General features: G+C 46.4%; 1 protein-coding gene across 1 annotated transcript; it reads left to right on the top strand.

The window, feature by feature from the left end:
• Positions 1 to 16,269: 16,269 nt before the first annotated feature.
• Positions 16,270 to 63,151, top strand: LOC111867455 (peroxidase). Its single transcript, XM_033752692.1, has 19 exons — positions 16,270 to 16,410; positions 33,582 to 33,793; positions 39,496 to 39,660; positions 43,479 to 43,555; positions 45,152 to 45,245; positions 46,394 to 46,585; positions 46,670 to 46,866; positions 48,399 to 48,572; positions 49,445 to 49,523; positions 50,974 to 51,119; positions 52,101 to 52,228; positions 52,316 to 52,429; positions 53,273 to 53,405; positions 55,474 to 55,601; positions 57,309 to 57,418; positions 57,862 to 57,954; positions 60,160 to 60,329; positions 61,721 to 61,829; positions 62,115 to 63,151. Exons 1-19 carry the CDS (start codon positions 16,270 to 16,272, stop codon positions 62,260 to 62,262), a joined length of 2,610 nt encoding a protein of 869 aa, XP_033608583.1. The 3' UTR covers positions 62,263 to 63,151.
• Positions 63,152 to 72,089: the final 8,938 nt, after the last annotated feature.

Genomic DNA, 72,089 nt, shown 5'->3' with positions numbered 1-72,089 from the left:
CGGAAACGATGTGGAAGAAACCGGTCATGCTCTAACTGGGGTAAATCCTGGAATTTGCCTCGAGGGACTGAGGAGAACCACGAAACACCTCAGTCAGGATAAACAGCTGTCTTGGCTGAGATTCGAACCGAACACCTCACAAATTCGAGTCTGAACTGTTACAAGTTTCATCTTCAAAAGGTTAAATTGTACAAATTTAACTTTTACTTAAAGTCGAAAGAAGGGATTGGTATGAACTGGCTGTTCAGAAATGCAGTGCCGCGTTCAGGTTTGCATTCCGTTTATCCGGAAGCCCGAGTCTAGTTAACGTGCAGTCAATGCGCTCGTCTTGATGTCGGTGATTTGTCAGAAAATTAATTGTATCAAGATTTGTAATTGTTTTCGCGAACTTGTGGAGACACCCAGTGAAATGTTGTTGAAGCCTCAAAGACTGCCACGCTCTAGTAATTACTGATAATTACAAAAACAGCAGACGGAACACATTGTTTGCATTCTCTGCGTTTCAGTTCAAGTAATCGCTTTTCCTTCTCGACTCATCCATCCCGTGACTCCGCCAAGAGCCGCGGCGGAAACGAAACAGCACGCAGCCACTTGCAGTTCTTGTCTGCAAGACGTGTACACGATTCACCCGCTCGCTCGGCTCTCAGCAGGCGTAAAGACGCACAGGCGTTACAGAACCTGACGCCACTTTACGGTTCTGAAGGGCAACAGAACCCTCGGGGCTCCAAAATCGTGTCACCTTCCAGTGTTCCTACCAAAACTGTGCACCTATTTCTCATTCTCCATGCGTGCTACATGTCCCCCGAAAGTCTCATACGCCTTCGTACTGAAGAGTGCAAATTGGGACGTTCCTAATTACACGGTTTCCTTTAATCCCTGTCTTTGGGTCCTCACGGATTCGGGCGTACAATGCCTGTCCATCGTCTACTTGGTTTTGCTTTCAGTCCTCTTCCAGTGTGTTTGCAATTGCTTGTTCTCCGCCGACACTGTCAACACGTGTTAATGACTGCTGATGCAGGGGTCACCCGCCCTTCTTAGCTCGGTTTGAGTCTCAGGCTGGACACCGGATGATTTTCCTCAGTCCCTCCAGGAAAATGCAGGGATGGAACCGTTTGCTTCCAAATCCCTTCTTATCTGTTAAGCAGCCCAGAAGAGAACAGGTGAAGCACGCGTGTTGTACAATCGCTGCAGCCGCTGGACTGGTCACCCTCCGAATGTGGGTCACTGCCCGCGGCTGGGGTAACGTTTATGTAAGCAATACAAATATGGCGGTGGACAAGGACCGCAGTTGCGCAAGACGCCGCGGCTCAAACCCCAGCAGGGACAATCAGTACCGCGTTAAGCGGCCGGAGCGTGAAGCTGGCCTGTGCGGCCTGTATGGGTGCGGAAATCGATCTCAGAAGGATGAAGTGATGATGGGGAGCGCATAAGGAAGGGCTTCGTAACTTGTAAACTGCTCGGAAGTAATATTGGGCCGACAAAATCAAGCAGTATATGATGGGAATAACATATAGCACGCATGGGATATGATAAATAACTCACTTCATGGAGCAGAATTTTTCCCGAGAAGCTAGTAGTGTCTCAGCAGGCCGAGAAATACATGGAAGGGAGGATAATGTAAAGTCTAAAAGTGCCAAATTTCATTCTCACACTGCAAGGCCGCCATTTTAAGTCTTCAGAGCTGCTACTCTTGCATAGAAGAATAACAAACGTAGAGGAAAGTATCCCCAAATGTATCTTCTTTACGCAATTCAAATAAAATGCCAACCAACAGACGTCACATGGTGTCAGATGTTGACATTTGCGACATTTGACACTTCTTAGAGGTAAAGAGGAGATGAGGCTGTAGACCAGACTGAAAAGGCCGATTTCAGCCATGATGAAGATCGGGTCTCACGGAACCGGTGAATTTACTGCCGACCGAAGAAGCCTACAGACCGTGAGGCTTTATGGACCCATTTCTATTCCAGTCAAGTGCGCATTCCGTCCGCCTTGCCTGCAGATGCTGACGGAATCAATTTGCGTGCGAACAGGCTGAAGAAAGTTTCCGTTGTATCCTCTTCTCGCAAACAAACTTTCTTTCCAACTCACGTCTTGCTGATTTATAGGGTTCGCGGCACGAGAACTAATTTTCTGTGGGATTTTTACGACGCTGTCAGTATCTAGATAATACAGCGTCGGATGTTAGGATGGCTGGTGAATAATGAACTGGATAGGATTTGGAAGCAAGCAGTCGTGGTCAATCGAAGGTCTACAGAGTCCAGACTGGCTCTAGGACCCATCCAGCCTCCTCTTAAATGGGTATCGTGGGCTACAGCGGTTGTGATGAGATCACCATTCACCTAAATCTAGTGCCGAGGTCATAAATTTGTGGAGCTATACCTCCACTCCCGAAATGCCTTCGAAGCACAGCGCTGTGTTAGGCACATGGACAACCTCACCTTAACCTACTTGTGATCGTGATATGGATGTCTTACAGATGACAGCGGGCAGAAAGGCGCGGTCACTGCCCCAGTTCGGACTGGAACAGTTACACAGCATCTTCTTGCCAGCCTCCTAATGAGTGATCATCGGGTCGGCCAGTTTGGTTCGAAAAGTACCCGTACCCACTTGTAGAGGCTAGGGGCAAGCACTATCCTGCACAGGGCGGCGTGAAACTGCAACACGACGTAGTTTATCTGCAGCTCCTCCTGTCTTTACGTCCGTAACAGCGATGTTCGATTGTTTCGACTCAGACTAAACCAAGGAGCACTCTCCAGAAGTTTGGCAGGAACCTCCAGGCACACCCTGTGTAAACTGCTTCACGCCCCCAGAATTGCGGTCGCCTTGTAACGAGAGCTCACGCAGAGGAAGGCGGCGCACATTGAGCCCGGGCCTCACACAGATCCAGTGCCTTGCCGCCTTCAAGTCTCGCGCATCAACAATGGCGGGCATGTTCCCGAAACCGCAGCGGGGAATTTTGTGCCTACGTGAAGAGCATTGTCTTGTGGCACCTGACGCCGTGTAGTATGTTTCGCAGAAATGTTGTATCTCCATCTTCAGGGTCCACGAGTGACACAAACGGTAAACGGAGAAAGGGGATCAAATATCGTGTAGTCTGTCCGTTACAAGTTCAGCCACGTTTTAAGTCTGTTTGTCTGGCTTATTCTTCGAGCCTCAAGATAGAGGCAGTATGCTCCTTCGAAACATCAGTAAGCTTCTACCAAATTATACGGCGTTACAACCAAGAAGACAGTTCTCTTTCACAGGCACTGCCATGAGAACCTCAAATGCAAAATCTATGGTACCAAGCGGGTTAATGCAGCGGGTAAGGCTTGCATTTGGGAGGTGCTTGGTTCGCATCTTGGCCGGGAAAATACAAACGTTCGTCTTACAGTCCGGCCAATGACAGCGTCGTTAAACAACCAACGGAAATATCTGCCGTTCACGGGCGGGCGCAGGTCCGGTCCGCTTCAAGAGATTCATATGTCCCAGCTATGCGTAACTCCTTGGAGCAGGGTTCATTTTGAGAAGCTGAGAGTTAATTACCGTGTTGACAACAGCCAGCCTATGAACCTCACCATAGGCAGCTGTGTCGAGATCACACCCTCACATCCCATTTCTCTAGGATGCACTTTAACAACATCCTCCCTTAACGTTTAGGTCTGCCAAANCCGTGTTGACAACAGCCAGCCTATGAACCTCACCATAGGCAGCTGTATCGAGATGCACTTTAACAACATCCTCCCTTAACGTTTAGGTCTGCCAAGTGGTCTTTTCCATCCAGGTTTTCAGACTGAAATCACTCATTGCCTCCATGCGTGCTACATGCTCCATCCGTCTTATCCTCTTCTATTTGACGGCTTTAGTAATACCTGCTCCCCACTTCACCCCCCACCCCCACGCAGCTTATGTAACTGAGCAACCAATCAAACGGCTAAGCAATTAACTAACAAACTGACAAATTCGTATGTAACCAACATGTGAAGGTATAGAGACGGAATAAGGGCTGGGTGGCCGGATTTCGATTCCCGGCAGAGGCAAGAGACTTTTGTCTTTTCTACGTAGGCCAGACTGGCTCTGGGGCCCACCCAGCCCTATCCCATGGGTACCGGGGGACCCTTTTCCTGGGGCTAAAGCAGCAGGGGCGTGAAGCTGCTCACCCAACTCCATCTAGTGCCGAGGTAAAGAAGGGTGTAGCTATAGCTCCAATCTCCCATACGTCTCTATGGCGTGGTGCTCAATTACTTAAGCACAGGGACAAATTTACATGTGAGGACAGTGGTTTCAAACGCGTCATCCCTCCACACATGGGGCCGGGGGACGAGTTCGGTGTAATAGCGTGGCCTGCCAGTTCAATTCAGCACAAGTAAACAGGAGCACTGCTACCACAAGTTTACTGGAACAGAGTTACGTTATGTCAGTGTTTACGTGCCTTTGTCGCGGCAACGTCAGGCGTCATTGTTCTCTGCCCCTGAACCCGTCCGGCCGTCCGTTACAGCTCTCGGTGAGCCACGGCGAGCTCCGGTAACTGCTCCCTGACGTCGACAGTCGCGCGACTGGCGTTACGGAACCAGAGGTCCGACATAAGATCCCTCCGGGCCTCTTGAATGACACGGTACTCCTGAGATCGCTTCTAATATTATCCTCAGGAGTCGAAATACCGACTAGGCCACGGACTGGACTACCTAGGAATAGGGATTCGACTCTCGGAAGAGGGTAAATGGGTGTTCTTTCTACACCACAGCCTCCAGACCAGTTCGAACCTCTCTCTCGCTCAGCGTACGGAGGTAAGAGGGCCTGGGCGTGAAGCTGGCCACTCACCACCATCTAACGCTGAGGTCAAAAATGTTTGTAGCTATACCGTCATTCAGTCATACGTCTCTATGAGGTGGTGTTTAATTAAACACAGTGGAAACTTCGATTTTGCTTCACACTTACGTCTGTGTTTCGCGTCTTCCGAATGAAATACATGTCCGGCCCTCACCCCCACACACACACACCATGCCACAGACCTACGTCCCACTCATCTGATCGAGTGTGTAGCGCGGTAGAAGTACATAGACGTTTCGGGGGAACTTACGGACTCCATTTTCAAGATCGTAGGGGAAGCAGAGCAATTAACCACAATAAAATAGGTGGCAAGGCTGCTGCTTAGTTCTTGCTGGTTCTACTCTCCTGAAGATGGAGGCAGTGTGTTCCTGCGAAACGGTGCGCCACTGTGACCTAGAGCAAGGTGGCCGAGCGCCGAGGCTGACCGCTGGTTCGTCCAAATGTCTGATGCGACGGCGGCCGACCGCCTGACAAGTGGGATCCATGTTAAACTGTTTCGGGCGGACCGAGCCGGTGGCGGCAGCAGCTGACAAAGGATCGCTTCATCTCGGATGTCCGGGCGAGTTACCTCAGCAGTAATCATCTGCACTCGTATTCGGGAAGTGCTCAGTTCGAATCTCGGCCGGGACACCGGCTTTGTTGACTGGGGTCTTTCATGCTTTTCCTCAGTCCCTCCGTGCAAGTTCCGGGATAATACTTCGATTAGGCTATGGCCGTTTCCTTCCGAATTCTCTCCAACTCATGGCCCCCCAGAAGGGGCCGAACTGGCAGTAAGGGGGCCCGTGCCCGCTGTTGATCTTCAGGAAGAACACACATTTTCCTGCTCTTCGCCAAGCACACAGAAACTGGATGACATTAGTGACACAGACACAGCAGGTGTCGGGAGGGAGTGCATCCGGCGGTAGTCTGGACGCCATGAACAGGTTTCCGGTGTGTGCGCAGACTGAAACAGTGGGCAAGCCAAACAGAACTAGAGAGAACCGCGAAAATGCGTATGCTTGAAATCAGTCACGAATGCTTACGAATTATTGCCCCAGAGTATTCGAACCAACAGTCTCCGACTTGGCTTGTAGCGTTGCTCTCCAGTAATGACGTCACTCCACGTCAACACTTCATTCATGCGGAACAGAAATCCGTGACGTTGTCCTCAGCAGAGCTGCGTGACGTAATGAAGTGCGCGAGGGAGCGAGCTAACTTACCGACTTATCAGCTCTCTGCACTCAACTATGCGGGCAGCATTGTCGCCCGGTAGGATGACTGATGAACTGGAAAGGATTCAGAAGGAAACAGTCGTGGCCTGGGCGGATACTATAACGGTATCTGCCCGGAGGTACTGAGAAAAACTACGAAATACCTCAGTTAGGATAGCTGGTGTCCCCGACCGAGATTCGAACCGAGTGCCTCCAGAGTGCTACCTCTGAGTTATCCTGCCCGACGAGAGACGTTAGGAAATGCACCCCATGTGTCTGTGTGACAAGAGCAATTCTGGGTTGCCATGAAGACGAATTATTGAGACGCTTCAACCGCATCGTTCAACCACATCAGTTACCAGAAACTCTGGAGCAGAAGGTCCATTCCTTCCGAACGAGATATCTCGTGCGTAGAATGGAAAGGGTTGACGCTCATCCGGAAATCAGTCCTCGCTGTCTGCAGCAACACACGTGGACCAGATAGGAATGAATATAAACGTAATATTTCTGCGTGGGCAGCATTAGGGTGGCCACGCCCCACAGGCCACCTTCACCTTCAACCTCTGTCGTCATGCTCGAACCGATCTTAATCACCTCCCCCCCCAAACCCGATTTGCGAAAGCCCGCCGAGTTATGCACACCGCAACACAGAGATGCAGGCCGTTGCGTAGCTGGTACGTAAGGATAATATTAAAATAGAGACCAGGGACACAGCTTCTGACGATGAAACTGGCTCCAGACTGTGTCCAATGACGAGCTTTGGTATTAGCGGTGTTGAATCTTCGGGTTCTGATACCAGGGAGTCAGCCTCGCAGAGCTGCAGTAACACGTGCACCGCTATACTTGCGGGACACCTCACTTAGCAAGTTCTCACGAGGCAAGGCTGTAGACTGCCAAAATTAGCAAATTTACGAGTATATGGTCCTGAAGGACAGAGAGACGTGGGAAGACGAAGAATTAGATGACAAGATGTGTTTAAAACTTCTGAATATCAGAATGGTCTTGTAGCGTTCAGACCATAGCAAGAAGAAGAAGAGGAAGTGAGCAAACAACAGGATGGTCACAGACCACAGCTGAAGGACAACATGAAACGCAGACACGAAATCCAGAACGTGGTCTGATACGAGGGCTTCAGCCACTCTCCTGTCCTGTCCTGCCATCTACTGGAGAGTCGTGGTACCACTGGCTGTTCCGTTTCGATTATGTGGGTGTACGAGGAGGAAGATTCACGATTTCATTATTGGGAATTTATGTACCGAAGCTTTCTACTTGTCAGCCTTTCGCCTTTCACACGTTACGGAAACGAAGGGACATAGGAGACCCCCCACTGCAACACGATCCAACTTGACGTGAGACAATAAAACATGGCGCTTTCAGATGCATATTAATTGACGCTGCCTTGTGATATGTTGGTCTAGAAATTTACCATACTAGATTCTGTATTTCAGCATCCCGTTGCAATTGTTCAACTTAACGTCAAATATTGACGGACGATAAATAATGGACGTTAAGATCAGCCTCGACGCAACAATGGGGTTGCCTGGGATATGCCTGTTTTGTTGCTTGCATGAAATGAAACAAAACAAGACGTCTGCCCCATTTCCTGCAATTTGTAATATTCTTCGATGAAACTATTTATTAACTAAATAATATTTACATTTGTTGCAGCATAACAAGCAAGGCCCAAACTATTTTATCGCCGAAGCAGTTCCACGTGTGTTTAGTGCACGAAGTGAACGTGTGAACACAGTATTTCTAGATTGTGCTCGTACGCGCTTGTCTCTCGGTTCGTACGTTTGATCTCTGAACAGGAAGACACTCAGTATCTGGAGAGTACTGCCAAGCGAATTTAATTTCGTTACGTATCGTTACACAGTAAGAAAGGAAACTTGCGAGAACATTGTCGTCTCTCCGAAACATGTTTCACCCTTCAAGCTGCATATCATGAAACATTCTCGTCGTCACGACCCGAGACTTTCATTTGAGACATATTTCGATGTGATGAATGTTTGTGGTTATACCAGAATATTGCTCTGTTCTGCATCTGCAGTACAGAAACACAAGGCAAACAATCGGGGGAAAACGCGTTTAAAATATTCAGTAATCTCGGAATCTCTTAACAGTTGGATACCTGAGTCACAGCAGCATACCCTGAGGCTGGCAGCATTATAAGCTAGACCACGCCAGTTTCATCTGAACAACACTCAGACACTCAGATCCTACTTCATAGAAAACACAACGTCTACATTACGAACACCTGCCACTTAAAGTACTTATGAATATAATGGTTGTCTACTGCAAGAACCACGAATTATTTAATGCTGCAGAATCTGGTACACATAGTTACCACTATCCATTTGAAGCATTCTGAAATGAAGAAAAAAAACTGTTTCAATTAATGGGAAGTTCATTAACAAGTTTGACGTATGGCCATGAGGTTCCACCTAAAAAAGGGTACAAATGAGATATTTCTCTCATTAGGGACCGCCAAGGCAAGCCAGAAGTCAGAACACATGCGCTGCTGCTGTATCAACTGCTGCAATCTAACGGTACGTGTGATCAGCTGAATGTCAGGGGCAGGTGGGCCAATCAAATTTCGTGTGTTTTCTTTACAATCGACACAAGAAGTTGCCTCGTAACAACGCCTGTCCGTGTCCTAATGCAGGGACAAGAGAACTGAGGGTCTCAGAGTGATTACGGCAGAGAATATCCCCTATGCTACATCATTGCCGACGTTTCTGAGAAACCGGGTGTCTCCAGCGTAGAATATGGAATCAAAGGATACATTTGAAACATTGGTAAGGATTTACGAGACTACACGGCGTCACTAGGCACAATCGTCACTCTAACGGTGGGACTGTAACGAAACTGTCTGTAATTAAACTTGAGCACCAAACCAAGAAGACGTAGGGGGAAGGTGGGGGGAAGGTGGATTAAACCTCCAGCTATTGTGATCTACATGTTCACGCTCCTGTCTCTCTGTCCCCAGAATGGACTACATAAAACGTCAGATCAGTTCTACAGTCGATCTGGACAAAATGCTGTCGAAGAGAACAGCACGAGTTGTTACTGCAGCTAGCGACAGCGCGTGAGGAAACCGAGGGGTTACAAATTGGTGAGTCCCTACAGCAAGCGGTCTCTGGTTCAACACAGAGCAAAACAAGAAACACTGAGTCGAAATGGCCGGTCGCTGGACCTCCCGGTTACATATGCTCACCAACTACAATGAGACAAACCTCATCCAAATATTTACACAGTTCGATTAGTAGCAGAAACTGACCGGTTAATGAGAACCATACATTGCGCTTGCGCAGAATGGTACGTGTAGGTGCCATCACCGTGTGCAGAGCGACGATACAGGGCACGAAGTGCGGAGTGCCAAATACAAGTTCAGTTGCTTTTTGGGACACCCCGTCGTGTCACGCGAAACGGACAGACACGGACAACCGGGGCTTCTGATTGCAATAAGAACTGCCATAGCTTTCTAACGCGTGATGGAAAGGTCTGGCGAAGAGGTAACAATGGGACAGGCCGGTCTGCTAGATGGGAAGACACGGTCCTTGGTTCGCGAACAGAACGGAGCATTATTCTCTGTGAAAGGAAAAAGTTGCCCCTGTGCTTAATTAAGCGCCAAGCGGTGAATGGAGATAAACTTCACGGGTTCCTAACCACAGCGCCAGGAGGAAACGTATGACCAGCTTCACGTTTCGGCTGTTGTCCCCGGGAAGGATCTGTTGGTTGTAGAGCCCTTACTTTCGTGCCTATGCCGTCTGAGCTACCCGGCTCAATAGCTGAATAACTGACGTCGAGTTTACACAGACTTTGTTTAACCATTTTAAAGCCCAGTGGTAACTATATGTACCGCTCGCTTTAACACACTAAATCTCTGCACTTCCCCCAAGGAGTCTATCTGTGTGTTCCGTATGGTTCTCACAATAAACAGCATTAACCGGTTGGTTGTTGTCATGGAGACGTGTCGTGTTTCCTGTGGGGTACCAACTGCATGTGTATATATTATTTAGATGCGCTGTTTAGAATTCAAAGGGTGAATGCCTTTGGGCTCCCTTTTGTAACCCTCGCCCACAGCCTCCGCCTGTATGTATGCAGCGGGGCTACACGTGACTGTGGTCACAATGAGCGGTCACTTTCATCTCCCGAAAATGAACACAAAGGCAAGTGCTCTAGCGAAAGTGCAGCCACTTATTCGTCCCCTTAAAATAGTCACGTTTTCTGAACTCTGCCGAACAAAACGACCGAACGGGTTGGACCAGGGATATTACAGACCTGAACTCAGTTCGAATCTCGCCTGGGACACCGGCTATCGTGACAGGGCTTTTCGTCGAGACAATGAAAGCGTCGTTAATTAACCCACTTGCAAACTGAGCGTCGCGGTGGGCTGCTACGTATCCTGGAAATCCCAGTTCAAGCCTCAATCCGGAGACTGATTACCTTTACTGAGGTTAGTCGTGGTTTTCCTCAGACGTTCCATGCCAATACTAGGATTGTACATCAAATCAGGAATGATGGTCTTCTTCAACCTCTTTTCCAATTCATTACAGAAGAATCCCCTGCACGGTGTAGTCTGAGCTATAGACAACGACACTAGGTGAACGTACCCTAGCACATAAGTTCCGAAGAGCCAAGAAGCGCAGTATGCAGGCGTTCGTCACTGTGACACATTTCACTTCGCAGTTTCTGCACGCAATTCTTCGGTTCTGTAGTCCGCGCTGGTCTGTCGTACCGGTCGTACCATCGGAGGCGAGGAAACGCTACCGGTTCCGGACGCAGGCGCACTGCTGTGCCTGTGGCTGGGTAAACAGACGTGCCTGGCAGGCACACAGGAACCGGAAGGAGTGGGCGAACGAGGAAAATAATAAGACGCCAGGAAAGGAAAAGAATGAAACACACAGAGAAAAGAAGAAATGAAGATAGAAAGAGAAAAACAACGAACTGTAGAATACAGGCAAGAAACCGGAATATTCCTGTAAATTTTCGTTTTCAACGCGCGCGCGCGCACACACAAAAAATAGGGCAGGAGTAAGCAAAGTACTGTCCGCGGACCGGTTCCGGTCCGTGATGGCTTCTTACCGGGCATGCGGATATATCGTAAAAAATGGCTATAATTTTCTTAAAATTAATATCAGAAATATTTCAAATTTGTCAAGCAATGTGGTAACTCATTTTTCCACCGGAACAAAAGAAATTAATTTCATGTGATTTTTAACAGCACGAAACATTCATTATGCTTATAGAAAACTCCGTGGCTTTAGCCCGCAAGCGAACTATACCGACCGAGCGACCACCGCTTTTCGGCGAAGTGCGCTTGTTTAAAAAGAAAAAAAAAACCCTTCATGAACGGCAGAACTCTTGAAATGCCTACTCCGGCCCTTTGCTGTACAGTCTGCCCGACCCTGCACTAGGGCCTGCCTACTGAAGGCCGCTGAGGCCCACGGAACCTCGGCAGGGCGTGAAATGATGGCTGCTGGACCCAGACGCTGTCCCGCGTGGCCACATCTGCAGCAGCCTACCTTGGATTCTGTTGATTTGGCGCTGTCTGGTACTTCGGCAAAGTCTGTCTCCGAAACCGAACTTTCAGACGGTGGCCTACAGCGGCCTGAGAACGCGCTGAAGATGCATTTAGGCCAGATGAAATTCAGGAAATCACTCGGTCCCGTTGTTTTGCTCATGGGATGGCGTAAAGTGGCGCCCAGAGTCACATGCATTTCCGACGTCAGTTTCAGTGGTGACGTGTGCAACAGGCGCAGAGAGAGAGCAATGCCGTGAGTGCAACAAGGACAATGACTGCCGCTACATGCACGACATCTTGCGACAGACGGCTAAATATAACTCTCACCGCATGCATTATGTTAGTTGCCGTGTCCTGTAGAACGGTTGAACGGGGTTTCATGAAATTTGATTTCGGCTTAAAAGGTAAAGTTTTCCTTGTGCTTAATTAAATGGAAGGCCATCTTGATGTATGGGGGAGTGAAGGTATAGTTCCACGCAGTCTTAGCACCGGCAGTGGATAAGAGGCTGGGTGGGACCCAGAGACGGTCTGGACGCTGCGGAGTAGAGACAGATTTCTTATCCCTACTAGGAATCGATCCGACACTCCACTCTCCATCTTGTAACCGTGCGGCCTGGGTTTTACTAAAACTTCTCGACACAGCTCGGATAACAACAACAGCAACAACGGACACTTTACACTAGGGCCCACACGCGCTCCTGCGCGCACACTTTCAGCCGCTAAATGTTTATCGGACGGAAGAATGTACGGCAAGTCTTGTGTCCGACACGCCGCCTCCGCGCGACTCACGATTTACCGGACAATCAGAAGGGAACTGCTAGGCTGCTGTCCGCGGTCACTACGAAACCACTGCCTGTATCCCGGCACAAGTTCACAGACGTTTTGGAGAAACGTACTGTCTCCATTTTCAGAGTCGAAGACTAAGCCAAGCAAACAGCCCGCTCTGCTTCCTGCCTGCTTTGCTTACTCTTCGGTCGTGAAGTGCAATGCGTTCCTCCGAAACGCCGGAGAAGTGCCGGACTACAAACATCAAGTCTTCCCTCAGAGCCGCGCAAAAGTTGCCATGACGACGGCGGGATCCCCGGAACTCGCGCTGTGGCGTGGTTTCTGCCTCCTTGAATAACAAGGAAACATACAAGCCGCTGCTCGATTTCCGTGTAGTCCCAGTCACGTGTGATGACGTCAACAAGGACACACACACGTGGCCCCGCTACCGGACATGTTACACAGGAGCAGAGCGTGTGAGCTGTGTTCGCCCTCCACGGGTCAGTCCGGTCCCCTCAACTTTCCTCACAGCTTCCTTCTATTTCTATCCACTCCGTGTTAATTAGCGACGCTTTTTACTCTGCGAGTATCATTCGCTCGCTATCAGATCCTGTTCGCATGACTGCACATGCGCAGTAGAAGAAACTTATCTACCTAGCACACCTGCGTGTTCTGTTTCGTCACTGCCCTTGATTGCTGCAGAGTATTAACGAAAACCCACACTGATGCCTGATATCTTTTGTTAATTAAATCAGGAGCAGATTAGACTCGGGTAATGCTTGCTACCATTCTTGGTTCCAAAGGATCAGACCTCACACATTCTCGTTGTAACAGAAACATATAAAAGATTTGTAAGATAAAGGTGTCCCTGTGCTAAACTAATTAAGCACTACGCCATGAAGTTGTATGGGGGAGTGAATATATAGACCCATGTTTTCTTGACATCGACACTAGTTGGAGGTGAGTGGTCAGCTTCATGCTCCTGCAGCTTTACCCCCAGATAGAAGGCTGGGTGGGCCCCAGAGCCAGTCTGGACGATATGGAAAAGAGGACATTCTTGATCCTACCGAGACTCAAACTCCGACCCCTCGGTCGTCCAACCAGTGGCCAGTCGCTATCTCGGCTCCAAAGAGAAACATATACTTCACGAAATTGTACAAATAATTTCACTTCGGCGTCACAAGACACGACCTGTGTTCGTTTCGAATCAGTTGCGCTATAAAACAGGGTAACGTCCATGACACAGCAATGTTGGGTATAATCACGGCATTTCTGGCACGAGGTGCTCGGTCGAGCGAGTAGCACGCTTTCCTCGTGGTTGAGAGGTCCCAAGCCCGAATATTGGACCTCTAGCCACATGCCGACACAGTAGCTCAAACTAAACCACGTCCACTTCGTAGCAGATCCGGCGCTACTTACAGCGCTACGCCGCACCGCGCCGCGCCCTAGTTCCGCCGGAAGGTGGATCTGCCAACAGTAGTCTCACTGTCGTCAGCTGTCGCCAGTTCATCAAACAGTTTATTTAGGAAAGCTTCCTGATACCCGGGAAAGTAAAAGTAAATCTGTCTCTGTGCTCAGTTGAGCACCATTCCATGACGGCGTATGGGAGAAGGAAAGCATAGCTCCACGCATTCTTATCCTTGGCACTAGATGGAGATGAGTGCTCACCTTCACCCCCCCCCCCCCCGCATCTCTGCGCGCAATAGTGACTAAATAGGAGACTGGGCGGGCCCCAGATCCGGTATCTTTCGCCGCTGCAGGTAATGGAAATTCTGTTCTTCAGCCCGCAGCCTATTCACTGCACTGACTGAGCTACCAAGGGTTCTCGTGTTGCCTACAGTGGTGGATGCGCACACTGGCCGCCACGTTACAGGGAGGGGTCCTGGCAGCCGAAATGGCCGCTGCGTACAATTCGTATGCAAGCAGAGTTCGAGTCCGAGCTTCGCCTTGCAGTTTCTCTGTACAGCTCAGGCGGTCAGAAGCTCCATTCTCACCGCAGGAGGACAGTGGCACTGGACCGGGTTCTTCTCCGAGTTTCTTCCACTTTCCTCTGCCAGTTACCATTCCACCATTGGCCCATACGCATCGACCGCCGTCCGTCCTTCTGGGCTTTGCAATATCCCTGACCACGAAGCACAGTATCAGATCCTCGGTCTGTGAGTCTGTGCAGATTTGCTGTGAGTAGTCTAGGGCCCTAGGCTATATAGCACGGTAGGATAAACAGCGAATAGTGAATCGGAAAGAATGAGGAAGGAGGAGGGCTTAGCCTAAGTGGAGGTGCTCTCCTATATGTACTCTGTCTACTTAGATCCCGGACGTAAGTCTGAGTAAAGACAGCCGGTTTCCGGCCCGAAGTTTGAAACGAGAACCATCCGGAGTGCCATCCACCGTCAGCTCCGTCACATGACTACTCGGCGATGGCCCTACTGACTAGCAAAGGACGCGTGGGATTTACCTGGGATTTACACCCATAGATTCTCTACACGCACGTCCTCATATGAGACTGAGCCTACGAAATCGGCAGATCATTGTCGGTTACCTGGTACCGAACAAAAACATAATCCGTCCGAAGGTAAAACAGGTTTCAACAGAATCGGTACATGGGGTTTAGGCCCCATATTACGCGTTACGTTGTTCTCCTGAACATATGGCACATGTTTTGTTTAGGGAGACGGCGTCCATAAACTACCGAAACTAAGCCGTTTTTAAGACAATTGTTCTTTCGTTTTCTGGGCCGCTGGTTTTGAAGACTCGAGCAGATCTACGTCGGATGAAGCCTCAGACACCGATATGGGTGAAACTCGTTCAGCTTTCAGGCGTCACAGACACACACGTACATACACAGGCACAGACAGAGGGATTGAATTTCAAGAAACCCGTTTCCTGTTCAAGGGCGCCGCGAAAGTATAAATCCGTCAAAACTCGGAGGGGTATTCCTTTTTACTATGAGAATGTTCTCTCACGCACACAACGAGATGTCACCCCATTTCACTTCAGTTTTGCAACCATGTGTCACGAATACAGAGGGCGTAGGTCACGAACGAGCCAACAGTCTCTTCTCGTGTCTTCTGTATGAGTATGGCTGGAATGTGCCATCAGTATCACTGCAACTTGAGTATGGAATTGGTCATGCGGCGGTCTAACCGGGTCAGGCGATAAACTGGGTCACCCTAATTCGACTGAACCTGAGAGCAGTGCCATTAGGTTCCTCGCACCCACCGTCACCCATCACAACCATTAGCCAATTCACCTCTGCAACAATGCCTGCACTCCCCTCTCCTTTCACTTGAGCACAAAGTAGAGGGCGGCCCTAATCTGTGAGCACGGTTGTTTACTGCTATGTGATCTGTCCACAGTTCGAGTCCTGGGAAGGGCGGACAGAGTCCAGACCGTCTGTGGCCCACCCAACCTCCTATACAATGAGTACTGCGGGGTGTAAAGTAACCGAAGCATGAAGCTGACCACTTGTCCCCCTCCAGCGCCGAGGTTAAGAATGTGTTGAGCTATACCTCCACTCCACCATTCGTCTCCATCGCGTGGTACTTAATTAATTACGCACAGGGGTAGCTTTATTTTTACCGCTGAATGGTAGAGCTATCTTCACTTCACAGTTTTGAGCTTAATTAAGTACAGAGACAATAGCTCAAACTACGCAGTGCCCAGTGGTTAGAATGGTTACTGAATGACTAATTGGGAATGGTGTGCAAGGTAGTGGTCGTGGCCAATTTGCGGTGCCTCAGTACGGCCACTTCCACTTCGCTGGCCACGTTACGAAAATACAGCCGCACCATGACGGTTGTGCAAAGGCAGTGTAAAAATATTTACATTCTTGTGCGCAGAGGATCTGAGAGAAAGTTTCGACCTTGTGTACATCCAGCAGCTATAATGTAGAAACTTAAATGGAAGCAGCCAACCGGTTTAGCCCCCTGTAAAAGCGGCACAGCGGAGATGCCGAGGTTAGACACTGTCAGCGTCATGACGATGCCTCAGAATCCAAGCAAGGGACGGCAGTGGGCTCCCTGGCAACAGGAGCACACGAGAACTAATGGGGAGCACGTGACAGGAGGAGCTTCAAATTACGGGGGTGATCAGCTCATGGAGCATGAGATGGGCTGGGTAACATAGCGTGCCTGAGCGAGGATGAATGCAACAAAAGGTCAAGTTTTTTTAATTTCAATGTCTAAATAAAATGTAATTTATACATTGACCTCCATATTTAAAATGAAAATTTCGCGTAATATTTCTGGTACTATCAGAGCAGGAAATTAATACAATTAACGAAATTAATTAATTAATTAGGAATGGCTGATATGTGTCCGGTAACCCATTTCACTTTCCAGAGGGATTGCAGCGTCCCTTCATTGCTTCCAGAGCAAACAGAGACTGTTTCCCTGAACAGTGACAGACTGATATCTGATTGGGACCCATGATACGAGTACGTTTCCTGTGAGGTATGAACTGGGCATTATATATATAAGTGTGCACATTGCCAGGGTGTAAGCCCGGTCAGAGCTCTGACAAATTCAGAGAGAATCCGGTTATGAATGCTCCGGAGTGTTGAGTCTTCAAGGCTGAATATGAATACCAGCAGCAGCAGCTCCGTTGCCCTCGGGAAGGTGAACGTCAATAGCTCTATATACTGTATAGGGGCCACAACGCCGGTATTTCTTCCACTTGTTGCCTTCAGCAGCGCCTTTACTTCAAGGCAATTCGAAAGGTCTCGCATCAAAAAGCTGCCTCGAAGTGTATGCAGCACGTAGGATGAGAGTCATTATTTGGGAAGGCTGCTTAATTAGTGAGTACCGAGAAACCACACAAGCAACTTCATGGATCAGCGCTTTCCAAAAAGCAGCATAAAATTACAACAGACACAATAAGTGCAAGGCACTACGAGATTCAGGGCGGACGAAGTGGCACTGAACATGCTTCTTCCGTTTTCCTTTGCCCGCCTTCATTCCGCTACTGCTCCATAGCATCTAGCATCGTCTCTCCGCCCTCTGAGGTGCGTGATAGCCCTGACCACGAAGCACATTATCACATTCTCTGAGTAGGCGGCATTTAGCGTAAAGGTAAATTGCCCCTGTACTTAATTAATTAATTAATTAATTAAGCACCACGAAAGGAAGACGTGGGGGAGTGGAGGTACAGCTCCACCATTTTTTACCTCCGCACTAGATGGAGGTGAGTGGTCAGCTTTACGCCTCTGCCGCTCTACCCACGGAGAAGGGCCCACGGTGCCCAGTGGATGGAATTCTGGTTTACAGAGTGACCACTGAAGAATACAATTTGAAGGACACACATTTCTGTCCTCCACAAGGAGCAGCCTATCCTAAGAGGAATTCTGTGGATATTCTGAGAGGATATCTGCAGATAAAGCCTTCGAGTTCATAAACAAGACTGTGCTGTGGGTTGCAGAAGGTTAATTCTGCGGGAACAAATATTGAATTCGCACGCGGCTGCTCTCCGTTAGTTTACGGTACGGAAACTTGCAAGGGATGATAATTACGTTATATGCGGAACAACTTCCGGTGAAAACAATAACGAATACTTCACATGAAGTCCTACCTGCAATTCTGCGCGTATCTCGCTAAACATTTCAGACAAAAGTTGCACAGAAAAGTGGGGCACACCTTTTGAGCCCAATAAACTTTACCCAAAAGTTCTGCTGTTTCCGAGAAAATCAAACAAAAGTGAGCTGACGAGCCACAACTGTTATCCCAAACGTCCGCCTCTTTCCCAACTTGTTAAAGGCCGAACGCATGAGTTCGGATTTCAGGCTTATGCAGTGTACTGTTGACGGTTCTCCATCGTTTCGGCAAATACAGCAGCTACCATCTTCAGGGTTATCTTCTCTTTGCTTTTCTTTTCTTGAAGCACTGTCCGGGGCGTGCCATCTCTGAATCCCCACAAAGACACTGATCCTGAAGATGGCAACTGTGATATTGGCTGAAACGCTGGGAAACCCCCGAAATATTGCACGCGGCTTGTTCGTGAGGACGAGAATTACTGTGCAATGAAACCGAGAAGAAAGAGCAGATGCCCTCGATAGGTTGCGCCCTTCACTGGTGCACCGGGCGCTTACTTTCTTCTCATTTCAGGGTGATCTGATTGTTTCACACTCTCTCTTCTTCTAAAAAGCGTCGGCTTTCTACAGTAAATCCGTTGCAGGAATTTGCGCAGAAACACTTCTCAACCCGGCCCTTTCTCCGTGACACATGAAGCTCGGAATTAGCGAGCGAGCGAGCGAGCGCGGGAAACAAGACGCTACCCTTTGCGATGTGACGCCGTGGGTCCGGTACAAGTTCACTGACATTTCGGAGGAACGTCCGCTCCCTACTTTCTTTGGTCCTGAAGCTGGGGGCAATAGGTTCTTCCTAAGCGCAGGGAACCTTGTACCAGACTACACGGCCTCACACGCCAGAAGACAGGAAGTACTGTTCATACACGCCGCTGTGAGAACCTCAACACAGCGCAGTCGCAATGTACTGGCTCCTCATCCCCTGACATGCAACAAGAGAAAAATTAGGCTTATGAGATCATCACACCGTGGGCAATGCTCGGCATGAAAGTTGTGCCACGGGAGGGCAGCACAACACATTTTCAACAGTAATATGAAGACTCACGAACTTGTGAGGTGGGCGGAACATACTACCAGTTAATCTAGGGTCCTGAGATGATGAACGGCAATTTGTGTTACGTACAGTGACCGCGTGGAAACCATGCGAAACACTTTCCTTGCCTCTCGCTTGGTGTAACGGCGTCGACCCGTGAACCACACTGGAGCCAGAAATGTGAAATGTGGCCTGCAGACACACCGTAAACGTACCTACACACTACGTATGACACACTGCTTGTGAGTCAGAAATTACAAAAATGGCGACGGTACGAACCTTCGAAGTTATATCCGAAAAGTGTAACACAGAATCCGTACCTAAGCAGTTAAGTTCTTAGTAAACAAACGGCAATAGTACTGACAGCATTAGAACTATAATAAGAACGTGCTACTAACTCCTGTAATAACAAGTATGAGAACCGTTACAAAACTACGAGCCAGTGAGGGTGGAATAGGACTACGCATGCGTACTAGCTCTGTCCCGCTACTATTGCAGAAAGAAAAAGACAGATGGCACATATTGCGACTTGCGAATAATATTTTTAAGTTTCAATTTGCAGTGTCCAATTGCAGGCCAGTACTAAGGAGCTGCCTGTACGTGCTAAATGTTTTTGGCTCAGGCTGTACGTGTCAACGACAGGCAGCAGAACGTAGCTGTGACATTTCTTTTTATTGCTAGTGGGGTGGGAAGGGGGCATGCGGTAGCGTAGTGGTTGAGGGGCTATGCTACAAGCCGGAAGGTCGCGGGTTCAAGTTCCGATGAGGTCATTGGATTTTATTCAGTTGACCTAATTCTTCCAGCCGCACTAGGCCCTGGGGTTTACTCAGACCCTAAAAGAAATGAGTACCAGGAATTAATTAAATAATTTTCCTGGGGAGTAAAGAGCGGCCGGCGCGTAAGGCTGACAACCTTACCGCCATCTTTGAGCCGATTGTCTAGATAATGTGGGACCCTCAACGTCTCACAACCCTATGGGGTCTTCACAGCCTGGTACAGGGATAGTTTTACTTTTTTACTTTACTTAGTGGGACTAAGTCCCTTGTACTGCGGCCACTTCTGGCCTATTGTACCAGCCCCAGATGATAGGTGAGGGTGATTGTGGAGCAATTAGTGGAATGGAGGTTGGCAGGGGAAACCGAAGTACTCGGAGAAAACCTGCCCCAGCGCCACTTTGTCTACCACAAATCCCACTTGACCAGACCTGAGATCGAACCCGGGCCGCCGCGGTGGGAAGCCAGCGACTAACCGCTTGAGCTAGGGCGCGGCCCTAGGTTGTGACATTACTAGTGCTTCTAGATACACATCGAGTTACGTGAGTTCTAATCGGAACTCCTCGTGTGGGTCTCTGTGCCGTGAACTGTTCCCTAAACAGAACCCGGAACGCGCTAGAGGTTCCGTCTGTCATTCCAAAAATTGGGCTCCTGTGGCAGACTGGGAGTTAGGCGACGGCAGTCTGCTGCTCAACTGCGCGTGCGTGAGAACGCCGCTGGATTGTTGTCCGAGTCGTGTGCCCACCTTCGCGTCCAATAGACCTGGCCGGCGTTCGATTCCCGGTAGAGGCAAGAGATTTTCTCTTCTGCACGGAATGCAGACCGGCCCTGGGGCCCAATGGGTACCGGAGACTCTATCTGCGGAGGTAAAGCGGTAGGGGCGTGAAGCTAATCAGTCACTCCCTTCTAGTCCCGAGGCTAAGAATGGTGGAGTTAGAGATATAGCCCCATTTCCCCGCATGTCTTATGGAACGCGGATGACGTTACCTTCAACTGACAATTGTTCCTTTGCGTGACGCAAGGGCAGGCTACTGCCGTCGCTGTAAGCAAATGGCTTTGCTCGTTAGTTATGCCAAATATATCCCGGGTGAAAAACTGGTATTGCCGATACAAGAAACTGTTGACTCAGAACGACCAAACGCCCCCTTGAACAACAATGCTTACCACAACAAAGTGTTTTCGATAGACTGCGCACGCACATGTAGCATTAATGGGCAAATGACAGCAGAACACGCGTTCCGCACGGGATATTCGGCGCTTGGGCAACGCGCTGGAGAAATGCTGGTGTCTGCAAGGCGTCACTATGAGGATCATTGAATGGAGTAGGGAAGGAAGGGAGGGAAGCATACGGCATCTCCTGAAATTTGTGGCTCCCAGAACTTCCTCATGACAAGGGTTACCAGCCCCACACGTAATCACATCGGGCCGTTGCGAGCTCCGCTCCGGGCTAGCTCGAGGCAGCAACTCGTTTGGGAATTCAGGTTAGAGGAGTTGAGAAATGAAAGCTGCCCTGCTTGCTATCCAGCCAGTGGTGGTGGACGCCGTTGTCGTCGACGGCGACGCAAGAAATCCCCACCAAGACGAGCCCCCTCCTCACCACGAGCAGAAGTAACAGTAACACATGGGCTGGCAGTGTACAGCAGTGTCGGGCCCGAGGTACTGAGTCCGGAGAGCTGCTGGATCGGTCGACTGTTGCCCTGGATTCGCTGCTGCGCTCGCTCGCTTGTCGTGTGACGGTGAGGTTCAGTGTGTGACAGAGTGACAAAGTTTGGATTACCTTCCCGGAGAAGCGCAACCCGAGAGCTGCATCTGATTCCGGGCTGCTGCTTACCAGCTTCGAGATGCCACCAAGGTAAGCAAGCACGTGTTGCTTCGAAACATCCGTCCGTAACGCGTAAAATTGCAGCGACCGATGAGTAGGTCCGTCTTAACCCAACGAAGCAACAGACAAGCGGACAGAAGGTCTTCCAATTACTGCATCCTGTAGTCTGGTAGGTCGGTACCGACGTTTCGGAAGAACACAGGACGCCCATCTTCAGTTCAGAAAATTAGGGTTCTTTCTCCAAAATTACTAGACTATATGGTGTAATAATCCGGAACTCTACATTATACAGCAAATAGGTTTAATTTTCTGGGAAAATATTAGAAAATTCCGTTTAGAAAAGATAACATTTTGTGCTCAAAGAACCAGGATTTATGTAAATACGGTTCATTTGTGTAACACGAGCAGATGCAGCCGTTCTTCGTCAGGGATATGGCTGCATCAGAATATACACGCAGTGACTAGAATTTTAACAAATGGGATGATACTGGAACTGAGAAGAAATTTAGGATCTTTCATATAATTAAGAAGATGAGACCATGAATGAGGACTCGAAGCGAACCCAACAAACTCTGTTACAATACTGGTACATCGCTGTAACAGCCGTGGCCACCTTACATATTGACAAGAGTGCGGGCTCAATTTAGCAGCGTATTTGCGTGTGTTATATTAGGCCCGTAGTAGGAAATACACACACCACAGACACTGCGTATCCTTGTTCCGCCTGCACGTTACACTACACCAAATACACAAGGTGACAAGACAGTCAGGAATTGGGAAGGGAATGACGGTTGTATATTGTAGCGCACTAACGCGGTATTTGTTCGGACAGTCTGAGAAAAAGCACGACAATTCTGAGTTACGATATTAGGTTACCGGATCAGATTCGAACCCGGGACCTCCGGAAAATGTGTACTCCGTGACGCTCAGTCGTGACGTAATCTAAAAGAAATCAACGTACAACAGCTGAGTGCTTTTTGCTCTGAGATTTGTGAACACACTCTGACTGAAAGAGAAAGCTCTGTGAGGGCAACCAACTCTGCGGCAGAAGCGGGCTCCAGCCGCTTCCACCCACCTCTCATCCTCGCCACAGACGTACCGAACATCCCTCTTAATGTTATCCTCCGTCTTTTGCTCACTGTTTCAAATTGCTTTATGCCCCATGCGAGCTCTGTGTCGAGCACCCCCGCCCCCACCATTCTGTTTTCACGTGTTTCTAACGTCGCTTCTCACACGAGAGCGACTGCGTTCCACAGCACAGACATTTCGAGGAAAATACATAACGAGGAACTTCTGTGCGCGTGTTATTCATCAAATACTCACTAAATGAAGGCGGATGGGACTGGCTGGATATGAAGCATGTCCGGAAGCCTCAAGAAAAACTACCGCTTGAGGATAATGCTGATGGGGGTACGAACTGAATGGATTGGATTCAGTAGGCTCTTGGCGATTTCGATGAGTCTGTTCCGTTAGACGGGGTCCTGACTGTTCCTGAAGACGGCGAAGAGCGCGAGACGCCTCCGGGCACAGTGAGGGACACGCAGTTTGGGCTGATGGCTGTACAATGGCGACTGGACCAGTTTACGCGTGAGGTCGTGGCAGGAATACCGACTGCTGTAGCACTAGCTGGTCCTCGCCAGCACATACATTATTGGCTTATATATCTGGAAATGGGGTCTCCCCTTCGACGAGAGGAGGAGTTGGGGCCACGTTTGTTGCGCAAGTGTGACCGCACTCACACAGAGCCCGGGCGAGGCCACCCACCGCACGCACCCTACCACAATGGTTCCATTGTCTGCGTACACAGATAGCGCGGACCTAAATTCGCTCCGTAATGTTACCAATATGTACGGTAGCCAGAGCTGTTAGAGCAGCGTACAAGTGTTGCGGTTCCATTCCAGTACTCCTTTCGAATGCATGAGGGAACTTGAGTTTCTCAGTCCGAGTGTTCTGCCTTCTCTGAAGCTGCAGTTGCTGTGTATCGTGACGTTGGCACCGAAAACATCCAGATCCCATGCGCAGAACGGGTCTTCTGCTCGCGCAAGCATCAATAAGAATCATGAAAGACACTTGGGGTTTCCCGGACTTGTTACCACAAGATGAAAACACTGGGCACTGGTAGATGTTTGGCGTAATTTCGAACTGCAATCTTGCATAAGAGGTTAAGGCACAGAGAGAACTAACATCCTTCGACGTTTCGTTCTGAACGGGGCAGAGCTTCCGGAATTCAAGTCGAAAGGAAATGAACATGAAAGTTGGACGCTGCCGAGGCATGGCTTCCTCACACCGGACCGACTCTGAATCCTGCTGCTAAGTTTGTGCGCAAAAACAAATAAACTGAACTAAGTAACAAGTTTCTGGCAAAAGTCAATCCTGTCGTCTCTATTCCGAAGGGGACCTGTCCTCTTGTTTACAACACACGTAACAGTAATTACAACATTTACAATCTACGGAGTATACTTTTATTATTGAATTTATTCCTGCTCTTTGCAATACAACCAATTCTTATCAGTATATAATATTGCAATACCTTCCGCACAGCTTGGTGTAGCGGTACCTTGCACTGGGAGTGGGGGGGGGTGTTCGGTTCGGATATGTGCCGGGACACCGGGCATTTCGAGGTTTTCCTCTATCCCTCCCGCCAAATTCTGAAACAGTATCTCAATTAGGCCACTAAGGTTTCTTTCATCGGCCGTCCTGACATCCGACGCCTTCTAATTTCGAGCGTCGTTAAATAACAGGCAGAAACGAGACGGACGAGTTCGGTTTGCAGAACGACTTTTACCAAACAAACAGCTGTCGCACTTGTGGGTTAAGTAGTTTCGTGGGACCCGCAACTCATTATGTCACTGCACGAACAGGAAGCCACTGGGGTGTAGTGGTAACTATATGTACCGCCTGCTTCGAACATGGTAAACTGTGCAGTATGTGCTCCGTGTGTCTGTCAACAATAAACTGCGAGTCTGTCTCCGAAGAGCTTAACCGGCTGGGCTTTTATCCGAGACCCCGAGAGTTCTTTCCGAGGAGGAACCGGACGGCTTGTTATTCAGACGAGCTTCATGCTCTGCACAGTTGAGGCTATGGTCTCAGATTCTCCTACACAACAGCTATCCTGCGTAGCTCCACCTGGGGGATCAGCACAGCACGTCCTCCGTCCGCACTTCAAAACAGTGGTTGACACGAATCGACTGAGAGTGGAGTAAATCGGTTCTTTCGACATTTATTAATTCAGTTACTCATAAAAAGAAGTCGATTGGTTCAGTCGAATAACAGAGTCCATGCAAAGGCTTCGATCCTGGACGTCGTGTGTTTATACCTGCATTTGGAGACACTAGCACAGCAAGGTCTCAAGGTCGACATTCTTTCAATCCACAGTTGTAGCTGAACGTAAACTGTGTACAAAAGATTCTTAAACGATCAAACGACAGTTCCTATTTATGTGAACATTATGTAAAGAGAGACATCCTGTATATTCGAGAATATCCGCGCTTCAAGTCAACGTCAAAGTCACATTGCGACTTACGGTCGGTCAGTCAATCAGTCAGTCAGTCAGTCTTGGTGTCGAGCCCAATCTGGGGGTAATGACCAGATATTTATTACTGTTTGACAATTTCGGTCTTGTTTTTGTGGGGCGACCTCTCTGACGAGAGGACGTGTCTGTCTTTTGTCAGAGTCATAGTCTGTAGTAGTAAGCCATTTGTTTAAAGGATATTTACATTTTACATGTTAAACATGTTAATAAATGTATATAAAATATATATAGGGCTTCTGTCAGTCCAGGCTCAATACAACAGATTATGCCCTATTTCTAGTAGCTTCCCCTACAAAGGCAGTCTAGTCACTAGAAAGGTTCGTATGCTTGACCGCCGCCAAGTTTAAGCCTCTTATATCCGCACTTTATCTATGAACTATTCAAACGTTTCAGTCCGCGCCTCACAGGAAACACTAAGGCCCCCCATACACATACAGGTTGGCCTTCCGATCGACCTTACAGGCAAAACTGTGACAGTTTACCCCCTCCCTTTCCTCCCCATACACGCGCAGATAAGGCGGCAGGCTTCATGCCACAATCACGGTCTTCCAGCCTATAATGTTGAGTCACACACGTCACGTGCTACTGTCCTGCAGGCAGAACTGACGGACTGATGGGTTTCCCACAGGCCAACAGTTCAAACGATTGGTCGGCCGGACCACACACGTCAGTTTTGCCTTTCAGTCTGCAACTGTGCAGGCCGAACTGGAGGCCAAACTGTGTGTGTATGGGAGCCCTAAGTCTCCGCTGCAAAGTCCAACAGGTTAACGCTGTTTATTGTGAGAATCATATAGTGGACATAAATACTGTGTGGGCAGAATGCACCATCGTCAGATAACTTTAAACTGAGATTATCAGGGAGGCTGCGATGAGCGGGAACTGTAACACGAATGGCGATGTAACGAGAACTTCCAGAAGTTCCGTTGACAAACTGGGAATGACGAGACTGGGAGAACTAGGGGCAGATATCCTTCGGCTAGTTACTGTGCTTAGTCACATCGTTAGTTGCTTAATTAGTGACAGAATGAGTTGCCACACACACACGCACAAGGTGGCAATTGGCACCGCAGTGGCCGGCCACGGACGACCTACATACCGACCAGTGGCCGGCCCCCCACCCCCTCTGCCGCTCATCCCAACCAGTTTCACTGCCCCCACCCCCCGTATTTAAATCGCAAGCAAGCACAGCTCACCGTTACTGTGGCTTGCATAAGTCAGCGAGGCCCGCTTGTATCGGGGTGGGGGGGACACTACTACAATGGGTCTCAGAGCATTAGGCCAGTGACGAACTTTTGTGTGCACGGCAATGAACATCCCGGTTCTGCAAAATGCTGGGAATTTATTGATTACCAGAGCAGATGTTGGCTTCTTAGGGAGGACTCAGGTCCATGGATTTAGTTAGTTGGTTAGTAACTCAGCGAACTAGCTCAGTCCAAACTCTGAACAAACACCGTGCTGTACCCGACTGCTCAAACACAGGAGTCACGGATTCGAACCCCGTTCAAGCCAAGCGTTTATGTGTAATGTGATGTTCTCACAGCGGTCACTACGAACGGTACTCCCTTCCGGAGTGTGACGCCATCCAGTTCGGCAGAAGCTTACAAAGCGTTTCGGAACAACGTTCTGCCAGCATCTTCAGGGTCGAAAAGTAAGCCAAGCAATAAACCAGCAGAAAGTAACAGACAGAGCCAACTTTTCGAATCTGTGGATGGAGTCAGTACGTTCTTTCGAAACGTCACTACACGGCGTCACACGCTAGTAGGGCTGTTTACATTGCACGTGCTGCCACGTGGAGGGAGCAGACACCCTGCAGTGAGTGAGTTGACTTCCTTGCAGACTGAAATGATCATCAGCGCTCAGTAGCATGAAGCAAACAAGTTAGGAAATTTACGCACGGCGTTCATGACACTGTTTCATCGTTTCGGAAACAGCGAGGGGAGCGGGCGTGGAGAGTGTTTCTCCCTCCGAAACCTGTTTCGCTCCCAGAAACTTATAGCGCCGGACACGCACCTGCTATTTTTGTCCGATTGTAACTAAAATTGGAATTCGTGAATAAATTCTGGTAGAACTCGGTAACAGCGAACGTTACACATTCTTGCGTTGTTACATGCGGACGAACAGGCAGAGAGAGATGGGCGCAACTGATGGTCGCATTTCCGCCAGTTTTCGGCGCGCATGTGCCACAGAAACTGGAGAACACTGCACCAAGAGACATAGAATCAGAGTAATTTGAATATGATCATCACGTGCTATTGCGGATGGATGTTGAAGTTTGCTTCAGTCACACCAACAGCCCATCCGCCTCCCCACTCCTCCCCGCTGCAACCTTTCACTCCAAAGCGCTTGAATATCATCACCATCATCATCAACTCGGAGAAATCGCCCCAGTTCCTGCTGAAAGGAGGGGTATCGGGGTTCGACCCTTCACTGCAGCTCCTTGAGGTCTGCATTGCCGAAGTGATGCGATTCTGTGTGTTGATACCGTGTAGTTCGGAGAGCACCCGACCTTCGGAGAGACATATAGCTTCCATCTTCATGGTCGAAGATAAACGAAGCAAGAAATTGGCAGCAGGCTGAGGCACGTCGTAACACCCCGGAGGGGGGTAAGGGAGGCGCACTTACAGAGAGTACAGTGACGATATGTGCCCCGCTCACGAGAGCCACACTGCACCCAGTGGACGGACACACCTCCCAACCAACCGCGTTCCCCTCGCTCGGTTCACCAAAGTTTCTCCACATGCACCCCGCATGTCTCGTCCTTATGTAACGGATTTCGACTGTACGGGTATGTTGCGTCGAATGATTGGATAACTCGTGTAGCAGGATAGCCAATGTCACAGCCCAGACACCACCGAGCATCTCCCTGCCGAATACAGCGCTGTGGCTACGTCCGTTCTTGTGATTTCATTGAGCAAGTGACGCAGTTTGCTTCTGCCAGTTCCTCCCTGTTCCGAACCGCCCTCAGGGCGACAGAGCAAGTTTCACAAATCGGAAGCACAGTTCTGAAACCGAAACACGCATTGATAAATACGCACAGACGCTGCCGGCCGCCTCACCGGCGCCTTCAAATCCACTAACGTAAGTCAGAGTATTAAATTATACACAGGCTGTGACCAAATTCTGGTATTAAAACCTGAAGGGAAGATACAACTTGGAAGACCTAAGCGTAGATGCGAGAATAATACTCTACTGAAATTAATCTTATATTGGATAGGAGGGCGTGGCCTAGGGCAGAGTCCACTGATGGGCTGTCGTGAACACGGCAATGAACCTTAACAGTTTCCACAAAAGGCAGGTAGGACTATCAGCTTCTCCAGATCAGTCCAGTTGGGACTTTGCCCCTGTATTCATGCTACCCATGATAACGATAAAGATTAACATACGAACTAACTTCTTCGTTTCTGTGATGTTTTCAAGCACAGGGATTTCTCTTAGCTCACACATGCAGAAGGTTCTGCGAAAATTCTCATAGTTCTGAGCTCCCCGGCATCAGTATGAATGAAGAACCGTTTACCGTGCCGTGACCTCCTCATGAGCTGCGCTTTCTCTTCTTCACATCTCCTCGCAGCGTTACGTTGCACTCTCCCTTTCTGCACAGGATTCAAAGGGAAGTAAGTGCTTCCCACATGCTTCCGGAAAGCGTTACGTCGTGTTGTGTAAACAGACATCAGATGGATGTGCAATTGTGTGCGTGTGAGTGTGTGTGCGCGCTCAGTACGTCAGCCTGTTTATACAGAATGTCCAGAAACTCGAGTTTATGTGCGATGCTGTCAGTATCTACACTGCACGGCGCCGAACGGCAGGACAGATAAACAGTAAAGTGGAAAGCAAGCAAGGGGTCGTGGCCGAATTTTAGGAATTGTTGTGGCAGTTGCTTGGAGGCACCTCGGTGGGGATAGGCGGTGCTCCGGGCGAAATTCGTACGGAACACGTCCCGTATACAAGCCTACAGCTGGGCCCCACGCGATTTACTGAGGCGATTTTATCGTCGAAGCATGACTTTCGCAATAAATGTCGGATAAATGGCGCATGCGTATTCCACGAAAATTATGCGTGGCTCGAATTTTACCAAGGGACATTTTCGTTTTTGATGCTCATCAAGGAATCACGTGCAGTCCGTCCGTACGCGCGAATTTCTGGCATCCATGGTTACTGAGACGCGGTGCAGACGATCTGAATTGGGCGAGTGGAGAGGGCTGAGATAGCTTAAGCCGAATAAGAACACGCAACACACGCACAGTCTGTGCTCCCTGCCTGACGATTAGGTGAACTGGCCGCGTGGGACTTTGACGACAGCCGGCAAGTCACAAGAAACGACTAGCCGGACGTTGTGAAGGAGTGCACTTCTCCACGGGAACAGAACGTTGGCAAAAGTCCGGACTTCGCCACCCCGCACCCCACAAAATTTGAAGACGCTGTCTGTAGCTCAGGATACACAGTGTCAAGTCGGAACTTCACGTGCTCTACACTGAAAGAGTACTCTCCACCCCGCGCTTGCCTGGAGGAACTGAGAAACACCACAGAAATCTTCAGTTGGTCTCAGAGACAGGAAGATATGAACCTGGGACCTTCCGGATAAGACGCCGGGTGCAACAACTCGAACAGGATGTTCGGTTTCGCGATAGCTTGTGGCAGGTGCAAATCTATTAACAACGCCAATCATCAGTAAGTGAGACACCGCTTTGAAAGAAGAGACAAACTGATAGATGTAGACATAAATGGAGGGACAATATTAAACCGGTTCTGATAGAAATGTGTATGAAGACTGGATTCATGTGGATGAGGACAAGGTCCAGTGGCGCGCCCTTGCGAGCAACATTCCGTAATAGGCAAGAAACTGCTCAGTGCCTTGGACACTATCAATTGTCTAGGTCGTGGTCTCTCAAACTGTGGGTCGTGCCCCCTTCGAGGAGGGATAACCAAGCACAGTTTTGGCAAGTCAGTACGGTCTACCGTCTGACGTTACCTTAGCGCGCAATGCACCGAAAGATGTCAGTAGAAGTGGCCAGCGCGGAATTTCATGAACGTTCTTCAAGCGCTTCTCGACACGTTCACTTGAGGACGTAAAGACACGTTGTAGCCCTAACCACATCTGAGCTCGCGTCATCATCGGAGAGTCATGCATGTCGTTACTTGAGTCACCGACAGCATCAGGATGTGACGCAGCCCCGAGCCGGCCAAGGCGCTGTTGCTACACGTCTCTTACCAGGCAGCTGGTACGGATGGTTACCAGTCTTCTTCACGGCCCACCGTTCCACCAGCATCTCTCAATCACGCAGGAAGCAATTAGCCGTGTCACCCTTCAGTGGCCGTTACGGCTTGTCCGTCCGGAACCCGGAAGAACCGCCAGGAACCTGTTCCTGTGAGCTGCGTTTGGAGTCTCTGCCTTGTTTAGCGACGATTTCTCAACTCTATGCATACACGTATACCTATCCCTGTCACTGCAGTCGGATGGGGAAACGGAGGCATTTTTCCACGCATTCTTAGCCTCGGCACTTGATGGAGTTACTGGTCACCGGCAATGCCTAGGCCTTCTTTGTATTTACAGTTATTTTTCACAATAATAATAAAAAAAACTGTGATAGAGGAAAAGGCCCCCGGTACCCATTAGACAGCTGGAGGGGCGTGCCCCAGAGCCGGTCTGGACACTGAGACGAAATCTCTTGCCCCTTCCGGTAACCGAACACCGACTCTTTGAGCCCCCAGGCCCCTAAATTTATTTTCCAAATTATACAGTTAGCCATTGATTCAGAAAATCAAGCCACTGCTTCTAACCATCCTAACAGCTTCACTCCACTACACTGCCCTTATCGGAAGGACTGGCGGGCGAAGCCCCATAACTTCCACTTCTTACCTGCTCTTCCATTATACTGCCCTGCCGGTCCTGCTTTACTCCTATCTCCTGAAAAATGAACGCCTAATAGCTTCACCACGTCACTTGCCACACGAATTTTCATTAAATTTTGTATTTATTAGTGCATTCTAAAATGTGAACGTACATCCCAGTTTCGCTTTGCATGAAGATCCACACGCTTTTCTGCGCGCGCCTCGAGTGGAACTCGCCAAGTGCTTATCGGAGCGAAGCACACCCCAGAGCTGTCAGGTTACATCTCCTTTACAATTAGAAGCCGTAGCAGGGGGGCGGGGGACATCTGTCGAGGCTTTCAGATGATCCAGGGCCGAATCAACCGGGCCGAGCAGGGCACGGCCTAGTTGATTCAGGAGGACAGCCAGAATCGCTCAGTGACAGGAGAAAACCCCGAGCTAATAACACAAATACTTTTCATTCTTGTTCCCCCCCTCAAAAAAAAAAGAAAGCAGCAACCAGTTAAGTGGGCAATAATGAAGTTCTATGAGCCATAGCAGCAGCATTCTGCACTCAACGGAACACTGCCCGCAGGCAACCACGTGACGCGGGCATCGCAGTAGCGGCTTCCGGTGTGGAAATGTAGAGAGCTGCTATCTTACGTTGTGAACAACATAAATGTACGTAGTCTGGGACACCAGTACCAAGGCTTCGGAGCAACCTGATGCCTCCTTCTTCAGGACAGAAGTGTACGTCCAGCATGGAATATTGTGGTACGAATAGAAGGAGCAACACGTGATAACCTAACATTTGAGGCCCAATTGGCTGCTGGTGTAAGGGCTCCGTTATGGCCCCCGAAATGGGTCAACATATTTTAGTTAACGTCTCAAATAGAAGCTATCACGAAAATCTATCGAACGGGAACCGAGTTGCTTAACGCGGACAGTCAGACAGACACCGACATTTGTCTGGACAGACTGAGGAAAGCCACGAGAGGCTTTAGTGATGTCTAAGGGTCGGGATCTGAACCCATGATGTCACGAATGCGAAGCTACCCACTCGCCCACGCAGTCGCAGTCGGGTGAAAAGTTAACAAACTCAGGTCTACCAGTGCACACGACGGGCTGCGTCTCGGTGACAAGCGGCGCCCCACTTACTTACCTCTGTTGTGCAACACCGCCCGCTCCTGGCCACAATCAGGGTCCCCCGACAAGCGGTGGGGGGTACAGCAAAGCGGAGCACATATTTCCCGACAGCACACATTTCCCGACAGCACACAGTTCCTCGGGCTTTCCGGTTAACTGACCAAAACTTAGTTTCAAGCTTCTGCAACTCGAAACTGCGTCAAGTTTTCTATTGGAGAGACGCGCGCCTCCCCCGTCCCTCGTTTTACGCTACGTGTAAAGTTAAAAACTACAGTTGCCCCTGCTAAGGCGCATGGGAGAATGAAGTTGTAGCTCCACAATTCTTGACCGAAGCACATGGCCACCTTACCCCGCTACCCATTGCTCCTGCCGATAATCGAACCTCTATTGCTCGGTCGTCCAGCATGTAGCGCAGTCGATATGGCGACTGAAACGCAGCTTTGGTCATCACTTTGCTGGCTGCCGACGCATCATGTGTGTCGTCATGACGCCGCGGTGTAAGGCTGTGGCTCTTCGAACCGCACGCAACTCCTGATGATCCACTAAATTACCTAGTTTTAATATTAGCTTCCAAACGTGTACATGTCTACACGGTCTTTTATAACAAAACCATAGAATTATATCGAACGAGAGGTTAAAACGGCCCTTCCCCTGTCGATGACGTCACGTACCGTACAGTGTGAACGTACACTACAGGCCGTGCTTTCAGACCCGACCTTTGAGGATAGTGCCTACAGCTGCAGTGTGGAAGAAGGGCGGGTGACGCACCGAAAGTAAAATCGTGTTACACCTCACAATCCTTGTCTTGTCCATTGCGCATTCTGCTGAGGTGAGTACAGCATCACGGGAACTGGGTAGCATCTCACCAAGAGGAACCGCAGCGTGGCTGTGCCGCCGTGAACATTGGCACAGCTACCGAGTACGCAGGAGGAACAGCAAACAACATCAACTAGACTGCGAAGCTGTGGGATGTGATGCCGTGTAGTCTGGCAGACGGAACATACAGTGAAATACAGGGCGGTGATGACAGAGATGAATGAAAGTAGGAGCGCACACACAGGCCGTACGTCACTTGGAAAATGTAGCTGAGGGCGGGAGTGGACGGAGCCGACGCAGAACAGACTGAAACAGGATGTGAAGGTTCGGCCTGCACATGTGGACCATGTGAACAGGGTAGCAAAGCTCAGGGTTCCGCCAAGGGTAGCTGAGCGACTATCAGCTTCTGAAGAAGCAGTTTCTTACGCAAGAGCGGGAAAGTTAACGTTGGCAGCACACGATGTGACCAGAGTGAAAGCTTACAGGAGAACAATGAGACGCGAACACTGGCAGGCATTCTTTACGGAGTGAGGACGCGCGTGTCGCAAAGGGAGCGCGTTCACAAGAGGACAGAGCCGTCAAGCTCAGACCTTCAGGCTCCTGGCGGACCGAGCATACCCGCACAAAAGTTACCAGGCAAACATATGTGCCTGAGGCACGTCTTATGGGTTATAACACAGTGCAGTCTGGTAGGTGGGTATCGACGTTTCGGAGGAAAATATTCCCGCCAGCCTCAGAGCAATAAAGGCACTATCTCCAAAATGATGGCTATAATCTAACAGACTACACGGCGCAACATCGCACTACCGTGGGAGAGTCTCACAGAGCAGGCCAGTGTAGCGGTAACAGGAACAGCTCTGTCGGACTGGGAAAGTCAGGCATCATGGCAGTTACGACGTAGCGGGCGGCGTCCGTTCCCTCTAACAGGCGGTGTGCATCCGCAGGCTCGAAAATGGGTCAAGGAAGTGCAGTGTACTGCGCAGGCGCCTGTTCAGTAGGACGCAACAATGGTGCCCGATGTACACGCTTGCGCAGGCGCCTAAATCTTACACTGTTCAGTAAGATCGCAAATTTTTAAGAACGATGCTTCAACTTAAGAAGAGATTCGTAATAGATCTGCTGCCAATTCAAAATAAATCATCACAGATGGATTTGTTTCGAAAGAAATAGAAGTTTAAAATAGCAAAATGAACTCAGGCTTAGGAGAGCAGATACAGAATGTTGTGCAATGCACGTCTGCGCACGAGGTCACGACTTGCAGACGGGGCAGGGTCGAATATGATGTGGCTTCCGGCTTCCGTGGTTTTATCGATCAATCTAGTCTAATCACTGATAGAATCTAAAATAGGCCACGACTGCATTAAACGTGCATACCACCCTCTAACCTCTTCTGCCGCCGAATACCATCTATATTTACTAAACGCCGTTAAATATACACCAAAATTACAGTGTGTGTATCAACTATGCAATTAAGAACTCTTTGGTAGCAAACTTGACGGTTCAACGCCGCTGATAGCAAAGCCCGCCACTGGACATAATCCTGAGCCAGTTCGATCCAACAATCTGTCTCCCCATAAAGTTGGTAAAGTTGCTCTTGTGCTTAACGATTTAAGTTCTACGGCATGAAGACGTATGGGGAAATGTATGAATATATCCACGTCTTCTTGACCTCGGCACTGGTTGGAGATGAGTGGTCAGCTTCAGGCCCCGGCCATTTTACTCCCATATCCACCTTAATATTATCCATCCAAGTGCACGATCTTCCATGGAAGAGCGAAGTGGAGTTTCAGTTTTTAAATTTCTAAGCTGGAATTTTGCAATTTCTGGAACTGACTCAGATAACTTTCAATTTGCGTTCTTTCCCGAAAGCAGAAGCCAATGTTTCGCGACAATACAAAACAAATGGAAGACAGATGTATCACAGTGCGGCGGAAACTCTTCTACAGCGACCAGTCATACGCATGCGCGACGCAAAGTTCCGCTGGACCACGTCCAGAGAGTACAGCAGCCGGAACTCGGCCGCAAGAACAAGGTCACACGGCAAGGCAGCGGCAGGCGTCATGAACAGGTCACTGCCACACGTCTGTCCGTCCGCCTCATTTCCAGAATCACACTTCATTTTACATTTAGTACTGGACATTTAATTTTCCTGAATTTCGACCCTGAAGATGGAGGCGATATGCTCCTCCGAAACGTCGGTTGACCTTCACACATCATGAAGCTCAAGTCTGACTAATCACAACGCTCAATGAGAATTGAACCGAGTACCTCCGGTATACGAGTCTAGCGCGTGACCTCTACATCAACTTGTTCGGTACCGCGTGTAGAATGCACTTAATCTCCATACGCCCTATGCGCTTTCACGAAGCGGTGCTTAGACAAAGGGACTACGTTACCTTTGTCGATCACGTGTATGGTATCAGTGAACAGAACCTTCTTTGAGAAGCTGATTATCAGCTCGGCATTTTGTGTCCACAAGACCTCGCCACTCAGCCGGTTCATCTCGGTCCACGCCTCCATTAATAGCCTTCCATCTACTCCTAGGTCTCCCGAGTGGTTGCTTCCCTCCAAGCTTCCCATCGCTGACTCGCGCGTTACATGGGTCTCGAGGTTCTGGCAGGTGTACACGCCCTCAGCCCTCCCCCTTCCCCACACCCCAATCTGAACAGAATAGCGCTTTCTCTTACACTGCCTGTATGTATGTGTTCCAGCCATCCTGTGGCCACCGGGGTAAAACAGCCGAAGCATCAAGCTGACCATTCATCTCCACCTAGTAGCGGAGTAGCAGTGTGTGGAGCTATACCTCTACTCCCCCTTACATCTTCATGGCGCGGTGCCTAATTATTTAAGGACAGGAAGAACATTTATTGGTGGGTTGGTGGGCAGATGGCGTGACTTGCCCTCGCCGACAGATCCTGCACCCACAGGCCCCGTATCGCTAGCAGACATTAGTGCACGAGGTCAATACAACATTGACACGCATAATTACAGGGCGCATGGAACGAAACTGTCTTGTTCTTGGCCTTCAGTTCGAGTTCTAGAAAGTTCTTGTCACTTGTTATTGAACGCTTTGTTTTCGTTTTCGTGGCCCCAAGCCAGCGCCTGTTATTCGAAAGTCAAAACACAACGAGCAAGCCAGACAGACAACTTCTCGGCTGTGACACCGTGCAAACTGGGAGGCAGTACACTCCAGTCACGACAGCCAGTAGCTACCGACCGCATCCGAAGTGGCTTCGGCTGCTCGAAAGGGGAACTCAGATCTCGCTGCATGCTCAACAAAATGAGCTTCGCTTCACAAGGAAGCCTCTGTCACGGCAGAGCACATCAGCGGGTGCAGCTGGCCTCCCGTTCATTGCGCGGCGCGGCGTCGCCTCCGTCCGCTCGGTCTCCGAGATCTCTAAGTTTGAAGCCCCACGGCTTTCCTTGTCGTGCAACGAATGAAACGCCCGTTGAAATCAACTGACAAACATTAATTTCACTGAACTCTTTCTCTACCATGAAGAATGGTTAAAGAATCACGGCCTCCTTAATCCGTGAAGTAAATTACAGGACACCCTATGCTTGAGACATTTCAAGTTCTGGCAGCGGCGAATAAGGGGATTCCGGCCTTCTGGTATGTACCCTGAACATTAACGAATAAGTTTCCTCCAAAACAGTGGTAACGTTCTGCCAGAATACACGGCGTCACATCACAGAATACAGTAATTTCCTATGAGATTTGTTAGGTTACGAACGAGAGAGCGGTGTATCGTGTCTATTCCTGAGTACAATATTTTTATGTGGATATGTGAGGCGTAGTATGCTGTATAAAGGACATACTATATAGGATAGACTGTGCGTGGTATTCGTGGGAGATGGCGGTAAACGTCGGCTTAAGCCTTATCATCCGATAATATATACGAGAAGGAAAAAATGCGAGAGAAAGCACAGGGCCCAAACGATTCTTCAGAAAATTTCTATATGCAACTAGAGCTTTCCCAATGCGTGCTACATGCCCTTCTGACCTAAGATTCTCGACTTTGTGACCATAACAATTAAGGCGAAAAAATACAAATTATGAAGCTCCCTATTAAGTAAGTTTCTCAGCGAAAAAGTACAAATTATGAAGCTCCCTATTAAGTAAGTTTCTCAATGTTCCAGTCTCTTAGCGCCAGACATTCTGCCCTGGCTTCTTCCCGTAAGGAGAGAAACCACGTTCCACACCCGTACGACTGCAGTTTCCTGTATTCCGAACCAGGAGCGCCCCCCTCACGAGCCACTGCCAATTTCACTTGTTGCAGGAAACGCCTGCAGGTGCGCTTTGGATCACGTGAGCTTGCACGTAAATTTCTCTTCCTGCATTCATCTTTATTGTGACACCGTATATTCCGATAGGAGGAGGGTACAAATATTTCAGAAGGACACACACAGACTCCAGACCATGCAGCGTCACGTGGATTGATGCCCGGTGAACCGAAACTGTTGGACAGTACCGCTGCCCAGGCCTGCTCGGACACCACTGCTCCACCGGGTACCTCCGGTCTGGTTCCCTCCCTGCAGCCTGTCACGTGACAGCCAAGGTCAAACAGACGCAGCTGGTTGCTCAGCGGTAATATGACGTCCCGTAATCTGGAAGAAGTTCACAGGCTCTCCGTACTGACTTCAGGGCAGAAGAGAATTACGTCTGCATGACGTCACATGTCACAAGACAGTAACCTGCATCATCACCGCCATTCGTCATGCTTGTCTTGACAATTGTCAGCTCATTGTGAACTAGGCTTTCCGCATGTCTCAGCCGGTGATTATATTCGCTCCACGGTTGATGCCCCGGCATGTCGTCTGCTCTCGCCAGCTTTCCCTGGCCTCCAGATGACCTTGCCCCCTCCTACATAGTGGACCCGCACTGCTACTGGAAGAGGACCGCACTTCCTGCTCTGCGTGTGGCAGGACGTCGCTCGGAAAGTAGTGCGACTGAGCATGCGCGGCAGGTTCTCGTGGTAAGGCTTCTGTCCTCTGGGATCTGATGGAGAAGAAACCGCCTACCTCCATCTCCTGACAACAGATTCCTCCGAAACGACGTACATTTCACTGAGGAATAGTATCTTCTGGGAATTAATAACGCGTGGTCCAGTAGAATTCCACAGACGTTTCGGTGGAAGAGGCATTGGAGCGAGAAGACAAGCAAACAGATGGAATATGTACCTCCGAAACGTCGGTAAATTTCCCAGAAAACAAATAGCCCTCTCCATGGTCATGGCTGTGAGAACAAGAACATCTGCATGTCCAGGAGACACTGGGTGGCAAGCGGTGCTAAGGTTGGCGTCCTGTCACACCGGCAAATGGGCCATTGTGTAGGTGTTCTTTGCGCACGCAGAAGTTCTGTTCTCTGCAGTCACGTTTGTACATGACATAAAATATAGATTTCATTAACGCGTCTGTCTGATATTAGGGGCGTATCCAGCTGGAATTTCGGCCAAGACACCTAATACTCTGAGGATATTCGTCGGTTTTCCTCAGTCATTCCACGAGAATTACGAGACAGTACTTTAAACCAGGTCACGACGGCTTCCATCCACTTCGTTTCCAGTACATTATTTACTGCCAGCTCACTATCCGACGCCATGCGCCGTATTATGAGCTACTGACGGCGTCGTTTAACAAACCTCACATATATAAATGAACAGTTCATTAAGAGCTGCAAGCCCCATCTGAATAAGACACGAGAACAGATCTTTGTAACGGGAGTAAGAGCAAGTGGCCGGCCGTTCATTCTTCTTTCGAGGAGTCAAGTTCGTTCAAATAATGTATAACAGTTGCCAGCAAACACACCGCTCTTCGTTACAAAGGCGTGTCCGTTAAGCGAGAACTGAACACGCAGAAAGAGTTACGGTACTGACGCAAAATTGCGCTCTGAAGACAAGCGAAGGAAGAGTTTGTACCATGTCACATCGATTTCTCTGTCCAGTGCACAGCAGTGTCCAGCTAAGCTTTTCAGGAAGTGCTAAGCCCGGCCGCAGAGTCTGCTGCTGCTGACTTGCAAATTCGGCTTGTACGAGACGGAGCTGCAGTCTGCGGTCCATCGGTGCGGGAAGCCAATTAAGCAATTGGTTCTTCACCGCGCCTCGTTAGACAGTGGGGATTATGCAAGGTGGCATCTCAACAGATGAAGCGGATGACCATTTCTTCTTCGCCAACTCTTAATCACAGTCTAAAGCAACGCCGTGCCTATATGTACGTACTATACATTCTGCCCTCAGAGTGTATCTGTGTGTTCCGTATAGTTCTCACAGCATTCACCGGTTGGGCTTTGCAGCGGAGACATAATGTATGTTTCCTGTGAGGTACGAACTGAATGTATAAGACCTCCAGGCTTCGCGAGCCGAAAGAAGCCACTGTAGCCACCTACCTTGTGGTTGGGTGGCTCCCAGAGCCGGTCTGGACACTGAAGAAGAGAACAATTTCTTACACGTACCAAGAATAGAACCCCGATTCTTCGGTTGTGTAGTCCTTAGCCTACACCACTGAGATATCAGCAGCTGAGCCAAAATAGTAACTAGGCTACGGGCTGGATAACCGAGAAATCGAGGTTCGATTCCCGGTAGAGGCAAGAGATGTGTTCCTTCTGCACAGCGTCCAGGCTAGGTTCCGGGACGTGAAGCTGACTGCTCATATCCAATCCCTTGGCGCTACATTCACCTGTGACGTGTTCTGTTTCAGGCGCTCATTATGGGTGATCACCGTCTGCGCATTGCTATCTGCGCACTGCTGCGCGCAGTTTACGCCCCTCGTCGCCAGCTCGGAGAGCGAGTGCGCCCTGCTTCTGGAGGGTCCCGGCAGGACAAGCGCATTTGACTACAACCTGAACGCACTCAGAGGAACTTTGTAAGTACTTAGTGACATGAGGGGCCCGCACGTTGCCGTGTTTCTATCACAGTGCCAGAGAGGAAGGAAGCAGTATGTCCTTCCGAAACGTGGGTACCCGCATACCAGACTACACGGTGTCATATTCCATAAGGTCACAATGAAAATTCTTTGTCCTTGCTTTTCAATCATCTTCTTCTACATACTCTTCGACCCTGAAGATAGTGGCAATATTTTCTTCGAAACGTCGGTGAACTTGTACCGGACTACGTGGCGTTACATCCCTTCTTCTTCTTCCCCTTGATTTTACAGCCTCATATAAGGTTTTCTAAATCCTACTTCTGGCAAGCAGTGGGCTTCCTCGGATGGGGGATCAGACCGTCAGAAGGCCTCTTCGTTCATTCCTTCGCACACTAGTGAAAGCACTTTCTAACAGTCCCCACCCGGGTTCGAATCACATGTTAAACTGACAGCGGCAGAGGAAGCCTGACTGGAGCAGTCGAGAGGTTCAGACGTGGGAGTGACATTCGACAAACCCGAGGATATATCTTGCTAGACAGTGGGAGCCACTCTGGCGCACAGCTGAGGAGGGTCAGGCCACGTCACGTCGTTTTGTTCGGACTCCTGAAGCAATGTAACCCCAGCGGTTCATTGCCGTGTTCACAACAGCCTGCCACTGGACCCTGAGCCAAACGAATCCAGTCCACACCCTCCGATCCCACTTCTTTAAGATCCACTTCAATATTATCATCTTACCTATCCGTAGTTTTCCGAGTGGTCTCTTTCCTTCACGTTTCCCTAGCAGAACTTGTTTTAAGCGTCACCCGACCCTCAATCAATGTGATATGCGGCGAAGATATAATTATATTGGTTACTGCGATAATGCAGTAATTTATGGAACATCCGGTGAAAGCAGGATCCCTATAGCGCTGCGGTTTTGAGGCTTCATGTTCGGTTCATTATAATTCCCATTCAATCCTAAATTATCTGGAAATGAAATGATGGAAGTGACTCATGCTGAGAGCTTTCTCTTGTTGACTTGCTGCAGTACGAAGGCCGGGATGTGACGCCGTGTAGCAAGGTATCCGCTCCACGCGCAGGCGCAGGCGGCAGTCACAAAACCTGATCAGTATCTCTCCCATGTGTAACAAACCGACACGACGACGCAGGTGCCGCGGGGTTCCGTACGGGCCCCGCCCTGTATATTGTAATCCCGCAGCATTACGTCACATTGCGTTGGCTGCTGGGTTGTTGACATTGCGGGTCAAAATCCCGGCCAGTTGCGTACGCTACTTTCTTGCAGTAAACGGGACATTCTCGCTGGACAAGGGCAGTAACAACTTTCCCTTGAAACAGAGCCCACGGGGCAACGATGGAATTGCTGCTGTCCTCGGAACACAGTACAGACGTGACGGCGGCCAGCGGACCGGACCGCACGTAGGGCAGACAGCTCTACCTAGGGCCCGCTAACAATTCCCACTTCTGGCAAACTAACGATTATCCGTACCACAGCTCTGGTGGGCCACGGCCCGGGCTCGATCCCAGGTCACGTAGTATGGAATTTGTGGTGGACAAAGTAGCACTGGGGAAAGTTTTCTCCCAGTGCTTCGGTTCCCTTGCCAATTCTGATTCGCATTTCTTAACTATCCTGCGAGAAAAAAAAATGCGTCGTACAAGGAATGGCAGTAGTAACGACAACAAACAAAAACAAACTCCGTGGCCTGTAGTCCGCCAGCGAACTATACCGACCAAGCGACCGCATCTGGTCGGCGAAGTTAGTGCCAACTTTGACCGCCTATGTGGTCTAGTGGCCAGAGTTCCTGGCTACAGATCCAGAGGTCCCGGATTCGATTCCCGGCACTACCTGATTTTCTGAGAAGTAATGGGTCTGGAACGGGATCCACTAAGCCTCGTGAGGATAATTGAGAAGCTATTTCAAGGAAATAGCGGCTCCGGTCTAGAAAACCGAGATTAACGGTCATGGGGATCCGTTGTACTGATCACGCGACACCCTCTATCCGCTGAAGTTGGCACAATAACAGCAACAAAGGAAGGCGTGCGAAGGTGAGCGGTTCGTGTGCAGGGGAGCGGTCTGTCCGCTGTCCGCCACATCTGAACGCATCGGAAGAGCCTGAATCCCGTGCGCCTGCGCACGCGCTTCGTCAGTTACCATTATGACGCCCAATCATCGTGATTGAACAGGAGCACGCGAGCGGGATGGCTCGAATATCGTCCATCGTGCCGAAACGCGACGCTGTCAGTATCCCGAGGACGACCCCCAGCCACAGGGCTCCGGTTCCGTCCTCGGGCAGCGTCTACACGACATTGCATTGCGTCATCCGGCCAGCGAGGCGCCGTTACCGTCACAAGGCTAGCGGGGCTGCTCGTGATGTTTATGTACGTTTGTATGTGTGGTCCTTGACCTATGATACCCGGTTCAGCAGAAACTGTAGCAAGGGCCGCGCCCCAATCTGCGCACAGCTTTCACCCGCTCGCAGCCTGCACTGACGGCTGCGTTCAAACCGACTGCGAACTGTAACGAAACCAACCAACTCCTCGGAGCTGAGTCAGCCCTTCTTGAGGAGCGGCCAGTTGCCGAGCCATTCAAGGGTTTTTTCCAGCACGGCGTGTAACTCCCAGGTTCACTGCGCGTCCCTATCCTGAGCCAGAAGAATCCAGTCCCAAACCCTCATTCTATTCCTCTAAGATCCATTTTAATACTGTAGCGTGCAGAGCTCTAAACAACATTCACTGCTAGACAACAGATTCTTAATAAGCAAGTATGAGCAGCCGTTACTGGCTAAACACGCTCCCACTGAAACGCTTTGAGTAAATCAATGAAAGGTCCGTGCCGAGATGTTATAGCCGAAACAAGTTCAGGAGTTGTCAGTAGTAAGCTGTAAGGAAGTCTGTGAAGAAACGACTTGGTCGGTGCAGTTGAAGAATCTCCACTGTTAAGATCCTTTACCAGGAAACGACTAGTGAAAGCAGACTGAAAAGACAGCGTGTGTTGTAGTGATTTGTGTCGAGATAGCGAAAGTGTTATAGTTACTCGTAGTTACGACCTATAAGTGGTCAATAAATTCAGTCTCCAATCCAAAATCCGGTCCTGTTCTCCTAGCGATCTCCTTCCTCAATTTTTTTCACTAGAACTCCGTATGCGGCTCTCTTCTGTCCTATGCGTGCTACTTGTCCTAATTGTATCCCTCTGGCTTGATTACTCCAAGCCAAGTAGGCAGCCAGCCATTTGAAAGATGCGTGGCCTTCACAGCAGTAAATGTCCATATTGTGTTCCTCTGTGTTGACATCCTGCAGCCTCGAATTCAACCCCGATGATGAGAGCTACAATTTCCTCCGAAACGGTCCTACTCACCTACCAGAGCACAAGGTGTCATAATACAGAAGACCACAATATAACTAATTAAGTCTATGGAGCAAAGCCCTTCTTAAGGAAACTGCCAGTTGCTCAGCAAGTCTAGATACAGCCTGACCTCGCTAACCTGTGTACCCCCGGTCGTCTAGTCGGTAACTTAAGTCACTATACTAACTGAGCTGTCCTCAGGTCTGTGTGGTATGGTGGTCGTAACAGATACTCAGGAGTCAGTTTGTGCCCCGCGGAGCAGAGATATAGCAACGGGCTACTGACTGGACGACCGAGGAACTGGGGTTCGGATCCCGACACGGGCAAAAGATTTGTTCTTTTCCACAGCCTCCTATTTGATTGTTCCTGGCTCGTTCCCCGGGTTGTGAAGCTGACCACTCCATTCCACTCCACTGTCCCATCCCGTATGTCTCCACGACATGAAGCTTGCTTAGTTAAGCTGTTCTCCCTGTTGCAGTGGTTACGGCGGCCAGCACACCTGCATCACTTACGACGCCGTCAACCAGGCGTACATCCAGGCGAGGAAGCGCATCAGTAAGTACAGAACCTCACCACGCTAGCGGCTCTTGACCTGCTGGTCTCGAGTTCGTATTTGAGAAGGTGGGTCCAGGTACCCCTTCCTGAAAACCAGCGCAAGGGGGAACAGTCGATAGTGTTGCCATGGAGACGGACGCATAGTTTATGTATGTGAAAGACGTGGAGAGCAGCTGTCAATGCCTGTACTACTGCGACACTAATATGGCGGGTCTGCGGGATACGAGCCAGGACTCTGGGCCGCAGAGTTGGTAGGGCGCCACTGTGAGAACAGCCTGGGGGTGTGGCTTCGGCGCCAGGGGCCAGGCCGCGTCCAGTGTTGAGGGTTTCCACATGTTTCGGCAGTCGCTGCAATTTCGTTCTGCAGGCGTCGTGACTCTGGCAGTGTTTCTGGTGGCATTCACACAGCTGTTGCATTAGGCGAAGCCTTTTTCCACTAACCAGGTGGCCGCTTCCTATTGGTAGCATCCATAGCCTTGTTCAGCCAATCACAGCTTCGCCTCCAACAAGGGATGCGAAAGAGCTGCTAATAATCCTGAAGATGGCAACTGCAGGGTTTGCTAAAACGTTACCAAACCCCCAGCATTCGACTCGGCCTGCTTGCATCAAGTTCCAGTCGCGGAAACCCGTCGGGCCAATGTGTCTGGTAGTCAGAGAGAAGTGTAGCGCTAGATAACGTAAGTTCCCGTGCGCTGGCGATGCTCAAGTGCAATGGAGTCAGTAAGGGGAACTCGAGGGATAAATGCGTCGCAGCTGATGCGGATGCAGTCCGAGTTTACGAGACTAGGAACCAGAACTTCAAACTGACATGCAAAGAGTTTCGTATTCCCACGGTTTCCGCTCTCTGGAAGTTTATATGTACAGGTTTTTCTTGTTTATAGCATAAACAAAATAATTAAGTGCACAATTCTTCTCGATAAAGCGGTAGTCGGTCGGTTGGTTGAGAATTCCCCTGTCTCTTATGGAACTCTACATCTATTCACCCTTCTCTAAGATCCGTTTAAGTATCATTCTCCCTTCTAACACTAGGTCTCCCAGGGGTCTCTCAGCATGTCTGGATGCCGACGTGAAGACGGGCAAGGGGCCCTTCTCTTGTTATGCAAACACGACGTTATTCAGGGAGGTACTGGGTTCAAACCATAGCCCAGCGACTGGCTACCCTGACTGCGGTCCCTCAGTCCCTCTGTTCATTCAGATTCGACACTATGTAATCTGAGCTACTGACAGCATCATTAAGCGAAGAAACGCGGCGTTGTATGGTAACAACACATCGAGCTGGCGTCCTCTTCATTGTAATCTTGTGATAGTAACTATTGTGGAAAAGCAAAGAGCGTAAAGCAACCGACAGGATGAAAGAAAGCTTGCTGTTTCTGTGAGTGGAACACAGCAGCAACCAATAATTCTTGAAAAAGATTTGTTCTGAGACGTAGAAACACAACGTTCCCTATTGGAGTCTATGAGCACAGAAGAACGTAAGGGGAAGCAAACGGGAGGGACCCGTGGTGACTGTGCTGGCACCGTGGCCATCTCGTCATTATCTTTGCCTGATACTATAGGCCCTCCCTATCATGCACACCCCTGCCTTGCTTGTTGCAGACGTCGCCCAGCCCAAGACGCCAATCTGGAAGACGGAGGAGATAGCGACGGTGGGAGAGCTCCTGCTGGACATATCCATCAACCTCGCCAAAACGTAAGCAACCTTCAACTCTTATAAAATATGAACCGCCTTTTCGAAACTCTGCATTTTGCCCGCACGCAGTGTACTTACGTGCCTCGTACGGTTGTCGCATAGAGCATGGCCCTCTGCTTTTTGACGGAAATTCACGAGACTGAGCAGGTTACTGCAGCGGTAGCACAATCTGCAGGCACCTGGCTTGCCAGCACACTGACTGGCTTCCTTCCTGGTTCTCTGTCTTTCGAGCCGCCTTCCAGATCCTTACGCGGAAGCATAATCAAGTTCCCTCTTCCATTTCCTGTTTCCGAAACCTGCGTTAACAGCGTAACAAGTGAACAGTCAACAAAATGGTCTAATGTGCCATTTTATTAGCACGTGCCGTGCGTCGGAACAGTTCACAGTCCGACGCTTCATTACTGAGCTATCTGGCTAATGCGTCAATGAGCTACTCACGGTCCTGTCAGTAGCTCAGATTACGCAGTGTCGAATGGTGAATACCGAATTGGGCGACAGTGGCAGGCGGGGGTCCTAATGTGGGGTACTGTTCCGGAATTTGCATGCAGGTACGAGAGAAAACCACGATAAATCTCTCAGGATAAGGATACTCCTGGTTGATACATAAACTCGAGATTTCCCTAATTTAGCGCAAGGCTGCCATCCACCGGGCAGCAAAGTTACGTTCCAGCGAACTGAAGAGTTGAGCTTACATCTGGGGTGGGGGGGAAGGCAATTGCCCACTGGCTGAGCAGTTGTGATAGTGACCTAGTGTTGGTCCCATGCACGGCGCACGGCCCCAGGAGGAAACAGACCCTACTGATGCCGCAGAATGATGCCCCGTGTGTGGTGGGGGTGAGAGCGATTCGGGCCTCCCCCTCTTCAAGATAACGGGTACTCTTGGATGTGACGCAGTGTGGTTCAGCAGTGTTTCTCAAACTGTGGCCCGCCCACCAGATAGTCCGAAGTACTGTATATTCGTAGTTCATTTCTGCAATCCGTCAGTAGCTCTCTCCAAAACTCCACGGCGTCACATTACAGAAGGCAGTGATTTTCAACCCACTCAGTGACTACTGAGCTAATCACCGAAAGTGACGGTCGAATTCGGTAGGTCTTGGGTTCAGATGTGGGCTAAGAACTTGCTTACGTCTGTCTCCTGTGGTCCTCAGGTACGGCCTCAGTTACGAAGACATCGAGAAGGGACTGCCGCTGATCGACACGTCCAAGACGCTCATCAGGGAGGTATGCCCGCCGTTCCTGGCGAACGTGGAATGCCGCCCGGGGAAGTACCGGCGGTACGATGGCCTGTGCTCCAACCTGCAGCACCCTACGTGGGGCGCCACCATGACACCTTTCACAAGGTAAGTTGGCGCAGAACGCCGACACATGAACGTTTCCCGAAAGAACTGCGAACGCATTTTGGAGCTTTCACGTCTAACCCCCAGGCTGGTGGGCCCCCTGTACGCGGACGGCATGACGGCCCCGAGGATCAGTGTGATGGGGACGCAGCTCCCACTGCCCAGGATCGTGTCCAGGACGGTACACCCAGACGAGGGCTTCCATGACCACGCGGGGACGGTGATGGTGGTGGCCTGGGGGCAGTTCATGGATCACGACTACACGCTGACAGCCACGCCTCTGGGTGAGTGAACTTGTTGCAGCTGTTCTCTGCCTCCGTACAGTTCTGTAAAGCATTACGCAGCCTGTCTCCCCCACGAAACAGGCTCAGGATCGTCTGGCCTTTGTGTGATATTGTGCGGCGCAGGCGGTATGGCGTCGGATGGAGCGGTGAATTGGAAAGAGCGTGCAAGGAGACGACTGAGGTTCCAACCCCGCATTTGCCTGCAGAGGGAGATCCTCCCCGCCGAGATTCGAACCGAGCACCTCATCAGGGTTGCCGCTACGTTACCCTCGCTGGTATGGTCGTGTGCAGTGCTGAGCTGCGAGCTAATTAGCACTTCGTGGTTCCGGTTGCTGCGTTCGCACGCGTCTGCGGCCGACACGGCTGCCTTCATTTCTGCGGCTGTTGTTTCGTACTTTCACTTCCCTGCAGAGAAGTGCTCGTGAGACAATACAGAGCAGACATGAGCGAGCCATCTTCCTGTCTGGCAGGAGAATGTGATGGGCGGGAACTGCACGCAATATTTCAGTCAGAAATTATGAAGGGAAGAGACCGCTTGCAAGGCGTATATTTCAGTATAATATTAAAAGCGACCGTAAGAAAATAGGCATGAGGGATTGGACTAGATTCATCTAGCGTAGGGTAGGGCCTACTAGAGAGACCTAAGACTTGAATAGGAGGATAATATTAAAGGGCGTCTTAACCTATTCAGACACTGAATGAGCTGTCATACACGCCATTCATTGAAAACGGAGAGGGAATTGAGGGAAATTTGGTAATAGATTAATGTAAGAGTCAAATTATGTGGGAAGGGGGGCAAAGAGATCGACGAGAGAAGAGGTTCACGAGGATGACTGTATCGGAGCCTGATGACGATTGTTAAGGTCGAAACATGCAGCCACTAACGATAAATTATTGCATATTGGGATGTGACACCGTGTAGTTTGGCAGATGTTTACCGAAATTTTGGAGGAATGTACCGCCCCCCTTTTCAAGCCTGGAAATGGAAGCAGCAGGTCGCTGTTGAAGATTGGCAACAGTCTACTGAACTACACCACGTCATACCCGAAAACACAATAATTCTTCATAAGCATCATCAGACTGAGAACTTCATTCTTAGAAGCATCTTAACTGTTTATTTCTGCTACTAACGACAAAAACAATAATAATTTCGCTAAATTTGTGATGTGAGATTGTGGTCTTCTGAGTTATGACACAGTACTGTCTGGTAGATGGGCACATACTGCCTCCATTTTCAGGGGATTTTTGGATGCGTTGGTACCCACTTACCATTTCATAATCCAGATGATCACAGTATGAATCTTCACTGTTATGGACCAAAGTTCCTGCTATGTATTTCGGCAGAGTCAAATCTTGGCTAAGAGACCACCTATCCTGAACTCAGTGGGTTTCCTCAGTCTCTCCGCAACCGCTTCCTTCCACATCCTTCACGATTCACTAATCGCCCTACCATTCGGCGCTATACAGTCTGAGCAGGGTCATCAGATCTGTGCTAGTGTGCAGACGTGAGGTGTCCTGTGTTGTGATTGCAGACCCACTGAACCGCAATGAGCCTGAGGAGTGCTGCAACAGGCCAGCCCATCTTAAGAACCCCTACTGCCTCGAGATACATATCCCAGCCGACGACTACTTCTACAGCCTGTTTGGTTTGCGATGCCAGGACTTTGTGCGGGGCTTTCCTGCTGTCAGGCCTGGCTGCAGGCTTGGTAAGGAACTGTCCATGTCATTTAAAGGATACCAGATGAACTGTGAACATATCGTGGCCTAACAAGTGCAAAATAAGTATATGCTGCAGCAGATGTTGCAGGCTTTCCAACATCTCAACAAACACCGCAGCTGCCAAATTTAGGGTTAATCTGTTAAGGGGGATGTTTGGCAGTCCCTATACAACTGCCCCCAAAAAATATTGGAACTGCAGCATTTGCCAAGAAAAAGTTGGAAAACCTTCAACATTCCATGCTGGTTATTTCCAAAATTTGAAGTTAAACATTAAACTCTAACTGCGAAAACCTAGCATCAAGAATCTCTTTCTCACCGTTCTAAATTCAACTCGGCATGAAATTATAAAACCTTTGCTACCTGACAGTAACAGAAAAGTAATTACTTTCTGCCAGTTCATAACAACATAAATTGCTTGGTCTAGTGGTGGTCTCTCTTTCGCAAGGGACAGATTTCAAAATGCCATGCTGTGTCGTTCAAACTGTGGCTAGAAGAATTGGTGCCTATGCTGCAGAAGATTTCAGTATATGTATGTCATTTACACTTTGTACTATTACATTTTATTTCCTCTATAACCCATTAAAACACAGTGGTAACTGTATGTACCACCTACATTTTTAACATTAAAAATCTCTGCATTTTGCCAACACAGCTTATTTATGTGTTCTATATGATTCTCACAATAAGCAGCAATTATTTCCATAAACAGGGCTGAGTGATTTGTCTTTGTAATGTGACAAAGGAAAAGAATTTTGAAATCTTCAGATGGACCTCAAAGAGTTAAATATGACTTGCCCTGAATACTGCACTTAAACTTCAGCACAACCTGCTGAAATTAAATTAATCTGTAATGTTCCAGGTTCAAGGGCTCCATTCAACACTCTGACAGGAGTTTTAGATGGCAACACGGTTTATGGAGTTTCTGAAAAGTTTGCTAGGTTAGTGAATGTATTTATACATGGAACAATGTCTGAAACATCTCACTACATAATTAACAATTATCTCATTAAGTAACAGAAAGGGAAACATGAACTTCCAAATTCTGCCACTACTAAAGCCCAAGTACTGCGCCTTGTTTTCCAAGTGCCTACTTCCCAACCTGCTCTGTATTCATTTTGTGTGTCCCCCACCTGAGAAAGCATTGTGCAGCATGTCAATTCCTACACTTCACCGACCTGACAATGCTAGGTGTCCTGTATAAGTCCTCTAAGTGCTTTCCTCATATACTGCTTAGACAAACATTTTCCTGAATGTGCTGGATTCATGCATGTGCAAGTTGCTTCCTTCTGGTAGAATTATCTCTAAATATTATATTTTGAAATATTCTTCTAAATTTTCTGTACTTGTACTCAGTGCCTGCTTTCTTTCTTTCTTTCTTTCATCCATCCTTCCTTCCCTTTCTTTTTAGAAAAAGGAAAGCTACCAGTATCTGTGTATGTGTCCACCTTTCAACTTCTAAAACTGTTGCTCAGTTTTCAAGAATTTGTTAGGAACACTGTGCTATTGTGTCAATGTGTGATCATTTTAGAACAACGTATTTAATTTATTTTTAATAAATGACTATTTGGACTTTTTTAAATAGAGTCTGGTACTGGGTACCATGGTGAACCACCAGAAAGAATTAGGTCCTTAACCTTTTTTTTTTATAAAGTTAAAAATGAGAAAGTGAAGATGTTTTGTGACACAGTTTCTTCAAAATTGAGGCAGTTGCCCAAGAAAACCTTAGACATGAGAGAATGTATATATTTTTACAGATCTCCAGTGCCTTCCTGAGTTCTTCTCTGAAGTGTCTGCCTATTTTTGAAAAGTCATTTCCACCCCTGCTTCAAAGGAGTCCATGGTAACTCGAGACCACACAACTGTATCAGGACAGATTGCTTTAAATTTATGTGGTCCCAAAATGTATACTGTCTTTAAATGTAAATAGACCTGTGATATACTTTAAAATATTACCACAACCCTTTCATTGTCAGCAAAAGAAAGGAGATACATCCTTCAGCTTTATGTGAACACAGTTCTGAAATGTCAGGTTTCCAATACTTCAGCTGTGTTTGTAGAAATATAGCACATTTCTTAACTGTGAAATTCAATTAATTACATTTTAATTTTATTATGTGGGTTTTCTCAAAACAAAATATATCTGTACTCACAAAAACTTGTACATTTTCTTTTCAGTTTTTTGTCCAGTACTAAGAGCATGCAACAGAATTCTTTTGTCCCTTAGTGAAAGTCTATGAAGGAACTGATTGTCAGTTAAAGCTTTAAAATGGATACTAATGTACTAAACTCAAAATGTCATGTTTCATGTCCACCTGATGCTTATGTCTGCTCCTACATGTTACTAAAGGCTTCACATGTAATTCACATTTGAACTTATCTCTGTATCAGACACCTGAGGGCAGGATATGGTGGCCTCTTGCGAATGAACCCTGTATTCACAGAGTTTGGACTGAAGGATCTACTGCCACTTAAACTGGATATACCTGATGAGGGCTGTACACGTCCCAACAGGTCCATGTACTGTTTTGAGGGAGGTAAGCATGGAAATTTATAGAGATATACAGGATCAATAATGTTTGCTGGATAATTTTGTGGCTGTAAACCATTATCGGGATGAAGGTCTAAACAATGCATTCCTATACAGAGGTTCTGTTATAATCACAGGTTTCATAAGTTAACTAGTTTATGGCTGATGCAACTGTGCTGATAACTTGCACAGCACACAAAAAAATAAAAGAAATCTATGACTTNGCACTGCGATCGAGCAACCTCCATCACTTGCCGCACGGCAACCAAGCAACCAGCTGCCACGGTCGCACTGCGGCCACTCCACTCACCGCAACTAGCCTTTCTCCTTACCGGCGCGCGCCGCGCTACCTCACCGATCAATCATCTCAGCAACCACGGTCCTTTTCAGGGCCAACAAATTGTTCCGAAGAAGTGGGTTGTCATCGGAGTAATGACAAGACTACACACGTTGACAAGAGTGCCCCCACACCTGAAAATATACAAAGGCACAGTCACACAATGTACAGTTATTGCAAGATAGGTGACATATTTGGACACATCTGTGTCATTCTGACACAATCAGACACTTACTACATAACGATGTGTGACTCTGCTTTTATACATTTTCATTGATCACACACAATAGGATGTAACACTACATAATAGTATTTAATCTAAGCTAACCTAATCTTACTCACATAAACCAATGTACTCTAACCTGGCCTAAACTAGCATAGCCTGACTATCTAATTTAATTGAACTTAATCTTACTTTATCTAGCCTAATCTGATTCATTCTCATGTAACCTACATTTCTGGTGACGGCATTTTCCGCAAATCCTTCGAAAACTGTAGCAAGAGTCTCAATGTGAGAAGGCGAGCATGACACTGAGCTAAGAGAAACGTCATGTTGTGAAACCTGCACCATACACTTCAAGCAGGAAGAATAAAACAATATGGCACTTCCTTGGAAGAAGTGCATTGACTGTATGACTTGGAATATTTCAGGTGAGATTCGAGTGAACGAGCAGTTGGTCCTGACATGTATGCACACCCTCATGGCAAGAGAACACAATCGTGTGGCTCATGCTCTGTCTCAGATCAACCCTCACTGGGATGATGAAACGCTATACCAGGTAATCCCCAGCACAGACAAGATGACTTTGGCAAGCACTACTTTTCTTTGCCCTGCATTACATGGCCCTGTTGTGTGCATGTTGCAGGAGGCTCGGCGCATTGTCATTGCTGAGATCCAACACATAACCTACAACGAGTTCCTACCAATCATCCTAGGCAAAGAAGTCATGGAGAAGTTTGGACTCCTTACACAGAAAGAGGTCAAGTAACATCTACAGTTGAGATATGTATACTGTCACTCCAAATGTGAAATAATGCCTACTTAGAAACAAAAATATTATGACTCAGTAATATGTGACAGAATGGATTCATATCCAGTTTGCCAGACGTTGTGGGGCACCACTAATGCAGTTTCTTTTTTTCAAATGTCCCAGCATATTCTGGAACTGAATCATTTATGCTCCTGTTGATGTTTCAAACTTCTTTTTCACTGGAGCTGAGATATTTTTGCTGCAAACCATTCAGTTATTGATTAAATGAGAGTCAACTTGTGCTGATCACAGTGCCACCAATTTGGACAGTATATACTGTCATCAAGCTTAGACACTGGGATCAGGGGTTTCAATCCTGCTCAAAGCATGGATGAATGTACACATTTTTTCTGTGTTTGTGTTGCCCTGTGTAAGTAGAAGCCTTGCAGTGGCCAATCTCCCATCCAGAAAGTTGTACCAACTGCCAATGTGAGTCACTGTTCTATATTTGGAGCAGAGCACAGAGGCTAATCCATAAAGACAGAAGGATAAGGCAATAGAGTCATTTGTGATAGTACTATATTTATAATGAAATAGTCTGTCTGCGGCCGTGAATACCAAAGTTGCAATTGTTACACTGACTGAAGCTCAGGATGTTGCCAATCTTAGTTTTCACCATATGCAGTATCACCAATATGGGAAGGCAGATGACAACAATGAACAGAAATTTCACAGGTGATATGTCAGTGCTGCCACCATATGTGGATGATATGACCTGGCAAAGCACTGTCTTCCCACAGCGACCACAGAGTACCTACTATTAACTTTATTGCTTTGTGCTGCTATCTTCAGGGATACTGGGATGGATACGACCCGAATGTCAATCCCAATGTAATCGATGCATTCGCTGCAGCTGCCTTCAGATTTGGTCATTCTCTCTTGCCTACAGCCATCGAGCGATGGAGTAAAGCACACAAGTTCATCGGTAAGTGAAATGTTACTTGAGCTGTCCAGAAATCATTATGGAAACTACTACAATATTAGCCAACTTTTATTATTATTAATGATTTATAATAAACTGGAACATTTTAATGAAATGCTTCAAGTATGCCACTAGGACTTAAATGACAGTAATTTGGCAGTACAGTAAGAGGCAAGGCTCTGTGCTTAATTATGCACCATTCCATGAAGACGTGTGGGCAGTTTAGTACTCATTCAAAACATCTGCACCAGATGGAGGTGGAGTGGTCAGCTTCATTCCCTGGGAAAGAGCTGGGTGGGCCCCAAGGCTAGTCTGAACATTGATTTCTCAGCTATCCAGCCCACAGCTAGTTATTTTGACTGACAGGTGGGAGGAATATTTGCTGTTGGACTTTGCAATTTTGTCTCACAATAACACAAAAAAATTGAGGCTGCTGTGTTAAACAGGAACATTAACAAACTAATAAGTGGGTGAGGTATATGTGTTTGGAATCCATTAATTTTATGTGCTTCATGCAAGAATCACCAGTCTGTATGTCTGTCTACAAGCATCATCTCGAAAAGTGCTCGCTGGATTTCAATGACATTTGATATTTGTGGTCTACACATTTCATGTTGACCCATCCTAATAACAAGAACTCATAAAGGCCATTCTCCAGTCACACAGACTTCTGGTCATATAAATCTGTCATTATTAAGGTATATTTGTATAATTTAGCAACAAAATACAATTTCACTCATGAGTTAGCATTCTGACTTCATGCAGATGGTCATATTAGTGAATCCTACAGAGTCAAAAAGGTTTTTATCATTTAAATTGTAAATAAATTGGGATCATTGTTATTTTTGTTCTTGTTTTGCTTGTTGCTGCTGGTAGTAGTATTATGTTTTCTTCTTTAAAGAATGTGTTCCCAAAATACATTGTTTCCATGTTAAATTTGACAGGTACAACGTCAAAATTTTATGTTTGTAATCCTGGTTTATAAACGTTCACACAGAATATGTGAGGTTTTCATATAGCTGGGTCCCGATTTCACCTGCCTGGCTTCAGTGGTTAATCAGTTAGTATTATTAAGCCTAATAACTCAATAAATGTTGCCCCCCCCCAAGATCTAGCACCCTAGTGTCCTACATTAAGTGAACCTATTGGCATTCCCACTTCACATGTCTGTGCATTTGCAGTGATGTTAGTACCAACTGCAGGAAATAAAAAGTATGAGGTTGGGGTGGCCTATAGCAGCATAAGGTTAGTAACAAATTTCATGAAAATTGATTGGTTCATATGTGGAAAGGGAGGGGGCATGCAGTAGCGTAGTTGGTTGAGGCACTATGCTACAAGCCAGAAGGTTACAGGTTCAAGTCCCGATGAGATCATTGGATTTTTTCATTTGACCTAATCCTTCCAGCCACCCTATGGCCCTGGGGTCAACTTAGCCTCTAACAGAAATGAGTACCAGGAATATTCTTGGAATATTCTTGGGAGTAATGGGCGGCCTGCACGTAGGGCTGACAACCTTGCCACCATCTATGAGCTGATTGTCCAGAAAATGTGGGAACCTCAAAATCTCACAACCCTATGAGCCTCCACGGCCTGTTGCAGGGATAGCTTTACTTTACTTTTTTTACTTTAATGCTGAAAGGGAGCTCAGACATGCAGCATGGTGATCTCATAAGCCTATTTCTTTCTCCTTTAAGAAAAGAAAGTGTGCTGGAGGAAGCTTAGTTTATAGAGTATCAAATCAAATTTCATGAATACTCTCAAGAAAAATGACATGTGACACTAAATAGGGGAGTCTTTGAACTTCAAAACTGTATTCACTACATTGCTCTATGTATGAAATACTGCATGCCTTGATGAAGTCCTGCCACCTGTTGCTGATGTCAGCAATAAATTTTCTGTCCCTAATACGTAATTGAACTTCTAAATCAGTTCAGGTTGCAAAACCACAACAATGTATATAGGAATCTGTGTACTGTTTAATTTACAGAATACAAAACTGTCAGAAACTTTGGCATGAGAAACGTTCTGCTTTCCGTGGTTGCCATGCTAATCCAGTATTGTTATCTTGCAGCTTCTCGACGGCTTTCTGACCTGATACGACAACCTTACGACTTGTACCGTGCTGGGGTTCTGGATGAGTACTTCATGGGACTAATGAATCAGGTTGCACAAGCGATGGATGATTCTGTCACACAGGAGGTAAGTGGTTGACACCAAAATTACTAAGTGTTCAGACCATAGCCACTGAAGTGGGAACTCTAGAGTTTGGGGAATATTTGGTTCAGTAAGGTCATGAATGCCATGCAGAATGCAACATTTTTGTAATTATTAAAAAATGGATAATTTTTCAATGTAAGCACATGATGTAAATGTAATTGGTCTGTTAAGCTAAAAATGATTTAAGTATGAAACTGTTACCAGTGCTTAAAAATAAAAGATTGTTTTTTTTTCTAAAGACNTATGAAACTGTTACCAGTGCTTAAAAATAAAAGATTGTTTTTTTTTTCTAAATTAAAATTCTTTGTGAATTCTGAATTTACATGTAATGAAATGTAATTTACACACATTAAGGGATGTCACTGACAAGCCAAATGTTAGATCAGCACAAGCTTCCGCTTGTTGTCATGGACACAGAGATCTGACTGTTGTAAAACAGAAGACCCACAACAATGGACTTCAGTTTTACAGAAGGGAGGGACCACATTAACAGACTGGAAACTAACTTAACACTATGGAGCCTGGAGTTCACCTAAATAATATTAAAAAGTTCAGCTCCTACTTTATAGACAACATATGCATCTCCATTACAAAGACAAACTGGCTAATTCTCTTCAGGGAAACAACCTGTATTTATTGTGAGAATAATACAAAACACATAAATATATTGTGTGGGAAAAATGCATGGCATTTGAATGTTAATGCAGGTGGTACATGTAGATACCACTGTGCTTTGAGGGGTTAATTTGTAAACCAACAATGGAAGTAGTGATTTCAAAACTGTTTCTTGCTGCATTACGGGAATTCATAAGGGACTTCAGAAGCTGCATGGATACTAGTAAGGTTACCAGCAACAGGAAATATTTGTTAAACATATAAATACCATAATTGTACGTAACTGTCCTCAAGTACCAACCAGTGAACTAACTTAAACACACATTCTGCCCACCACTGCTATCTGGATGTGGTACATTAAGAAAGTCAGTTTATGGGATCCATTCAATCAGCCTAATGCCATAGAAACTTGATGTTTGCTAGATTAGTGATGCTATCTTTCATGCAGAAAATTGAAGAGAAAATGTCCGACTTGCCTGCCATCCCTACTGAATTATAATCAGCATAATGTCATTGTATAATCTAACATTATTTATTTTCCGAAATTAAGAAGATGTTATATTTTAGTTGCTGTCTTTGGCATTTTCAGAATTATAAGTTATACAAATATGTCAGTTAGCTTGTCACTATGTCTGCCCACCTGCACCTAACAACTTGAGAAATGATGAACAGATTTTAATGATACTGGAGAATTTTATTAACATTTTCCAGCACATTAAATTTTTCATCATAACTGGACAGTATTAACTGATGACCTATGTGTCTCTCTGCACTTGTTTTTAAGTGTTAATTTATTAAATATTTACAGGAGCTAAAATTGTTTGGAATACATTTTGTGCCCAATATGATTTTTCCACAAGTTTTACAGTTTTCAAGAGAATTAAACAGAAGGGATCAAATGCACAAGAATCATGATGCTACACATATGTAAATTTTCTGACTTGCTTGTTTCGCCATTTCCATAAATATTTCTCATGGACAGACTAGTCCAGCAGTCAAAAAGAAGTTCAGGAGGCAATGTACTGAGATGCATCAATTGATCTCATTCTCAACTCATATACAACTCACTTTCAGGTAACAAACCACTTGTTCAAGAAACCAGGAGCACGTTTTGGGATGGATTTGGCTTCATTTAACATGCAGAGAGGTCGTGAATTTGGTCTCCCTGGATATATGGAATTCAGGTGAGAACAGAATGTGCCAACAAGGGTCCTCAGTCACACTAGCTTTTGGAATGGGATGAATTGTTAACCCTTTCCATGCCAAGATTTAAATAGAAGAAAGCTTCTTCTGCTAGTTTATATGCATGTTGAGACATAATTTCTGTTTCCAAAAACTATCATTTGTAGAGAGATGTGAAATTTACAGTTGCCAAGACAGTGACTGTCTTATGAGGTGTAACACCCCGTGCTTTTCTTGCAGCTGGATACTTGTCTACCAAACTTAACAATGTCACATTCCAGAAAACAATGAGCTGCAAAGAGGTGATTCTGTTGTGAATCTTCTGGACATCAAATAAATCTAATCTATAATTGCCAGCACCACATCTCATGTTTAGTGCAGAAGGGTTAACTAAACACATGAATACTTAGAGTGACTGATAACAATTTTATCTCTGCCATTTCAGGAAATTCTGTGGACTTCCTGATGCTCACTCTTTTGATGAACTTTTTGGCTCAATGTCTAATGAAACCATCAGGAGATATGCTTCAATCTATGAGTAAGTAACACTTGAATGTTTAGATGAAGTAACGGTGAAAATAAAATTACATATTATTTATGACCTGTTCAGTATTACTTGTAAGCACCAGTCTTATGCAGACTGTCAGAACGCATGCATCCAAGTACATAGGTGAGTCAATAAGTAAGTTACAAATTGATGTAGAGTACTACATGTTTGAAAGAGGCACTTGAGGCTATCGCCACTAGATGGCAGCATTAGTCTGGTGGCAATTGATGACATTTGACACGAGAGAATTGATGTTAACAAAAGCGAAACAGCAGTTGCAAGATGGCGGCACCTCTGAGTGAGTGTACAACCCTCAAGCATATTCATAAAGAAATGCTTCCCATCTACGGTGAGAAGTGCTGTCATGTCAAGCTGTTTACAATTGGGTGCAGAAGTTCTCTGAAGGGCAGACACATATCAAAGATGAACACCGCGTCGACCTGCCAACAGAGATTGCCACAGAGGCGAATGTGCAACGGGTTGAAGACTTAACCCAAGTAGACAGAAGGGTAACTATAGACACTATAGCCACTGCTATTGGTTGTTCACACAGCATGGCCTACCTCATAATGCATGACAGGTTACGTTTCCACAATGTCTGTGCACAACGGGTGCCGCGCATGCTGACCCCAAAAAACAAAATGTAAAGAATGGGTCTGGCATTACAGCATCTCAATCGCTACCACGATGAAGGACATGATATGTTAGCCCAAACTGTCGCAGGTGATGAGTCTTCAGTTCACCCTTACCAGCCCGGGATAAAGCATGCGTCAATGCAGTGGAAACATCCTGCGTCACCCGCCAAAAAAAGTTTAAGGTGACACCATCCTCCAGGAAAGTGATGCTCACAGTCTTCTGGGATCATGAAGGCATACTGCTCACCGCATTCCAGCCTCAAGGACAAACCATAAATGTCAACTCCTACTGTAACATCCTTAGGAAACTTCATAAGGCCATTCAACGGAAGCGGCCAGGACTCTTCACCAAAGGCACATTGCTCTTGCATGACAACACGCGTCCCCATACTGCCAACAAGATAAATGAGATGCTGCGAGATTTCAAGTGGGAAGCCCTCGACCATCCTCCGTATAGCCCTGACCTTGCTCCAGGCGACTTCCATTTGTTCAGCCCTCTTAAACATCATCTTTCGGCTGAACCTTTTCCCCATGATGAAGCTGTAGAAAGGGAAGTTGCTGCCTGGTTCCGACAGCAGCCCAAAGAATTTTACGCTGCTGGTTTTCAGGGGCTCATGAAATGATGGGACAAGTGCCTCAATGTACAGGGAGATTAGGTTGAGAAGTAAAAGCATTTTTCAAATCAGTACTCTTATTTGTTTAAGTTCTATATCCATTCGTAACTTACTTATTGACTTACCCTCATATTATTGGACTGTCCAGTTCCAAATAAATCAATAATATATCATGTAATTAATTATTTTCTTCAGGTAGGTGTTAATGAGGTGAGCACAAGGTAGCGTAGTTGGTTGAGGCACTATAATACAAGCCGGAAGGTCATGGAGTTCGATTCTCAATGAGGTCACTAGATTTCTCAGTTGACCTAATCCTTTCAGCCACACTACAGCCCTGGGGTCAACTCAGCCTCTAACAGAAATGGGCACCAGGAATCTTCCTGGGAGTAAAGGGCTGCCAGCACATCAGGCTGGCAGTGAGCCGATGGCCTAGAAAATATGAGAGACTGAACATTTCACAATCCTAGGGGCCTCCACAGCCTATTGAAGGGATAGCTGATAACATAGCAACATACAATATTGTACAAGAAGCCTCCTTTACACTCCAAATCCACTCTGTATTGTTACAGAGTGGATACAATACAGAGTGAATTTGGAGTGTAAAGGAGGCTTCTTGTACAATATTTTATGTTGGTGTGTTATTCAAATATACACATGCATGCTTGCACACATGCACACACACACATGCATATAAGGCTAATGCTTACTACTCTCTCATATGTGTGTTAAAAAATAGTTATGAAGAGGAACTGAAGTTGGCAGCAATAAAAGATAATGGAACATATACTGACTTGATACTGCAGTGTCCATCCAGATAGCAGATCACATGGTGCATATTGTTATTGCACAAAGTTTAGTACCATAGCATAAATGGAGCTGCTTTTCCTAAATTTTGAAGTCCATGGTATGCATAGTCAGTAAAATCGAGATTGTTCTTTGGACTACAGGCATCCCTCTGACGTGGACCTCTGGTCTGGGGGTGTCTCTGAGAGGCCCCTGCCTGGCAGCATGGTCGGACCGACATTTGCCTGCATTATTGCCACGCAGTTCAGCTACTCCAGACGTGGCGACAGGTTCTGGTATGAGCTGGGTAACCAGCCTTCTTCCTTTACTCCAGGTAAATTACATGTGTGGCCAATCTTAAATCTCTTTGATTTCACTGGCCTAAAAACACTGTTACTCTGTTTAAATCACAGAGTTCTTCATTACAGTATCATAAACTGCTCGCTTCATTTCCTTAAGGTACAAAAGGTTTGCTTAACACTATGTTTTCAGGCACCTGTGATCATTCCAAGGCCAGCCTCTTTCAGAGTTACAAGCCCCCATTAGACCATGTATATCTCTGTCCCATTACTCTCCTCCTTATATTACATACAAATTTCCCCTCTCAGATCTCTTTTTTTTTTTTTGCCCTGATGATGGAGGCAGTATGTTCCTGCAAAATGATAGTACCCATCTACCAGACTACATGATGTCATTTCGCAGAAAAACAAACACTGTCCTAAAATGTAACTTATATCCTTCCCTCAGAACAAGATATGCTTGTGGTCAGTTCGTGATTTAGAAAGTACATGATGGTTTACTAATTGCATTTTTTGAAGCTGGACACAAAATAAGATATTGTGACAGCGCAACAGCAAGTAGGGGTCACATGACACCAAACTGTCACGTGTTGGGCATGTGACGCGACAAATAACTTCACGCCGTCTTGGATGTAGCAAATTTATTCCACATTCGCTCTTACACTTACACAATTCATAATTTTACAGTTTCACAACTGCTGCCATCTGCAGCATCACAATTAGTACTTCTGCTGTAGTCACTTCCAATCACTCGATACAACTCAACTCGTAGCTGCTGGACTTCAACTCTTACTGAATACTAGTAACTCTCTTTCTAGTAACTGGCTTCGGCAGTTGCTACATTTCAACTCTCTTCTTACGCATTCCAGTCTCCCTTATAAACCCTCATCCGGACAGCAGAAAACGCATCTCGCTTCCCTGTTGCATAATTGCCGTGTTTACCAATTGCCTAGCAACAGTTGCTGCATGATGTCACAGCCTAGCGGGGAGGGGTGTTTACCAAGCGTTGCGTAATGATGGAAGGAGTGCGGTATGTGATGTCACTCACGGAAACACAGAGTTCACGTGACCCCTACTTCCTGTTGCGCCATCCACGTCACATTATATTATGTCATAGTGTCATCTTGTGTTGCTCTACTGTAAAGTAGTTTCATATTGCAATTAAGATGAGTACAAAGGCTTTGCACTGATATGTAAGTGGGCAACAACGTCAAATACTCCAACATGTAAACGCTGGCAGATGTCAGGAAAAGAGAAGATCAGCTAAATAAAGATACATGAACAATCCCTAATGATGACCAGAAAGCTGAAATATGTAATGAACTTAAATACCTAGCATATCTGCACAAGGACTGTGTTGGCAGAAAGCAAAATATTAGAAGTAACTTTAGAGAGAAAGGATACAAAAGAAGGTTTTCTTTTTCAGAGCAACTGCAGGAGATCAGGAAGGCAAAGCTGTCTCGTGTCATTTGTGACAACACTGACCTAATTGACACCATTCAGGTGTATCCCATGGTACTACCAGACCATGAGATGTAAGTATCAGCCATCACAACTTCTGTATAGGCTTTCCCTTCGTTCTGACTTGAACACACCCTTAACTTGATCATCCTAATAATATAACTGATGAAGAACAGAAATCCTCCTGTCTTCTCTCCTACATCCAGACATTCTCCTCAGCAGCAAGTTCTCAGACACCCTCAGTCAATGCTCTTCCCTTAGGGTGAGAGACCACATTGCACACTCATACAAAACAATGGGTAAAATAATATTTTTACATGTATTCATGTGTGATGCACCACTGCATCTCTTTTCTGCAGAAACCCAAGAGTGCCATGTCGAAGTGGGGTAATCCCAGGTATCGATCTCACCAAGTGGGCAGACTTCGCTGCACCTGCCGCTGTCCCTGGAGCAACGCCGTTCGTGAGTAACTTAGCTTCCATCTTCGACCACATTGGCAAGAAGTAGACCCTGCACACAGCAATGGACATGGCTCCCCTACGCAATGTACATTTCTACACTCAAGATGGAGTGCTTTTGTGTGTACCAGTTGGTATTGGGTATCGGTATGAGTGTGTATGTGTATATAGCAGAGCGTCACAAGTTTTTACTAAAGAAACAAAACTAAAAAAGTGTATATACTAGTAAATACTACAACTGTGGGAAGGTAAGATGTGCCAGGTCAAGTCAAATAACAGTGAATCTTCTTAGAAACATTCTTAAATACAGAGAAAGGTGAAAGTACAGAATCAGGCAAGTCACACAGCCTCCTGACTTCTGGAATGGCTGAATTCTTTCACTGAGTAACCAATTCTGCAATAAGGTATCCATTAACTTAAACATGCAGTAGGAGGCTTTGATAGATGCTGTATGTCAGATGTCACTTTGTGTACATACATAAATATAGATAGACTCTCGTTTGAGCATTACAGCGGAGAGTTTAACTATAACAGAGCATTTACAGTTGGTAATGCAAATAAATGTTTCAGACATCATCCCTTGACATGTGTTCTAGCTAGATGTGATTTCTATTGAACTTCTGCATCAAGTATGAGAGCAAAAAAATGCACAAGCTTCCTTTAGCCGCGCACTGTACCACACACTTCATCTCTTTGCTTGTAAATACACATTAATCATAACATGCCATGCCTGAATTGCATATTTCTTGAATAGATTTCCCTCAGTGTTTCTGTTTTAAACTGAATAAAATCACCAAAATATGTTCAATATTTTCTGAGTGACAAGATATGTATATTTTGGGGAGAAGTCTAACGTTTCAGAAACATCCTCTGTCAACATCATCAGGGAATGATTCCCTGATGATTACCATTTCTCTGAAGCATTGGACTCTGCTATGAATCAGTGTGGAAGGCTCTCCAAAAATATATGTCATCTCTTCTAATCCTCATTAGGGCTTTAAGTCTTGATATTTTCCAAGCGTCTACCTTATAGCCTGCAGTCTGTCAGTAAACTGACATAATAATGAAAGGAATATCACTTCTCTACTGTCAAGAGTCATGTCACACCTCTCTATTTTTCTTTCCAGATTCTATTCTCAACCATTACCAGTTTCATTGATTCATATAATTACAAATTGGATTCTGGGGAACATATTTAAGAATATTTCTTATTCCCTGAATTAACTGAACTTCAGGTTGATTAACTCTTACTACCTATGCATCAGTTATACTTGCTGTGGGCAAGCTGACAGCACTGCATTTTTCCAGTACTGACACTGTTACCATTGAGTAAGGTCTGCCTGCCAGCCCTGTAATTTCATCTCACATGGAACAACAAACTATAATGTTCAGTGAGGAATGGGATCTTAAACCCTTTCATTTCTAGAGGCAGAAAAGTGTGCCAGGCAGTACAGGAGCAAATATTCTGCAATGTCTTACAACAGACATGGCCAAACTGTGGCTTGCGAGTCACATGCAACTCCTTTGAGCCATCACTGCAGCTTATGACAAACAAACATTAATCAATCCCTTCTTTCACAGATGCAATAAATATAAGAAATATGCTGCATGGAAAGCATGTAACTACACACCAGTTGTTCCTTACTTTCTGAAAACTATCGCATGTGTAGCTCTGATGTTCAACAAGCATCAATTTATTGCTCTCCAAAGAAGCAAGGAATCGATGCCTTACATACAAATTAACAACAATATATATAAATATATAAATATGTTCAAATAAGAAATGTTTCTCTGATGTCCCATTTCCAACAGTCCAGTGAATACTGGTGTATTTGTATTTATCAGTGCTGGAACAGTTACATAGGTCATTCAACTTTTCATCACCTTTAAACTTGACTGTACCCTTCATTATGTAACCCCTCTAGCAACAGTAGCACATAATGGAAGAAGTTTTGTGTATTGGATATACCATTCAGAGAGATACCACTAGTCTCAAGAATGAAACAGATGAGACAAGTCAACGTCATGCATACAAATCTGAAACCGACTGTGCCCCTGTGCTCATTATACTTGTTACATTTCTTTCTACTTTACATACCTATCATAGTGTCAAGAGAACAAAAATAAAAACAAAAACAAAAACAAAAACTGCCCATTGGAAATGTTCAGGTAGATGCAACATGACCTATTGAATCATCAACCTGCAGAGATTAAGTAATCCTGCCAGGCACACTGGTTGTTACAATACGTACCACCTGCTTTAATATTAAGAAATTCTGCATTCTACCCACAGAATGTATTTGTGTTCTCACAATACACACCAGTTATGTTCCCCCAGACAGCATTAACCAGTTGATCTAGTGCCTTTTCTCTGAGTAGGAACTGAATTTTCATACGTCAGCCTTCAGAGGGGTCATATAATTACAGCAATATATATAGATACCCTCCATAGATTCTGTGGTCAAAAATGCTTGAGTTAAAGAAGTTCAGTCGCTGTGGGCACAAACCACATGCTCACTCTACTCTCATATTATGAAACTGTGTTCATTTAAACATTTAACCCTTTCCATGCTATGCTTGAGATACCTCACTTAAAATCATTGCCCTTCTGGTCCGGTGTTTGGGGAGAGCAGTGAAAGAAAATGCCTGACCAACTCTCAATAACAGAAACTACATGTTACCATAGGCACATGAAACAAATAATTACTCTAAATGGAAGTCATCATGGAGAGGGTTAAAATACAATTAAAATACACATTTATTTTGTCTTAAAGATGTATGTAGTATAATCTGTATATAAATTTTATTCCATTCAGAAAACACCCAAGTGCAATTTCAGTAGGACTGCTTTATTCTCTGTGCACTTTCTACTATATATAGTAGAACCCACATTCAATGTACCTAAACTTAAGTATTAATAGTCCACCTAATTAACTAACTCTGTGAAGCTAAGTCTTCTTCAGAAATGAATAGTTGTTTAACTATTCAAGAAATTTTCAGTATTTTATGGAACCCAGAGGTTCATTACGGGGTTCACAAGAGGCTGCCACTGGCCCCAATCCTGAGATAAAATGAGCCAACTCCCTCTCAGCCTAGATCTCTCAAATCCATTCTAATATTATCCTCCCATTTATGCCTTTATCTTCCTAGGTCTCTTTCCTTCAGTTTTCCTACCATAATATCACTGAACCTTAGTCAGTTATCTCAGAGTCAAATCTCCTATGTTTAGATTTCCCCAGTTGAGAGCTCTACAAAGAAAATTTAATGTGGGTTTCACTCCAGGTTTGTACCTTCATAGCTCTTTCCATAGGACCCATGATACTGTGATGAAAGCTTGTTTCATGCTTCAAATTAAATTTGAAGGAACCTCTTTCATAGTCTCTCAGCAGCTGCAGTTTTGTGGCTTCTCAACATTAGAAATTACATAATATGTTAACAGAACAAAATTCTTAAAAGCGTCATGGAAGGGGTTAATGCACTAATTGTTCACTGTTTGCCATAAGTGTAAGTATAGATTACAGTCAGGTAGTGTCCTTATTTCAGATCAGCTTGTAATTTAACTGGATATCGTAATAAGACATATGCCATCGTGACAAACGTCACAGGTTAGTTTTGTAACAAATCTGAAGAGAATGCAAACATCATAAAGCCCTCTCCATTTGGTACAGTTCCATAGCTTCCACTTCATTGTATGGTAGTACGGTACCATTAAACCTTTCCATGTTCAATTTACATCCATGTTGCAATGCTGTCCTTTTGTTCACATGTTTCCATAGAAACATGCAGGCCAAACAACAAGACAGGTTCCTTTGCATTAAAGAAATTGTCAGGGAACACAGATTGTGTTTCTGGATGATATATCACATTGTATCATGGAAAGGGTTAATACTGTGCCATGTTAATCAGGCTTTGTGAGATGTAAATTGTTGTAAAACTGTAGATGTAGAGTAATTAAAGTTATTTGTACAAACATAGTTGAGTGTGATATTTATAAGACAAGTGTGTGTATATAGATATATATATGCCTACAAAAATTAAAGAAATTGCCTCAACATAGTTTCTGACGTACCTACCTTTAAATCATAGTTAATATATGGTAAATACTATAATTGCTCGAGACTGCACTTTGCATGGAATTCCAACCACATGCATATCCTTCCTCAGTTTCCTGAACACTGTTTACTTTGAGTCTGCTCATGCCCATACCTGTAAGAGGCTCATGTGTTAGAGAGTAGCTATGAAGAGACAGAAGATGGCAGTAAAAAGGGCTGGGGAAGAATAATTTTTTTTTAGGTTTTTCAACAATGCTTTCACTATCAAAAGTGTATAGTGTCAGATGATAAGGTAGCTGAAGAGTAATGAATTTGGAAAGGACTGGGAAGGAAGCAGTTGTGGCCTAGTGACGGTACCATTCTAGCATTTGCTGGTGTCCCAAACAAACACTTGCCAGATACCCTGTTTGGTGGGAGATACATTGAGCCAATGTAGCAGTGTCAACTTCTGCCCCCTTCCCCAAAGGGTTCATCCTGTACCACTAGACAGAGTTCCAAATACACTGTTATGTGAGTGTGTGATTTACCATTATCTTTACACAAGTTTGGGTTACCATAGCAATGAAATGTCGAGCGTTACATATTGCACGAAAGTTAGCTATGTAGTAGGTGACAAATGAACAACCAGACCTTAAAGAAAGCAGTCTTCTGGGATTTGGCACTGTGTATATGTGGTGTTAACCGACGTTTCGGAGGAACGTATCGCCTCCATCTCCGAAACATCGGTTAACACCACATATACACAGTGCCAAATCCCAGAAGACTGCTTTCTTCATAGTCACCGCCGTGAAAGCCTCAAATCTTACACAACCAGACCTTAGTTGCAAAGTACCTTGTCTATTCTGTGAGGACCGATAGCATTTTGATGTGGCTATGTGAAGGAAGTGTAGTATACTACAAGTATGTGTGCGTTATTCATGGCAGATGGCACTAAACACTGACCTCAATGCATCATTCAGAAACATGTAGGACTGGAAAGGAGGAGGGGAGAAAGCAGGAGAACTGATGGGACTTGCTGCTGAATTCTCACTGCCTCACACTAGCTGAGTTTACTGTAGCTGTTACTTCACAGTTCCTCAAGCTCACAGAGTGCATGTTCAGTTACACTGTCATGTCAAAGTGTCCCTCAAAGTGGATGTGGGTCACAGTTCCAATGAATACAGCACAATCAAGTGTGAAGCTGGTAAATGCTACAATTTCCCATTAAAATTTCAGTAGCCTCTATGCTCATGTTCATGCTTCATCTTTATGCTAGTAACTTTCATAAGTTGCCAACAAATCTGAACTAGGTAACAGGTTTAGGTTAGTTTCTGTAAATTGACTTGTGTACACTAGATCTGTTTTGCATCTACAAGCATAAATAAAACATGGAATGTGCAGTAAGATTGATATATGATGATGTGACATGAGGGCATGATGAACAAACTCAGGTACACAGACACTATGCTGTACAGTATACCACTATGTTAGCACAACCCGAAGGTTCAGGCAATACCAAATCCTGCCACTGGACATATTCCTGAGCAAGTTCTAGCCATGTCCCATCCTCACAGCTGATGTCCCTAGCAATTATGTTTAAACACATGTAATTGCAGCTGGTTGTTAATTTATGACATGTTTCCTAACATGGTGTACATATGAGAACGTAGGGCTGTAGCTTTGCAGATCAAGGATAGCTATCAGATTGCCTCCACGAAGCAGATTTCTGTTTGCTACCTTACCTGCTTCACGCTTGTTTCTTGCTTGGTTTATTTTTTGATCTTGAAGAGGGAGGCAGTATGTTCATCCAAGAGGTCAGCTAACTTTCAACGGACTGCATGGCATAGAGCCCTCCATTTCCAAATTTAATCCACTCTTAATTAATTTCTACATAAATGTGATTTCAATCTGTCACTTTCATATTTGGACACTGCTGTACTTTTTGAAGACAGCTGAGGCACTGAACCTAATTTATGAAATTTACTGTACTGGTGTAGTAGTGGAATTATTTACATTGTAGGTATGTGTGTTTTCTCATATGATAATCTCAAACCAGTCTGATTCATTGCAGCATCATTATTAACATTTTTTTCATATTTACTGCATACTGTACAAAACTGCTTAACATTAACACTATTTCTGTTTCCCTCCTGCATTTCTGTGTTTTTCCAGAAACAGCCTGAAAAAACTCTACAAGCTTACCCCACACAGACTCAACCTGAACAGCAGACACAAACACTGAACACAAACCAGGACCACGGGCCCCAACTTGCAGCTAATCCAGATATTGTTCAGAGTATCGAGACCCACAGTTTTGATGATCCAATGATAGCAGCACCAAGCCAGCAAACGGTGGGAGATAACAGACTGGATGAAACTGTCACACATGATGACACCATCCCAAGTAATGGCACAGATAACACATTAACAAGTAACGGTGAGAGTGATGTTAACAGGCTGAAACGGGACACTTCTAAGCATGAGGTTATAAATCAGTTAACAATACATAAACATGGACCAAGGAATAAACTTCAACAAATGAAGGCTTATAAATTAAGCAAGTTATCAAACGGGTATAAGACCAAAATAAACCCCAGCTTCCCGCCACTGGAAACATGGCCAATTGGTACAACACGCGTTCGTCGTGGTGTGGCAGCTCATGTCAGTATATATGGAGAGCCGGCTGGAAATTATCCCGAAGAAATTCAGTCACATGATGATGGCGAGCAAACCGACTTGCCCAAAATACGTGGCCACCACAAAAGACGTGAAAGAACAGTGATGAAGTTATTACCAGTGGACAGAAAGGACACACAAACATATCAAGTGCATGAATTGAGCGATGAAGAACCAAACCAAGAGAGCCATGTACAGAGCAAGCCTTCCATCAGCCCTGTCCATAAGACAACAACGTCCCAGAACAGACACAGCCAACATGTGGGTCCTGCCACAGCTGATGAAGAGAGGCCTTCACCTGGTAAAGAATCAAGCGGTTTGTGGCCTGAACATAATGGAAATGCAGAAGATGCAATAACAGTATTTGGGCACACTCCAGCTCTTGTTCAAGCTGAACAGAACTACAGGGAACTGGAAAGAAATGGTGATGGCATGAGAAGCAGATCAGATGTGGATACTGACCTCAGTCATGGGCAAGGTCAAGAAACCTCAAGACATGACCCTAGAACAGGAAGTGACATTCATGGTCAAAGACTGAATCATCACTTAGAACAGAGTAACGGTAACAAAGAAGAACCCATTCAAGCAAATACACAAAGCGACCTAGAATCTGAAACAAATGCAAGTCGCAGGCCAAACGAACAAATGGGAGGTAGAAGAGAACCAGTGACTGATTATTATGAGTATGAAAATACTGGACCAGGCCTCACATATGATGAAGAAGATGGACCAGAACATAGAAAACATACAACTGCATCAGATGGGAGGAAGGAAATGCCCTTCAGATCAATGTCTCTCTCAGACATACCCAGTTCCTCTCCTAGAAGTGACCCATCACTTGCTGGAACCCCGGACAGTGCAGAACTACATGTGGAAGCAAAAGCAGGAAATGAAGGCAGAAGGAGTAATAAGGATGAAAGTGCAGGATATGATGAGGAACCAGTGATGAACAGAGAACAGAATGATGACGGAAGCGAATCGTATGAACCATTTCAACTCAAATATGTGACGCTGGGTCATAACTCACAAAATACAGAATATCCTATATATGAGACAGAAAATGAAGACAGCATGGAAACTAGGGGTGAAACAGAGGAAGAAGTAAAAAAAGAAGAAGAAAAGGAAGAGAAGGAGAAGGAAAAGGAGAAGAAGGAAAAGGAGAAGAGGGAGAAGGAGAAGAGGGAGAAGGAGGAGGCGGAGGAAGCAGAAGGAGGTATATATGCAGCACTCAGCAAAATTTTAGAAAAGAAAGATGCAATATCCCGTGATGAAGATATAGTTGGAAGAGAAGAAGGCGAAAACACGAACAAGAAGCAAGCGGACAGTTATCACAATTACTGGGTATTGGAATATTCTCGTCCAAAATTCAGTAAATAATTTATGCATTAAAAATATCTGAAACAACATTAAAATGTAATGTGATTAAAGATCCATTTTCACCCTACATGTTCTGGTTTTTCTGTCAAAATTTTCACAGGAGTGCAACCATAGGCGTAGTTGGGGGTGGGGAGCCAGGCATCTGCAACCCCTTTTTTTTTTGGAAAACTTAAAAACTAAAAAAAGAAGAAAATATTAATAACAAAATTAAATTGTTTATAAATAAAATAAAGAAATAAAATAAAATAGTCCTAAATGGCTTAAGCATAAATTTTCTGGCTGCCTCCCTCCCCCTACAGGAAAACTGGGTTACCCCACTTGGAAAAAAATTGTGGTGGAGACCATGTGTACAATAATAAAACAAAACATCAAGCTATTAAAGGTTTTATTTAAGTTGCACATCTTACACAACATACAGATATGTACATTTAAAATACATCTGCCTACCGGTTTACTTGCTGATTGCTCAGTGGAGCCGAGGAATTCATTACCTCTTGTGCCCCGTGTTCACTGTCTTCCTGAACGTGGAGCGTCCTGCATGGTGGCCATCCTGAAGCAACTGCTCCCAAACAAGGACTGCCAGCTTCAGTGAAGGATCCTTATAAATAGGACGTTGTAGTCTCGCAACAATTCATTTTGAGTTTTCCCATTGTTCTGCAGTCCATGCACCCAGACAGCCATTAATAACATTTCCTCAATAGTATAAGGACTTTCGTATGTCGTTCTGTTTACCTGAAATCCAACAAAATACGTAATGGTCACAGCCAATCACGGCACAACAAAATTAAGAAAACGCACGGAGTTGTAACATTGGAAGGATTCAACACATGGTAAAGTGATTTCTGGGACAGACTGTGCACTATGGCCAGTACTATCCCAGAAGAATTCGGTTTCAGCATAGCGCAGAATATTACAGGACTTAACCTGTCATGTAAAAGCCACGAGACACGTTTCACCCAGACATTAATTCTGAGAGTGCTAGACTCGCTTCAGAATGTAACGACGGGATCTCGTGATGCTCGTGATGAACCGAGTCTTCGGGTTCTGAGCGTCTGAGAACGCACCCAAGTCGCCATGCTCGAGAAATATGGCTACCAAAAAATGATTAAATTTAGCATTTGTCCTGTTTGGCCAAAGAACGGTGCATTTCCGTAACCGCTCAATTTGAATTGCCAGATACGTGGTGAGCAAACAATGATCACGAACAGAGTGCATGATTACACTCCCACAGGTATTTTTGAAGTCCACTGACAAATCTTGCACCTCTACACTGATGAAACCAGTTTGCTGCATTTCAGAACCATCATGGCCGCCTTTACGCGTACAAGCGCTCATGGTGCACGAGCTCCATTAATCAAATTGCTTTTGCAGATCTATCTTGTCGATTTGTTTTCATTTTGACACAGTTTGTTTAATTTTCGTGTGTTCTCTTTAGCCTACGGCACCAACTGACATTCGTGCATATATCTGGGCATTTGAAAAATCCTGATGAAGCCTGACCCGTGCGAATATTGTCGTGTTAAGAGCTTCACTCCGATTCATTTAAGGCCGCGTCACTTCTCAAGGACTTGGATACATTTTGGGACGTGTGCACCGAGTATTCAACTTAAGAAAATGACTAAATGAAGGTTACCCGGAAGAGAGAGAGAGAGAAAAAAAATATATTATATACACGTCCTGTATTACACAATATATGCATAAATTTCAATAATTCATGGCAAATAGACTGGTACAAAGCGTGGTGACTGCTCAACTTCCCGTTTCTGAACGAGGTGCCCCACTGTAGCGACGA

The sequence above is a fragment of the Cryptotermes secundus genome, unplaced genomic scaffold, assembly GCF_002891405.2.
Source record: "Cryptotermes secundus unplaced genomic scaffold, Csec_1.0 scaffold423, whole genome shotgun sequence".
Classification (NCBI taxonomy): Eukaryota; Metazoa; Arthropoda; class Insecta; order Blattodea; family Kalotermitidae; genus Cryptotermes; species Cryptotermes secundus.
The sequence above is the reverse complement of the archived record's forward strand: the minus strand, read 5'-3'. Positions and strand labels throughout refer to the sequence as shown.

Excerpts from the sequence above, each read along its gene's own strand:
- LOC111867455 (XM_033752692.1), top strand. The coding sequence starts at position 16,270 with ATGACGATGCCTCAGAATCCAAGCAAGGGACGGCAGTGGGCTCCCTGG. Across the intron at positions 53,406-55,473 it reads TAAAGCACACAAGTTCATCG|CTTCTCGACGGCTTTCTGAC; the intron begins GTAAGTGAAATG and ends GTTATCTTGCAG. Across the intron at positions 60,330-61,720 it reads GCCTTCTTCCTTTACTCCAG|AGCAACTGCAGGAGATCAGG; the intron begins GTAAATTACATG and ends TTTCTTTTTCAG.